This window comes from Anguilla anguilla, chromosome 6 (assembly GCF_013347855.1).
Source record: "Anguilla anguilla isolate fAngAng1 chromosome 6, fAngAng1.pri, whole genome shotgun sequence".
Classification (NCBI taxonomy): domain Eukaryota; kingdom Metazoa; phylum Chordata; class Actinopteri; order Anguilliformes; family Anguillidae; genus Anguilla; species Anguilla anguilla.
Window position 1 is genome coordinate 40,036,482 of NC_049206.1, and position 65,926 is coordinate 40,102,407.

Consider the following 65,926-nt stretch of genomic DNA (forward strand, 5'->3'; position numbering starts at 1 on the left):
CTGTATCTCCAGTGGTGTATTGGAGGTGAAGAGAGGAGCAGATTGAGGAATAGGTGGACAAAATCCTATTTAGCTGCTGTTATTTCATTCAGCGATACACAAACATGCACACAAACTTTCCTATACTTGCTCTAATTCACTTACTCATACTCCCTCTTTTTCCCAAACACATATTTTGCCTTTTTGGAAAATTTTGTTAAAGGAAACTGTTGAGCTCTAGGATGTCTTCCCGTTTGAGCCCTTGTTTGATGGATATTCACATGCTGTACATATAGAGTGTACACTGCGGGCCTCATTTCGCAATATTTTTGTAAAACTGTGTGTAAATATATTTGCAATCGGAAACTGACAAATTCCTCTGGGTTTTTCAAGCACGCACAGACTCAGATTTCTATCCCCCCGCATCCTTGTGTATATGTTGATAAATACCAATCAATCGTAAAGTAAAAGCACGTTGACAGAACTTGTGGTTAGCATAAATTGACACCCCTGAAAGAGCTTGGGGAATAAGCTTGGAATTCTATTGCAGGAAATTTAAAGAGATAGCCAAGAAAAGACAAAAGAAAAAAAAAAACTGTGCCGAGACTGAAGTGCTGTTAATGGACATACAAGGCGAAAAACATATTTTATTCAGCAGTGTAAGCAGTGGAATGATAGGGCTGGAGAAGACTAAAGCCTGACAAGATATAGCTGCTGTTGTCAACTCCGTCACAAGTTCCACTACGATGTGACAGGTAAAATGAAAACTGTTTGACATGAACCCAGAGGCAAAGAAAATATTCATTTCTAATAAAGCTTCTAATAAAGCAAGGTCAGCCATAGCAATTAAGGCCTAATCTATGACTTTTGCATCCTATTTATAGCAAACTTCATTTTTGTGTTTTATGGAATTTGTATTCAATTGCAGTTAAGCATTAAATTGATTCATCAGGATTACATGAAAGAAGCATCACCTGTCTTAATTTTGAATCCAATTGTGATTTCTGTATAATAATTTGAACAATTTGTCAATATATAGTCAGTATACAATTGACTTATAATTTCAAAATTTTAAAAATAAAAGATGAATGAATGGAATAATAAAAGCAAAAACACATAAAACAAGCTTTAAAACAGTGTTTTTCTCATTTACGCACACAATACAAACCATTCAGAGCATTCATGAAATCTGTTTGGATCCCACGAATAACGATAACTTTGATAAATCCCATACTGTTTACGTCAATGCATTTACGAACGATTTATGGTCAAATTTGTTCGGCTCACGTTTGATAAATGAGGCCCAGTATAAGTGCACACTACACGCAGAGCCTCAGCAGTGTACACACATGCTGCAGCTGCAGCACTGGTGAGGCATGAAGCATCAAACGCCTCCCACCTTCTGGCCCTGCTCTTTCACCCCCACTAATCCCCCAGGAGGGCGAGAGCTGAAGATGGAGACTTTATGGATTTCCTCCCACAGCGGTCTTTACAACGACAGCTCACGTAAATCAGCTGAATACAAACCTGGTGTAGTACCACAAAGACAACATAGAGAGCTGGAAGGAAAGAGACAGACAGACACAGACACATCTGTGAGTCAGAAACAGGCACACAGAGGTACCTGGAACTATTATTACTCAATTTCAATGATTCGTATCTCAATTTATGCGTGAATGAACAAGATAATGTATTAAATTTATCTAAGGTTGTCAATTTATTCATTTTAAGTCCTTCAGGGTTTTCCCAACCACCTGTGTATGTAAAATGCTTCTTTGTTTCTCTTGTTCTTTATCTTTGTATGTACAGTATTCATGATTGCACAAATAAATGTAAAAAAATAGTCTAAAACTAAGTGGAACAGCCAGTCTTCCTAGGGGAGGGGCACAGAACCAGTTACCTGGTTTGTGGTAATGCACCATGGCCTTAGGACAATTAGTGAGAAACATTAGCATTAGCTTAGACTTGTTGCGGCTAGAGCTGTTTATTGATATAACAACTTTGCAGTGGAATCTCTGGTAGACTTTGGAAGTAAATACAAACACAACATGGCAATGGTGGGGAAAAGTCCTGGATACACAATGTTCAGACTAAAAGAAGTCCTCCTCCATCCTCTTATACAGACGCACTTTCATATGAATTCACTGCAGTGTGTGAGGCAGATGACTTTTGCCCCCATTGGATCTGCTGGACAGTTACGATGCTACTTTCGCAACATGCCTCTGGATTCAATCAGACACTGATGCAGTGGGGGTGGAACATGGTTTGTTCTCAACCCAAATACTGTGTTCCCCTGAAGTAAATACAGTGCCTTCAGATAGTATGCACTCTCTTGAACTTTTTAATGTTGCGTCCCGTTACACCTAAATATTTTGATGAATTAAAATACTTTCCCCCTTCACCAATACAATAAATTCAACACATTTATGATGCAGAAAATATGAGGTGCACCCCCCCCCCCAGCTCTAAGTCTTGAAGTCTTCTCAATATGTCCAATTTTCCAACTGTATCTACATACACTGAGATTGTTGGAGGACAGCAATTTTCAGGTCATACCACAAATTGTCAATGGGGGAAATTTTCTAAAGTCTGCACTTTGATTGGGCCATTCTCCCTAAATGCAGATTGCTTGATGACTGAAACAGATGTTCTTCAAGGATTTCCTAGTATTTGGCTCCATCTTTCCATTGATTGCAACAAACTTCCCTGTCCCTCCTGCTAAAAAGCAAGTCCATAGCACGACAATCGCATCACACGTGCACTTCCTTATATGCTCATTTTGCCTGTGTATCTGAGTATCCTGCAATTGGCTACTTTCATCAGACTACTTTGAACAGATGTTGTTATTGGCAGCTGTCGCAAAATGTCCAATGGGGAGAATTATTGATTGTGTGACTGGAGCATTTGTGATGATTAAATTGGCAATGCTAAATAATTCAAGTTCTTAAGGGCTGAGTGTCTGTGATAATTGTGTCTACTTCTGTTGGAAACCCTGAAATGTGCCAAACCCTCGGTGCTGTATAGGTGTGGGGCATGACCCGCCTAGTCGTAACTTGGCGGATGGCGTACCTGGCATCCCAGTACCAACACTCATGGAATGTGCCCCGGCCAATCACAATGTGCGGTCAATACACAACTATTGCATAAAATGCATTTGTGCAGTCTGTGAAATATAGTGGTGGGGGATTCAGACATTGGTGGTTTCTTTTCATTACATAAGAGCCTTTACATGTAGGCAATTACAGTTGACGAAATGTTTGGCCAGGTGTGCCATGTAACTTGGTCTGGATTGATGTAGTGTGCAGTGCCGTGGTCAGAAGTTGACAAAAACACTGAGCCAATCAAAGAGCAGGAGGCCACCATGCAAGAATCGTTTGACCTTCAGCACAAAGACTCAATCAGAAACATGAGCAGACAGCAGGCTTCACATTTTAAATAAAGAAAATTGACTTTTTTGTCCCTGGTTAATGAAGATTAATTGAGTGGCTTCTTTGCATTTGGAAGTCTTTATTATTGCACAGCCTTCAAGCAGATTCAGTAAAGGACAGGTCAGACCCGTGTGCACAAGTGCCTCTTGTAGGAGAATTAATTATATTTGGTTTGGAAGTCGTGATACCTTGACTGTAGACAGCTGGATGAGCAGAGGTTTAAGGGACAAGGGGGTTACAAGTCACACCCCCTCTTTGCACTCGGGATAGTTCACTAACACTTCTCTGTGTCATATCAGTTATGGCAACTTCCAGAATTCATTGGCCCAATCCAGAGATTATGTTATTGAGTTTCCCAAGTTTGTGTAAACTGATATCCTAATTTAGTTCTCTGTGTTTGCACACCTGGAGGGTGGGTAAATCAGGGCTCCTTGTTTGTTTGAATGCAATGGGGGTGCAAACTTGGTTCATTGCTAGGTGTCGTGTGTGGAATTTTTAGGATGTGGCTCCTGTCTTCACCAAATGACCATATTTGGTGGTTACCTCTCATTAGTGCTCCTCACTACTGAGAACATGGACTTGATCACCTTGGTTGAGAGAGCAGTCCTGGCTACAACATGTGGCCATTACTCCTCCCTAAAAACAGACACAGTGTTGGACTGTGGGCTGTTTCTTGACATTACTGGGAGACATGACAGTAAATTCCTCCCACCACACTATGCCTCCACTGGGTTTCTTCATTTTCGGAATAAATGAGAGAAAATAAACATACAGGAAGTTGAACATTGTAAGTCCGGTGAAGAGGTGATTGAGGATACATGCAGACAAATTGTTTCACTGGTGTCCTCTTTTGACCCAAATTATAGAAAACCAACCTATGTGAAAGCATGACCACCATAAAGATTGGGACTATGAACTGTGGGACCAGCAAGTCATCCATCCTTACAGGGCCAGCTGTAGGCACAGGTGATAAGGACTGTCACCTAGGGTGCAATCCATTTGTGGGTTGGTGGGATGCCAAACGAAGGGGGAAAAAAGTAATGTGATATGTCCTGTCCATGGTAGTCATTGGGCAGACAACTGGTCCCCAATAACCTCATGACTCAAGTGGTTTTAACTGTCTTCATCAGACACATGAAGGATTCTTGTAAAGGCTAATCATTAGAAGCAACGATGCTAACAGGGCTGACCACTCATGAATATTCATGGTGAGCAGGCACCAGTGGAACTTTTAGCCAGGGTGGGAAGGGAGGTAGTATGTAGAATCTACTAATTTATTGGCTGGCATTTGGCTCCAATCTGGCATTGGTTTCCCTCTCTGAATGGGGATATTTTCCACCGTGTTGCAATACACATTGTCGGCCACACGTCGAACAGTACCTGAATACGGAGGAACGGGCTCCTGCCAGCTCCTCAATTTTCCCTCAGAGTACGCCAGACAGACCAAGCAATCTGCCAAGGAGAGCTCCATTTGTCTCGCCTGTTCCCGTGGCAACTGCCAGACAGCGGCTCTGTGGCTGATATCTTCATTTTGGTTAACGAGGAGGCTCAGTGCTATTTGCACTGCGGCAACAGGGAGATTCACTTGGCTCCCATGACAAAGGGGAAATATGAGGGCGAGGAGGAGAAAGAGGAGAAGGAGATCACACACTAGGGAATGCTCACTCTCAAAGCAGTCCAGGTTGGACATAGGCCAGTATTCTGACCAGAAACTAAGGAGACATTTCACTCCAATGGGTCCAGGTGAGAATGAAACTTAAGTCTCTCAACAACATATGTAAATGCATAGACAAACATACACACAGCCTCACACAGACAGACACACAAAAAACTCAAATAATGTATATATTGGCACATAGACACACATGCATACATGCACAGTAATTAAAGAGGATTGTTTTTCCTTAGTTATGTGTAGGAGGGACCGCTTGTAGTTACACACAACACAGAGCTATGTTGAGACAGCAAACTTTCCCAGAGGAAAGCAAAAACAGCTATTATCTTCCCTGCGAGGAAGAACGCACCTCCTTGTCATCTGCCTCGACGCTCTGAGCACCCTGGCCCTCCATTTGTTCTCAGTGGTAGCCTGCAGCCTTCGAGCCTCCTGTGACGCACACACTGGATCACAGAGCCTCGTGCAGGGGGAGGAAGTGGCCTGAAGTACACCACAACTTCCTGTAAAGCTTTTGATGCCTGAAACAAGCCACCAAGCAACCACTCCCTGGCAACAGTCTCACTATATCTGCTACTAACTGTGACTTGAACAACAGTTACACTTGAATTTCAGACCAGGCTGAAACAACCAGCTGCCACCAAGTTGACAGGTACATACAATCATTGTTTGTGTTTAAACTGTAAACTTCAATTACTTTTGAGATTTTCTTCCCACACATCCTGTGCAACATTACATACTCACAATTCATATTTTTGTGTTATCACTGACACTTATAGTATATACTGCATGAACTACTTTATTCATATGTGCCTATATGTTTCTAATTTCATAGTTTAGTTCATTGTTTATTTAAAAGGGACCATGCCCAATCAAAATAAAATGGCACAAGTTAGCTTCAAGCTAATTGACATCTGCAGTCCCTGAACAGGAAGTACAGCCCAACACAATACATAACAAGATTGTAATGCAACACAATGTAAGCTACTATACAGCCTTTGCGAGGCATTTTACACCATTGCACAATAAAATTAACCTTATGAAATTGTAAAAAAGGGAATGATGTGATAGATTTTTTACATGAAACGTATATTATCTTTTTTGATCTCTTTACACTTAAGTTACTTTCCAAATTCTCTTATGATCAACTGATGGTTACTGAAGAATTGATGTTGGGATCCTTTATGGTATGTTGTTTGCAGATACTCTTGCCGCTGATGCATAGTTAAATTAGAATACTGCACATGCGCCTATACCCTTCGGTATGATTGACATTTGAGGACCTGTATGACCCAAAGGAGTGCAGGAGTCCTGCAGTTGATAGCCTTTCAAAATATTTTCCCCAAAAATGACAGGTAGTAAGTTTTCAAGTTTCTGTGTGCATTATACATATTTATTTATTAAAAAGAACCTAACTACCACCCTTCTAATTTTCTTATACTTGTTTGCTGTTGTGCTGTCTGTACCTGGCCAAAACTGGATGGATGTATCTGAAACAGTAAAAATGTGGCCTACACAGGCAGCATTCGAAGCAGGAAGGCATTGAGGCATACCGCATTCAAAAGTTAGATGCCTTCATACAGACAATTCTCTACAGCACTGGATATGTCATTCTCCAAGTAGGATATCCCATAATTATGTGCAAAATGGAAGATAGCCAGTGGGGCAAGTTTGTGTACAAATGTTAGTGATATTATTCAGTATACCCAGTTATAATTGAGAAGCTAAATGATTCAGAGGTTGTTGTCAGTGGGTTTTTTACTTTTGTTGTCACTTTTTTGTTGCACCAAATTTTTTCAGCTTTATATTCTAATTATATAATAATATATAATAACTGAGAGCTAATCTTGATACATTAACCTAGTCTTTGTTGTTACATTGCTTTATTAACCAATTGTAACAATGTAGAATTGTGTACTAAGCATGTGAATTCAAAATAAAAATGTTGGTGAAAAAAAATACATGGTGTCCATTGCCATTAATCATGCATGATCAGGTAGGCTGAGGAAATCAGTTGAGATGGTAGCATTGATATAAGCCAATTTTCTGGCCGCAAAAAAACTTTCAAGCTCATGACTTACTAGTGGGAAGCCTGTCTCCATTCAGGATTGTGTTCAGGCACCTCTAAAAATGTTGACTTCGAAGGATGATGACTGATCAGGCAGTGAGGCAGCAGACAGCTGCCTTCAGTTTGAGATACAGCTGTAGTGTGCATTCCTTAACAAATGATTTAAATAAGGTTTTTAATCTTCCCCTTTTGTATTATTCATTCATTCATTCATTTGTTTATTCATTCAATTGTTCATTCATAAATGAGGGACTACTGACCACCTATTTTTTTGGCTGAGTGTGGGGGACCACAAATCAGTGTGCGTATGTCTGAGAGGCTTTTGGAGTTGCTGATCACTGTGTGCCTGAGTGGGTGTTGGGGACCACTGGCCACTGTATGTTTCTAAATAGTGTCACAGGAGCCAGGAGAAACCAGCATTGAAAACACCAGAAACACCTGAGGAGCATGTATTGAAAGTACTAAATAAAAAGTGACATTATCTGCCTTGTTTTGATGCTGTGAGGGGTTTTCCTGGTTTTCAGTGTTGGCAGTTGTCGTTGGTACGGGTTTTCCTCCCTTGCTCTCCTAAGGAATCATGCAGGAGAGCAAGGGAGGATGTTCTGGCTGTCGAGTGGTGGATCCTGGCTTATTCCATCCCTTGCCCTCACTCCACGTCCTCTTGTTTCCTTCTGCAGGCAGTGGCTGTTAAATGGGCTGATGTAATCTTCGGAGCATTGAACCAGTGCTGAAGAATTAGAGGCAGCACTGCTGTGGTTATTTGAGACTACTAATCACTTCATGTTCCTGGATGGGCATTGGGTTCTACTAACCACTGCCAATTTCTGAGTGGATATCGGAGGCTACTGATCATTTTTCAGAGAACAGCTCCTTATGGCCTCTGCAGGTAAATCCATGGTGATGTGTTCCACATTTATGGAGACAGGCCTGGTGGGTGTGCACCTTTTTGACAGTGTAGCATGTACTGCTCAGAAAAAAAGTCACATGAAGATGTGACACCCCACAGCTTCATAGAGGCGGATGATCTTTACTCACAAAATGTGGCACTATTGGAAGGTTTTGACTCAATTCCTGACTCAAGACTGACTTGAGTCGGCATACTTCTGACTTTACTGTTTTGCTCGCGAAAGTGAGCTCTGGGGTCAATGACATTTCTACGCCCTTGTTGATTTTAGCTGGTAGCAAACCAACTCCTTCCTGTTGATGTCAGCAGAGGGGAATAGGCTTCACAAAACGAAAATCAATCTCCTCACCCAAAAACGAGTGAGAAGAACCATTTCTCAAGATTACTTCACTATAGTGAGTGTGGAAAAAATGTGCTCATTTGTTTAACATTTGACTTTACTAAGGCTGAGATGCTGGAGATACACTTCTGGGAAATGCACTGATGCTTATGTACAGCTAAAGCTCTTTAATGCTCTTTCTTGCATTTAGCTGTGTGTGTGTATGTGTGTGTGTGTGTGTATGTGCGTGGGTGTATGATTGCCATAGGCTAACTTGTCTTCAGTAACTGTAGCAGCAGAATGCATTCTGAAGTGTACAGGAGCAACTTATCTGGTCAAGTTCAAGCAAATGCCTCCAAACTCATTGGGTGATGCTTCATCATACAGCAAGACAATGATCCCAAATATATTGTTAAAGCAACAAAGGAGTTTTTCATAGTCAAAAACTGGAAAATGTTTGACTGGCCGCATCAGTCACCAGATCTGAATTCAATTACACATGCGTTTTACACGCTGGAGAGAATACTCCAGGCAACCTGCTCCCGCAGGAGTTTAAAATGGCTGCAGGCCTGGCAGAACATCACCAGAGAAGATACTCAGCACCTGGTGAAGTTGTGAAGTCTATGGGTCACAAGCAGTCATTGGATGCAAACTATATGCGACAAAGTGCTATACATGACTACTTTCATTTACGTAACATCAATATGTCCCAAACATTCTGGAGCTCACTGTACAGTATGTATGTATGCATTCTGGACCTAAAGTCCTTTTTTGAATCTCATTCCTGTTTGCTTATGTTCTTTTGCTGGGCCTGAAATAGACGTGGGCAACTCAAGCAGTTCGGTGCCACATTGTGATATACTGCGTAATGCATTCCACACCGTCACAGAAAGGAGCAGAATTTTTCAGATCTGCTCAACCAAATATGGAGGCCAAATATGGACTGCTCCCCTGCACAGTCTCCACTGCAGTAAAGCAAAAAAGGGCCAATACCATATTTGCTGTGCATTTCTTTAAAAAAGGAATGGTCTCTTTCCGAGTCATTAATTAAAACCACATCACACGTACTCGCTTCACTCCGTGAAACTGATGGACGCCTATTTGACACGTATTTACTGACAGCAAGTATTAAATCTGATGATTAATCACTCTAGGATATTGCATGGTGTCTAACACAGCTGTGTGCACTGAATACACATCAAAAGGCTGATTTGTAGACCCTTATAATGGTCAACACTTCATCACTGTATGTAAAGAGGGTTCTTTTAGCAGCTGTAGTAGACAGGAGTCATCAGATGCAAGCCTAAGACTGTTCGACTTTGTCATGGAGAGAACAAGCTGATGTAAGTAATGAAATTGATAGATGGAGTAAGTGTTTTTGACTCTTGTTGTGTGACACCTTGTGTAGCGCTGGCATTGCATATAGTACATTCTCTATTAGCATTACCTGTTTGCATTTTGTTTTATTTTTTATCTGCTTATTTGTTGTCTCCTATCTGTGTCTGTGTGTGTGTGTGTGTGTGAGAGAGAGAGAGAGAGAGAGAGAGAGAGGTGGGGAAACCCACTCATGCTGGGTAAACAGAAGGGGCTCTTGCACTGTCAGCTCTGGTGTCCAAATACAGCGAAGAATTCGCTAGAGGTTAGAGTGACGAGCCGTGGAAGGTGAGAGGTGTATGAGGCCATATCTTCCGTGATGTCACAGGGAGACTGGAACTCAACACTTTGCTAGCTTTGAGTTTCTCCTCAACAACGCCCAGTCACTAAAAACAGTGTCAGATGGGAGATGTAATGTGCCTGCAGCTTATCTCCCCCACCCCCACCTCCATTCCTTCCCATCCCTATCAATCATTGTTTTTCCCCACTGAAACATTTTTTAAATGTCTGTGCAACTGCAGTTGCACAGGGAAGGGGGAACTTGGGGTTCATGTGGCTACCTGTCAGGCATACTTACGCGCACATGACTCAAAAGCATGCAAAATGGTGTTTTATGTCTTTTTAAAAAAAAATGTATAAAAGACTATGACATACGAGAACTAATGTTCTCCTTTGGCTGCACTGCTTATGATCTAAATTGTAAGCACCCTTGATAATACATCAGATAAGATGGGCAAAATCCTGCCCAGTAACCTTTCCTATTGGACATTTTCTCTGATCCTAGCTCTGGTGCTGACAAACCACTCAGAATGTGATTCTTGTACTGAAAGGCTGAAGCTGGAAACAACCATGGTAAAAAAAAAAAAAAAGTAGACGGACCTGGATTAAATACGTATTTGTTTTGGATTCAAATACTTTTCTGTGCTCTGCTGATCTTGTCTGGTGTAATTGAGCCTGCCAATATGACCAGAAGGCAGGGTTTGCACTTTTTGAGAGTATTTCATTGGTTCCGATACACCAGACAAGATCAGTAAAGCGTAGAAAAGTATTTGAAACCAGAACAAATATGTATTTGACGCAGGTTTGTGAGTAGATCACAATCATTCACTGCACATCTAAGTTGAATATAAATTTATGACAGTTGTGAAGGAAATCAAAATAAAAATTGAGCTGTTTGGTGCGCAGGGTTACTTCTGCATTGAGGGTAAGCCTTTAAAGTAAAAGTGAACACACAGAGGAAGTTACACTTATTAAACAGCTTGTAATTACTCTAACAGAAATATTCTGAAAGATGGGATTTCATAAACTGTTCAGTGACCTCTGGGCATCCATATTATCACTTTTAATATGTTTAGATGTTTTTGGCAATATTATATCATCAATTAATCATATATGGATATTGTGATAATATGTGCTGGGTATAATTCCATAATATATGACAACCTGTTTTAATGATTTTTCAGTATACTTAAATGGCTACTGCACTGCAGCCTGTAGTGGATGCTGGATAAAGGTGGCAACATTACGTATAAATTAAAATATTTTTGTGGCCATTTTAGGGAGTCTTAAAGGAGTACCATGGTGATTTTCACACTTTCTCGGTTTTATGTGCTATTTGCACAAGAGACATTGAAGAAACACAATTAATAAAGTATTAAATATGTCTGTATTTTTGGAGAAATATGCGTTTTAAATTTATCGTCCTATTTTCAACCGGTTGAGAAAGTTGTCAACTTGGTGCGTCACAAATACAGTAACCACTCCCCTTTCCACGCCCCGTAAAGAAATCTGACAGGACACACCGCTGGCTTAGAGGCAAGACAATGCAAATATTTGACTAACGTTAGGTTCACTTAAATTAAAGTGCCTTTTAAGGACTATTAGATTATTTCTGGTTATAATCATTTAGCTAGCTAGCTAACGTTAGCTAGCTAGTTTGCTTTTATGAGGACGTTATAGTTGTGCTTTTATCTTAACTTGGCTAGCTAGATAGCAAAAATTATAATTGGATATAAGTCAACGTCCTTACCTTAGCTATCTATCGATACTTGATATACTACTATGCTAGCTAGCTTGCGAAAATTCAGTCTCCCAAAAAGAGCGCGTATCATGGGGGTAGCTATGGTAACGGGGCACAGTCTGTCAATCATAGCTAACTGACAGTTCTCATTACCACGCCCAGACGGTTCGGGTGAACTTCTATAGTGGGAAATTTAGGCTTAGAAAAATATGTTTTAAAGTACATAAATGACTGAATAATAAAAAAAATATGCACATTTGTTTTGTTGCCTAAAGACAACTGGGAAGTGTCACGTTCAACCACCATGTTACTCCTTTAAGGAAAAAATGTTTGGGGAACTCTTGCCATCAACTGAGGGCTTATCTGGACTTATTCAGATCCAACACTGGTCATCGCTCCACGAACTTGGGCTACGATTGATTTATTATTTAATTTGTAGTACTTGGAAAATCACTGTCAGGGTTTTTGACTAGATCTCTTCATCCAGAAACAGCTAGAATGAGGGTGATGTAGCCTACCTGGTCTGTGTTCTCACTGTGTTTATGTATCATTAGACAGTAATGAATATTGTCGCCTCCGCAAATCTGTCCTCGCTACTCCCTTCCCCTGAACTGCTCCCCTGGCACGTTTTGCATTTTTGAATTCCGTCCAGCTGGCCTCCCCAACAAATGAGTGTGATTTTTAAAAACCACCTCAATCACTCATCCCCCATGTTTGTGTTCTTGTTAGGTTAGCCATTGTTTAGTGCAATTTGCATTCAAGGTAATGAATTCCTTTTTTTTGGGGTCTTGTCTGTTCGATGTTCAACAACTGCTCTTTCCTGATTGTTGGATCAAGTTTCAGCAACAACAATGGGAGGCCATCAAACTTAATTTTAAGCCTGGTTCCCAGGACAAGTTTTAGGCCCTCCTCTATAATGCACTGTCAGCAGACTCTAATGAGCTACCCTAGCAAGACCACATTACTGATTAATGAACTCTAGTTAGGATTTGTTTATATTTAGGAAAGGAAGGTGGGGGGTGGGGAGATTTCTCAGGTCGGAGACAAAGTCTAAGTTATGTAGATAAGCCCTGCTGCTAAACAGAAATAGTTATTAAATACCTTGTGGCTGGAATGAGGGAGGATTTCCCCCGTGGCATGTTTAACTGAAAGAGCCTTTTGTGTTCTGTCTATCCATACAATTTAATTCACAAGGTCATCTCAGTATTTTGAGATTGCCACATGAAAAACACTAGGGCCTCAGTACCACATTGAAAAAGGCTGAGTTGAACTGCAAGGCACTGTGCATCCAGGTCACAATGCCAAACGAAATATTGATCTGAATCAACGGTGTGATGTCATTTCCTGTCATCAGTTCCTGTCATAACTCTGCAAAACTTTCATGTAGTTAAACTGGGTCTGAGAATGAGAGGCAACAGGAACTATGACACACAGTGGGCCTCATTTATCTATGTATAAAACAGTGTGCACATTTATGCGTAATCGTTAACAAACTAACAAAATCAGATTTATCAAACATGTGTAGACATAGCTTTTTTTGTATCCATGTGTATGTTGATAAATACTAAATGATCATAAATGAAAAGCCGGTTCACAGTACTTGTGCTTAGCATAAATTGACACCTCCAAAATATCAAGTTACTTGAAACAATTTAGGAAACATTGGGTAGCACTGCTTTGGAATACAACTTGTTTAATTTGTGTGAGCTAAGATAGCCAATATTGTTTCATGTAACTTGGCACAATTTTGATATCAATAATTTTAATGGCAGGCCTAGATTTGAAATAATGACTTATAGACAGTGCTTTGTAGGCTATGTGTGAGTAACTTGGCTCTGTACTCCACAATTTTAGTCTCATCATCAAACAATTCACACGCGGTTAAGAGTGCACATTCTCGGCTTTTATTTAAGGGTATTTTAATACATTTTGGTTTCACCATGTAGAAATGACTTTTTATACATATTTCCCGTATTCTGGGGCACCATAATGTCTAGGACAAATGGCTTCACTGCTGTTTCTGATTCGACAGGCGTGTTCAATTGCTTTAGTGCAGGTATATGAGAACTGTCAGTATCTAGTCAGCAGCATCAGAATGAATTATGAAGTGTACAGAGTCTGCTCAAGTTCGGGCAGATGGCGCGGGGTCCCCCAGAGGGCGGGTCCCAGGGCGACTGCCCCATTCACCTCCCACTTAGAGACCGCCCTGTCCATGGGTCACAGACTTCAAGCAGTTTTTTGCATGAAAAGGATGTGCAACAAAGTACTAAATAGGACTACTTTTATTTACATAACATTAATATGTCCCAGGCATTATGATGGCCTGAAATGAAGGGTTATGTATAAAAAGTGCTGTAATGAAACAATTATAATGATAATATATTTATAATTTATATAATAAATTATATATATCTTTGTCCTAAAATGTTGTGCTTCCAAATTTGTGGCAGCAGTTTGGGGAAGGCCCTTTCCTGTTTCAGTGTGACAATGCCCCCGGCCACACAACAAGGTCCATTTTGAAATGGTTTTGTCGAGGTGTGGAAGAACTTGACTGGCCTACAAAGAGCCCTGACCTCAACCTCATCCAACACCTTTGGGATCAATTGGAAAGCCGACTGTGAGCAATCAGTGTCTGTCCTCACAAATGCTCTTCTGGCTGAATGGAAGCAAATCCCTGCAGCAATGCCCCAACATCTAGTATAAAGCCTTCCCAGAAGAGTGGAGGTTGTTACAGCAGCAAAAGGTGGACCAAATCCATATTATTACCCATAATTTTGGATGAGATGTTGAATGTCAGGTGTACACCACATACTTTTGGCCATGTGGTGTATTTATACATGAGTGTGTCTGCATGTGTGTGTGTGTGTGTGTGTGTGAGAGAGAGAGAGAGAGAGAGAGAGAGAGAGAGAGAGAGAGCATACGAGAAAATGTGAGAGTGAAAGAGTGTGTGCAAAGATGGGGTGTCCATTTTCAAGCACAATGCAAAATTAACATCTGCCCCAGTCTTCCATTGGTCAAACTGCTAAACCTAAACTAAACTGCTAAACTAAAGTGAACTTATGGTTCAGAAAATAACATTTCATGAATACAGCCTTTGTAGACTTGCCTACCTACCTACTCAGCGATTCCTCAGCATAACTAATTGCACACAAAATTAGACTAATGACAAGTGACCTGACTGAAGTCAGAGAAATGCAATACTTTATTCTGAAAGAGAGAGGGAAGAGAAGGTTAGTCTTCTGTTATTAAATTTCTGCTGCAACTGTAGACAACTCCTGTCATGCTAATAAAAGAGTTATTGGGTCTTCGATCAAACCTCTTCTATGTATATTTTATGAGAGTGGTGCAGTCACTAAGTGATACAAATATTTAGGTATGTGTGTGCATGCGTGCGTGTGTGTGTGTGTGTGTGTGCGTGTGTGTGTGACTGCGTGGGTTGAGTTGTTTCTCCTGTGTGTTTGACAGGAGGAGGGGTAGATTAGTCGAGGGTAAGCTGTATTTTGTAAGACTGACTTACACAAAGGTCTCAGTCAGAACTGGGCTATTGGAGAAAATGGTGTATCCCCCAGTAACAAGCAGGCTCACAGAGGATAATTGGAGTGAGTAATGACTAGTGTTGCCCAAACGTGAGCAGATGGGTGCATCGCATTGTAATTCCCTGCCTGTCTGCGCTGCGTGGCGTTTGAAGAGCACACCTGTCGCAATGATTAAGACGGCAGGGCCGGAGAAGAGCTGAGAAAGGAGCAGAATGACTGAGGAGTTGTTCATGTTCCCATTGCCTGAAGGAGGGGCTTTATACTGATAACGACTTTAGCATACATGAAAAATCTGTCCCTAGCATGTGAAATAACAGTAATCATACTAATAACAGAGGACCGCTTGTGTCTTTTTGTTCTAGTTCCTTCTTAATCCAGGTCCGAGTAAAGGACTCATAACTTGCAAGAACAAAGATCCACTCTTACTTGTGACGTGTGTCCTGGAAATGGGGGACGGGAGTTGGGGGCGGGGTGGATGATTATTTACCTTAAATTGGTAAGTATAGGCTACTCAGAACCATTTTCGGTGTAGTTACTTGGAGCAACAATCAAGAAATTACTTAAGCTAATAATCAATACCAATTGGCACACCTAATTTGTCTCTAGATCATTTTGTGTTGGCAAACAAGATTTTCATAACAAAACATGTCAGGTATACGTGCACTTTTACTGCCTGAATTCAAGGAACATTGATGAAAAAAGAACTTATCTCAAAGCTGTAGTGACAGGTAAGCTGGAATCAAAAGAGCCAAAATGGATCTTTTTATTGGTTTCAACTGTTTATTGGTTTCAGCCAATTTAATTCTATCCATTTATTTTGCTTGATTAAAAACTGTGTTACATATCTGAATAACCCACTGTTAAGAGTTCTCCCAATGCTTTATCTTAATTGTGTCGTATATCATAGTTCCATTTTCTTCTTGTCTATTTGCAAAATATAAATAAGATCTGGATCAATTAAGTGAAATCAGTTTCACATGGAAAGAATACACTTGGGGTAAATCCCTCTTTACATTTTCTGTATCTTTTGAATCATCACAATTGTTATGCTATGGTAGAATAATACTGGGAATAGTTAGGTCTATTATTTATCTACTGGTATTTATCTACTGGTATTTTAGTACCCTCTGTTTGTGGCTCACTCATCACCAGTGCCCATGAGCTACTGCGGTAGACAAGTTTTTCATAAGAAATTGAGAACGAATCGATAACTACATGAGCAACATGATGTTTGTCAATTTAGAAGAAGCAAACTCTCATAGGAAGGAACTGCATTTAATGGTCTCTCACATTTTCTTTGTGGCATGAGAATGACAAAACTTTGGGTTGGCAAAACACACACCCAACTTGGGCCGCAGTAGAATTATTTTTAATGTTTCCTCATTTTCTTACATTTCTTTCTTCTGCACACGTCAAAAGGAAACAAGAAGAGAATGAAGGAGGAAACAAGGAGATGAAAACAGAAGAAAATGCTTGTAAAAATCTGGACATCCTGGTTCACTCCAGAATCATTTTGAGGCAAGATTGTTCATACGTATGTTGTTGAAACCTCCAGCACCTGTGCAGTCTATTACATTTGAACCTGACTTTAATTCAAAACAGCCCTCTCCATCTGTGGAGGCATTAACAGTGGATTACTCACTTATCTTGCAGCTCTTTGTGTGTATTATATTTAGAGTATTAAGCCAGCAGCATACCTCTCTATTAGAGGAAGTGAAAGTCTATTTTGTAGCATAGAGCAGATAAGACCAGAGATAAGGATGTGGAACACAGAACGGGGTATTAACACATGCTGAAGTGCAAATGAGTCATGACCTTGTATTAAAATAGTGGTGGATTTGGGGGGGAGCACAGACATGCCCTAACTTAACAGACAGCAAAATTCAGCTGGAAACCCAAAGCTCCCCCTTGTGGCAGTTTGTTCCAAAACAGTTAATGGGTCCTGTCTCATAGATTTCCAGTTTAATTCATGAGCCCGCGTGAATGAAAGTCAAACGAGAGACCTGTGTATCTGTGTGTCTGTTTGCATGAAAAGTAAAACAAGGTGAAAAAGAGGCCTACTCCTCACTTTTAGTGACTATATGCAAAGGCATAACAATATTAATAATAATAATACTATTATTATTAATAATAATAATAATAATAATAATAATTCTAGAAATCCCATATTTTCTTTCTTTTGACCAGTCATTATTAATGTCATACAGACTCCTGTCATTATTAACACATATAAAGCTTATGTCCTGTGTAACACAGTGTGACATGACAGCTGTACCCTTACGCAAGCTGTGCCCTTTTCTTTACAATAGCTAGCTACAATAACAGTTAAATTGTTTCACTTAAATGTATCTACCTGACAGTGTTACCAGTCACCCAAGTCTCAAATAAGTTTAATAAATGAACACTGAATTAATGAAACCCTGTATTTGTCTTTGTTGCGCTTGTGACTGTTTGCATTGAATGTTCTGACAAGGGGAAATGTGAAAAATTCACTTGATTGCCGGGCTTTCTTGACAGTCAACTCTCTCTGATGCAGTCACTTTATTACAAACCTCTGGATCTACACCTGGTAAGATCTTGGCTTTTATCCACCATTGAGCTTGCATAATGGTAAAGCCACATGGAGAGCTTTCACAGTTGATTCACATTGATGATCACAACTCTAATCTCACAACTTTAAATGGGTGTAACCTAGGTTCTACATTCAAAGATAACGAGCACAACTAGCACCAAAATGCTTCCTGTGTGAGTGAATGTGTGTGTTTGGGTGTGTGCATGTCTGAGGTCTCCCCCACCAGGCAGCACGCTGATTAGCACATGACATCACTGTCCATCAATCAGGAATGACCACACTGAACCACAGTATCAAGCATATGGGGAACACCATGCTGGAATAATAAATATTTACCGCATGACCATTTTCAACATGTGATAACCCTTGAGGCCTTTGGGTAGGTGTGGCACATGTCGCTTTGAGGTGTTTTTATTTGGGAGCTAATAGTCATGTGATGAAAAACATTCCATGAAAGGGAAAAAAAACTTTTTCCTGAATGAAGGAATAAATTCATGAATCTCTGGTTATCTGATTGGTTGTGTTTTTAATTCATTTCAATGTATACGCAGAAATATGTAATAGTATTTAGGGTTCCAAGTTACCGTTCCTGTTTTTGGTTTGTACACACAGTGCCACCTGCTGGCCCTTACCAGTAATATTATGTGACAGCTAAATACCCAGTGAAAATTTCTGTTTTACAGTTTGTAAACTGGGAAGGACTGATTGAGCTGTGAGTTGTGGCCACAGAGAGCAACTAGAAGAGCAGCTGATCCAAGCTTACCATAACCTTCACGGTATTTCAGTCAGGGGTGGTTGAGGGGATTTCCCATTGTTGGGGGGGTCTGCGGTTGAGGGCAGACAATGGCTGGACCAATCCCACCACTGCTAACCCGTACCTCCTTTGAGAATTTGCTCCTTTTGCTGCAACTGTGGTGAGTTTTCAGGTTCAATGCTGACATATTCTTTGTGATGACTTCCCAGAGCTTGGAAATGTCTTATACATGCTCCCTGAAAACCAATGTGGTGGTGAATTGTAAGCATTATGCAAAGATTAGGGAGATGTAAGAGGAAAATTGCTCTTCTGGTCGTTGTTGGACACTCTGTCTGTGTTATACGATAGTGTTACTTGAACCTTTAAATAACCATGTGTGTGCAACATCGGTTACTGTTGTATGATTGCTGCAACCAGTTTTTCTTCTTTTTTTTTAAAGAAGAGCAGACAGTCCACAATCCTTGTGTATCTTTCTACTTTGTTCAGACAAGGGCAAAGCAAAGAGTTACAAAGTCACAAAGATGGGATCATATTGCAGAAAGTATCATGGCAGGGAAATTGAACCCCCAGCTGCACGAAGATTCTCACTATATATTGGCTGCTCTGCTCACTGTGCCACACGGTCTCTTCATTCATTTTTATTTGCTGTTGTGCTCTTGTAGCCCTGACCAGAAAGGTCAGCTAAGAAGTAATTTCACCTTTGCAGCAATGAGATGGTGAAACAATGCTTGTGGAAGGGATTGTGAAAGCAAGCATTTGTCCGAGGGTATTATTTAGTGACCTGACTGAATCTGGCTTTTTTTTGGGAATCTGACTAGGACACTCATTACATTACATTACAGGCATTTAGCAGATGCTCTTATCGAGAGCGACTTACACAACTGTTTACATAGCATTTACATTGCATCCAGATATACAGCTGGATATACACTGAAGAAATTCAGGTTAAGTATCTTGCTCAAGTGTACAACGGCAGTGTCCTAGCTGGGAATCGAACCTATGACCTTTCGGATACAAGCCCAGTTCCTTACCCACTGTGCTACACTGCCGCCACTCATTCGTTAATTGCCATTAGATCTTGACCACAATTGCTGAACATTTCTTTATGCTCAGGGCTCAGGGCCTCAGTCCAGTGGATACTGATTGGAATCACTACTGAACACCCATTACAAGCTGTAGTGAAGGGGCTCTTTAACAGACTTGTTAAACATGGAAGCATGTTTAGATATCATATCATTAAATTGTAGATCTATATAAAACACATAGCTATTCAGTACAATATAAATAAACTCATCTGTGGCCACAGCATTAGCATGTATCTTGCCAAAGGACATTGGAGCAAAATATCATCCATCAAATGCTTGCTGATTACAGACGGAACGACCTTCAGACAGTGGAAAACCAATACTGACCATTAATGCTAGACAGGCAAACAGTGGCAGGCAAAAGTCAAAGATATACATGGTTAGTCTAACAAGACAGGTAGATAAGGAACATCGCAATGTTCTGTAAATAAATTACAGAACTTCAGTCATCAAGACATGCAACAGCTGGAAGGGCAACTTGGACTAAGGACAAAATGTGTCCTTGATAATCATATTCTCTATCAGCAGACAGTGTAGTTCATAGCCTGACCTGCACCACTTGTAAGGCTGCCCATGCTGCCTTATCTTAAGATGATTCTAGGACAGTATTCTTCCTGTAGAATATTTTTGGGTTTGTTTCTCAAGGACTGTAGAGTCATGATATAAAACCTGGCAAGACAAGCATAATAAAATGAAGATATACAATGCAAATAAGCACTGTGCCTGTGAAGTGCCAGATCTTGCTGGCATTCATAGAATACCAAATGAGCAGTGCATGACTACGTCTTGACAGATGCTCACCACAATGACAGTCCATTTTATAATTTCAGTGATACGTATATTTTATTAAATAAAATATTCTGGTTCCAATTGTTTCTGACAAAGTGAAAGTCAAAGTTTTTTTTAATTGTGTTCACAAATAAGAAATTATACTATTTTACTAAAATCTGACCCACAAGCAAACAGAACATTAAAGGGGCAAACATATATCTGAATAGGTTTGTAAGATTCAACATTTATTTAATAGGCCTAAATATTTGTTTTTTTTATTATTTTATCTGTATTTATGTTCCTCCCCCTCTTTTCCGTAGCATGAATTATTGTATATTTCCTAGTATAAATGTCTGCTTGTAAATATGAATGCCTAACTCTGACCCACCCCTTCCCGCCCACTAAGCCATTCCTACCCACTGCTGGCCAATCCAGTCCTTCCATCCAATGCACTCTTCAGCTGCTGTTTAGATCTGCGGCCCCAGACTGATCTGAGTTATCTGATTGGTCACATGGGATGGGGGTCATGTGTGGTACTGTGGAGGTCACATGACTGGAATGTCCTCTGCTGCCTTTAGGAGAGCTAGAAGGCCCTGCAGTTCGTGGAGGCGGAATGTTGTGAGCTTCTACAGACTGCTGCCCACCGTACCCAAGCCCAGCAGTCAGGTGCAGGTACACACACCTACACACTCTTACACACACACACACACACAATTAAACACTCTTACGAACACACACATACACGGTTAGGCTCTAACAGATACATATTTACACGCACTTACACACACACTCCCACATAGAACACCTATACAAACATACGCAGTCACTGTTAGGCTGTTACAGACACATTCAAACACACACACACACACACACACATTTATAGTTTGCCAGAACGTGATCGGTTTGTCAGAATTTATGTTTCAGTGAAACACGTATATGGCAGAGATCACCAGACCCTTCACACCTCCCTGTCAGTAAAGTGCCTGTTTGCTGCTCTCACAGAACCACTGGGAACGGCTGCAAAAGTTTGAACGCACAACAAGGGAAGCCAAAGCGGCAGAACCAAACACAGCCACTGGCTCGAGGTCACCAACGTGACGTTGTGAACATGACCTCTTTCTTAAGCTAAGCCTGGTGTGCCAGTAGCAGCCACTTGCTTGAGTTCCTGCTGAGCTTTAAGTGCTTCTGTCAGAAATGGTTATTCCGCCAGTGTCCGGTTGTTGCTATACCGCAGTAGGCTGACAGCTTTGTGAAGCATTTGGAAGCAGAAGCCAGGAGTGTAGTACTCAAAATCAGCTGAGAGAAATGATTTGTTTGTTTATGATGCTCCCCTACTGTGAATGTGTAGCGATGAATGAGATGGGACATAAGGTTTTGTATGTGTATGTATGTGTCTGTGTGTATTGGTGTGAATATGAGGTATGGGAAGCATAGTGAGCGAGCAAGGAGAGAGCATGCGAAGAGTGAGCGAGCGAAGAGCGAGTGAGCAAGGAGTGATTGAGCAAAGAGTGAGCATGCGAGGATCTGAGCGCGTGAGGATCGAGAAGTGAGTGCATGAGGAACGAGGACTGAACGAGCACGGAGGTGAGTGAGGTGTGAGTAAGGGCGAAATGAGCATGCGAAGAGTGAGCAAGCTAAGAGTGAGCAAGCAAGAAGTGAGCGAGTGAGCGTATTGGTTCCTGGGGACTGCATTTTCCTCTCTGTCCACAGGAGGCCATTCTAAAGAGACTGAGCAGTGTCAAGCAGGAGGTCAGCTGGAGGGTGAAGCTGGTGGTGTCACAGGAAGCGCTAAAAGAGATGAGCAGTACCATGCCTGCCAGGAGAGGAGGGGTGAAGCGGGGCTCTTTTTCAGTAGCTTTTCCAGCATTTACCCTGCTCATGCTAAGCAACTGAAGCTAAGCAGGTGTGGGTGTGTTTAGTACTTGAATGTGACACCTCCTGGGAACACTAAGTAAGGAAGTGGTGTTGGTGGGCCAGTAGGGGGCAGCCTTCCCTCTGGACCAAATAAACCCCAGTACCGTAGTGTATCGGATGACATGTCTATCCTAGGTCCTGGCTCATTGGTCTTTAAAGATCCCACGTCACTTATCGCAAAGAGCAAGGGGTTCCCGCTTATGCCAACACAATTTGCAAACTGGGCCTTTCAACATGCCACCCAGTCATCCACCCTTTCATCCTGCCACCCAGTCATCCTAACTGGCTCAATTCCATCCCTCTCACATCAGCTAATGTGTGGTGAGAATCACCCAGGTGGGTGCTACACATAGATGGTGGCTGAAGTAAGAGTTTCTCCTTTCACTATAAAGCACTTTGAGATCACAAGAAGCTCTATATTAAAGTCATTATAATTTACATATGAAGTTACCGCCCCAACTAAATTGTATAGCCTACTAAAACTGCATGACTACTAGCCATCCTAATGTTGCTAATAAATCACTACTCATTGCCCTCTGGTGGTTTGAAACTTGCATTACAGTTAATCTACAGGTAACTGTGAAGGTCCAACTGCACAGTCTTTCTGAGAGGTAGGGCTCTTGTGGTGACTGGCAGCAGGGGAGTGTTCATGTGCTTTACGCATCCATTCCTTTTAAATCGCTTGTAGACTCTGCAAGTTTGTATTTGTTTTTCCTGGCAGTTTTTTGTTCAGTATTTTTCATCTTGAGAGGCCATATCTCTTGTCTCCTGATCTCTCGAAGCAGTCCATTATTCTTCAGGTAGATAAGATGAATTTGCTAAATGATTTTAGACCAGTTCCTCTCTCTTGTGTTTTGAGAAGCTGGTAAAAAGGAGACATTGAGTATGGTGGCGAACCTATTGGATCGCCTGCAGTTTGCCAGAATTACCTAACTTTGCAACTTCGTATAACCACCTTGGAAGGCTCCAAAACTAACGCACAGCTTTTATTTATAGATTTTTCATCATCATTTTATAAAATCTAACCACACATTTTAGCCACAATATTGTTTTCAGTTTTAAGCCAGACTTGAATATTGTGGGATGGGTTGTGTATTTTCTGAAGAATAGATCTTGGCATCTCACAGCGAACTGTCCTTCTTCTGAGCAGCTGCGTTCCTCCACTGGTTGTGTTCTTTCCTCCCTCCTGTGAATTTTACATACTGCAATCAAAATGGTCACCCTCTCTTTTTCTGTAGGTGTGGCTGGACAAGCAGCTCTGTTAATGTATCTCTGTTCCTTTTTCCCCTTCGTAACATTTGACACTTACAGTGCCGAAATTAGAAAGAGGAACTAAAATTCAAGCAAACTGAAGCTAGATGGATTTACCACAGGGCTAAATGTTTAGTGCAACATACTTGCATTCCATGCAGCACTCTAATATCGCAGACTTGCTGAAAAGCAAGAGACCAGCAAAAGCATCGTTATATTAGAGGGTACATCAGCTGGCCATCGGCTCTGTGATACGGGCATGTGCCCTGATAGGAGCGGTGCTGTGTCAGTAAAGCTTAGGGCTGTTCCTCTCTGTGCCCCAGCTGAAGGCCCAGCTCACAGAAACACTCTGCAGGCTGGAGGCAGTGCAAAACCAGAGGAGGAAAACTCTGCACCCCCCTCACCCTCTCTCCATCCCCTGCTCTGTAGCACTGCTTCCCTAAAAGTAAATCCCAAACGGTGAGAAGAGATGCCTTTTAAAACTCTTTGGTGTTCAACACTCACCTTCTGTGCCATTCCTCCAACATTATGTTTGACGGGGAGCCCTTGTTTCTAGAAGGCCCCCTCTGAGATTTTGCATGTTTTTTTCCCTTTTTTTCTAAAAGGGAAACAATGGAAATGACACTGCAAAATGGCACTGGCAAAATACCACTAATAAAAAAACTGGTTAAATAGCATGGAGGATGTAATTTCTTCCAGCACAAATTCCATCCTTGATTGCTTGATCAAAAGCACACTAACCACAAGGGAGGGGGGTTCCAAACCAGGTGACTGACTTACTGTGATAAACTTGAAGAGGTCTAGAGGAGTCCCCCAAACACTCAAGAGATGCAGATCCATACTGCCTAAGTGCCAGCGAAATGGTTTTCCTATCTTCAACCATCACTCCCTGCATTGCTAATTTAATGAATTTAACTTTTTTTGTACATAAAAAAACTAAAGGTTATCATTCAAAAGATTTAAAAGAGATTATGGATATTATTGTGCCATGCTGTGTGGTTTTTCACTCAAGTGCATCCCTCTATTGCAACATCACCTGACACACATGGGAGTCTTACACATCAGCTTTGGTTTCCAACGTGGGTGTGTAATGCTAAAACTGTCCTGAGAAGTCAATCTAGGCTATAATGGATTTTGTACCCACCCTGTGATGTGGGCAACCACATGTACTGTATACTGCCATTCAGACACACTGTGGTGAGGAGGGTATGGAATTAGACCAGGTCAAATGGGACTTTAACAGGTTTATCACTCATTTTATCACTGCTGAGAAATTCTTACTATGACTCAAGGATCAATTATGGTGACGATCTGAGAGCGGTCTCTCAGCGTAAAGATTGCTTTTCAACTTTTCCTCACTAGAGGGCATTGTAGCCCTTTGGGATGTCTACGAGGGGGTTTAATAACTTCATTGCACTTATATCAGTGCCTTGTTTGTGAGGTCGTATTAAACCATCTGAGTAAACATAAAATACTCAACTAGTCTGCAACTCCCCAATTTTCTTGGAGGGTCTTTGAACGTTCAGTCATGTTCACTGAGTTTGAACACCACACGCCCGTCACTACTCGCTGTCCATGCCCCCACACCAAACCTTGACCTGGCGAATCACGCCCATCTTACCTTATGCTTAATAACCACATTTTGCCCTGGGTTGTTCCTTTTACAGTAAATTCTGTATTTTCATCCTGTTGAGCAATAATGTAGGCTACATGAGAAAACGCTGCACACGGATAACAGCCTGAAGGTGGATTTCCCTCCCTTTGATAACACGAGCAAGTGGAGTCGCGGCACACGCACAATCTTCACGCTTGTTTACAGTTTCTCTTATAGAGTCAACTTGGCAGGTATTTAATCGCTCGAAAGGCTCAAGCGTTTTAGGATGGTGGCAAGCGCCTGGGAGAATATTGTTGATTTCCAAATCATTGCTGTTATTGGCTCATTAATCTTTTGCATTCGTTACGGAAGTTTTCTCTCAGCTTCACGCGAGCAAGACTTCAGACCCAGCAATCAGTCCATCCTAGTTGATGTGCACCTCCTTAAACAAAGGATGCGTGGTATGGCTTTCGTTCCTCTACTCCTGTTCATTTCCCTTAGTTCGAGTAGCAGCAGCCTCTGCTCATTTCATAATAACTTTCATGGTATAATCAATCAGTCTTGGCGCAGTAAAAAGTATTTCAACTGCATGAATTTTAAATGCTAAATTTGATTTCACACTCCATTAAACTCAGCTCATATTTTCCACACGCACGCCAGCCTGCTCTCTTCATTTGTGCCGCCACGTTCCGCTCCGCCATCGCGGGGAAATAAATATACATACGCTTATTTTCCTCTGCTTTCCGGCCAAGATGCGTATTGATTTCTTCATTTTTTGTGTTTATCAGACTTCCTCCTCCGAAAAGCCTGCGGGATGGCTGATGCCACTCTTTTCTTATTAATGAGCACTTTAACTCGGTTGAAATTTTACAACATGAAATTCTGAGCAGAAGCCTTTGAAAAGGAAGGCTTTGTGTACCTGCCGGTTATCGCTGCCAGGAGAGGTGGCTGCATGCCAACGCGGGGCACCGTGCCTTTGGCGATAGCATGCCGTTTCTCCGTTTTCAGAATCCCAAGTTTAGCTTCAAGTATTGTTGTTAACTTATAGCTACTTTTAAAACTGGTGAGCCAAAGCTGTTGTGCATTAAACCCAGTGGAGCAGTGATGTACAACGCGCTCGAAAATGACACTCTTGAACAAAAGCCACTATACATAATTCAAGAAAAATTTTAATTCTCTATTGAATGAGACATTCTACTTCAATCGAATAAACCAGAATAACACTTTTATCAAATTAGATATTTATTTCCCTAAAACAAAATTCACTAATATTCATGAGTGTTTTCAGTACATCTCAAGAACACTAGTGAGAAGACTTTTAATGTTTTCTGAGACTGGAGAAATTAAGTCTTGCCACTGAGTGGGCTGTAGCAAAACTGTAATTTTGGCTGTAATTTTTTAAATGGCTAACCATTTCTTGGTTGATTTTGACTTGTGTTCGGGATTGGTTATCTTGCTGAAAGGTTCATTTGCGGCCAAGATACTTGCTGGAGTCCATTATTCCATCAGGCATAACAAGATCCTAGGGGTCCAAAAATGGAATACAATCCCATAACATCATAGATAAACCAACATGTTTCACCATAAATATGACATTCTGTTCAACCTAAGTGTCTTTCTTCCGATGCCTGCCAAACCCACCGCTGCAGTGCATTGACAGGAAGTTCAGTTTTAGACCATCTGACCATAACACCTGATTCCAGTTAAAGTTCTACTGCCTTGAAGTCCAGGTGCTTATTTTTGTTGACTGCCCTCAACAGAGGAATTCTTTTCGGCAAACCTTCAAAAAAGCCTAATGGCATTGAGATGGCGAGTGAAGAATGACAATTTATCTTGTAAGGGACAAATAACTTTATGCTTTTTTGTCAGCCACCACTTATTATTCCTTCTGAGCACATACATTATTTTCCAGTTTGTTGTTCTCCATTACAAGGTTGTGGCCCAAAGCTCACTTAAGAGCATTTTGACTGATGAAAATGCTCAGAGTATTTGATGGGAACTCTGGCTTTCAGGCTGTACCACTTCCACATTCTTAGCAGGGCTAGTTCTGGACTGAGCCTAAAGGGGACAGATTTCATCATTAAAACAGGCCACACCAGAGTAGCCTTTCCCCTTCACTTTACAACTTTCCTTTGTCCCATGATATTACATATGAATGCAATAATGCCACATACAAAAATATGGTAGTTGAAGAGCTACACATGTTCCTAAGCACAACAAAACAAAAACATTGTGGCATAATTTCTTGTAATCATTGTTTGTTCCCCTTTATACATTAGAAACTGTCATTCATGAGCATGTGCATTTCAGAATCGGTGGCTCCTAGTGACTGTTCTACTGATTTAATGAAATTATGTAATTATGGTTGCATGGTCATACAAGCTCAAGATGCAACTCCTGTATTCTGTTAGAATCTTCACTCTTATAGGGCCAGTCTGACAGGCTTGTGCCATCACTAACCTCTTTTATATCAGGAGAAAAGATGTCACTTTTATAGCTTGGTGCAATACCTGATACCGTTGTCACTTAAGTTTGAATTGTGCCCACTGCCACCCAAAGCTGCAGGCACTCAGGAGTTTCTGGAGATGTCTTTAACAGAGATTACATCACAGGTGACTTTTGTCACCACCCACTGTTGTATGAATTAATCCAAGTTTATCACTGACTTCTATGCATAAACTTCTGCTCATTTGACCACTGAAAGTAAAACTATGTCACAGGACCAGAGTTTTTCTGCATTTACGCAGAATGCTCAGAGAAAGTTTTCCTTCTTCCTTTGCAACCAATATTTTCCATGTGTGTGACAAGTTTAAAAAAATGGATTGGCTAACTGGATCATTAGTTTTGGATTGCTGCTTGTTTTGAGTGCATGTTTTGTGTCTCCTATTGTGAAAAAGATTACTGTCATTACCGGATGCTAAAACAGAAAACGTAAGAACATATGCATTTGGTCACAAAAACACTCAGGAGTCAAGAGCAAAAATGCAGCCTAGATACCTGCATTTTGCGAGGAAGTATGTGAGCATGTGCCTATGGCGTTTTATTTTCATAGTGGTCTTAATGATAACACCACAGCCCTTTTCTCAAAATGCAGTCCATTTTGGTATCCAGCATGCCCTGCACCGTTGTCTCATGGATGTCCAGGAACACAATACTCTTAAAGAATGGCCCTGGGACCCCAAAATCCTGGGAGCGCTGTGCTTTCTCTCACAACGTTATCGCTTCCGCTTTATCCCCATAGATAAACTAACACTCAGTGGTATACTATACAATAATAAAAAAAAACACCTTGAGCGTCAGTCTTATCTCTGACCGTAACGTCAGCTAGCCGAGCGCATTCAGTGCTCCTCGTGGTGCGGGGAAGCGCTCCGAGCGCGTGACAGCGTAGTGCTTCTCTGGCACGGTCTCCCAGCTTGGGTTCCTGGGTATTTTATATCCGTGATTAGCATACAGTGAAGCCTTCGGAAGAGACGTTTGAAAATAACCTCCCAACCAAGTGGAGATAAATCCAGCAGCAAAGAGGAGATTATGTTAATAGATATTTTTTTTTCGTTCGTTCCCATAATTATTGTTGTTTTGGTAATTTCATTGAAGTGACAGGTCAGCGTTTGAGGCCCGGTCTGAATTAATGTGCTCATTATCCAGGGGAGCTAACAGAGCGTTTTCACTTCAGGATTACCATCGTGCAGATGATCATGTGCACCAGGGTGCAGGGGAAAGTGATTAAACTCAGCACCCACACATCTAATTCCTAATCCCTGTACCCCCAGTTCAGTTGGCGGGCACAGCATGCCTTCACACTATAGGCTTGCCTACTCCTCATTGGCTGTGATACCCATTGCAATTCTCTCAACCATACCGCTGTGTGGCCTTGCACACCAGAGCTCACTTGCTGTTTATTCCTTCATGCATTAAATTCAGGAAAGTTTTGGAACGATTTAAAATATGCGTGACGTTTTTAAAAGGCTGCAAAAAGACAGGGAGGTAGCGTGTAGGTGTGTGTGTGTGTGTGTGTGTGTGTCAGTCTGTGTGTACTATGTGTATTGTATAGCAGCAACTGTGATACTCTACAGAAATTCATCTAGCAAATTTAATGTGACACTCCTTGTGTGAGTGTATGTGTGGAGGAGAGCCACCTTTTAACTTCAATTACTTCAAGAACTTTCCATTAATGTGGCCCCTATGTCTACCGTCAGAGACCTGATCAGATCTGTCTGTTAGATGGGTGAGAGCATGCTGTATTTTATTTAGCATAAAGCTCTGTGAAAGTTTAATTAAGCATGTGTACAAAGAAATAACTGACAAATTGTGCTAAGTAAGAGGTACAGAGTGCTGAAATTTCCAAGTTATTAAAGGTATATTATGCAGGTTTTTTGTGGCCCTTCTAGACTTGTGGCCCTTCCCCTCCTCTGTCCTCAACCCCACCCCTCCATTGAGGACGCACCCTTGAGCGCTACAAGCAAAATATCAAGCGAAGAGGTGAGAGATATTGAAAATCGCATTTTTATTAACATGAATGATTCCATATAGATGGTAACAGTAATTAGGCAGCATTACAATGATCTTTTACACTGAGTGCACCCCTTAATGTGTGAGAATGTCATATTCTACGGGTACTCCGTAGTGCAGCTATTTTGTGTGTTTCCTTGTTCGGTATTTACCTATTCTGGACATTTTGTTAGAACTGGGATGTAAACACGTAATCGTGTGTGGAATAAATAATATTAGCAGGGCATAGGTACATTATTGCTAGCTTATTCTCAAAGTTATCCGTATTCCTATTAAAATATTAATCTCTTTATTTTCTCAAGTACAAGATAATATGTATATGTTCATGGCTATGGATAACTGGTACTTGTAGCTACCTTATCTGACCTGTGTTCTGTAGTTGTTCCAACCTCCTTTGGTATGCAGTTATGTGTGTCGCTTCGGACAAAGCCGCTTGTGGAAGCATATTATTGCTACCACTAGATTATGGGGGAGTATACTGTGCAGTTTCTCTCTTCCTGGAGAAGGGAGGGGTCTCTTGGTGGTGGGACAGGGTGTTACTGGTCAATTCCTGTTATGGTGTCAGGAAGGGAGTTTGGGTGCTGTCCGCCAGGGGGCAGCACTGGCCCCACACACAGGTATGGCCACAGCTGTGCTGCATTGTAGTCACTACAGCTGTGGCCTATTACCTAATCATTGGGCCTAATAAAAGTACTTGTGCTCAGGTCTAAAAGAGAGAACTTTGGTATGATGATGGTAGAGAAGTGCTGTCTGTGGGTGTAAGTTTTTGTTTCTGATTTTTGTTATTACTTTGTCTGAGAAGCATTTGGTTGCCATATTGGCCTTTTTCCTTATTTGGTGGAGGTTTTTGTTGTGTTGGCTTTTTATTGGCAATAAACGGCAGAAAGCCAAACATTTTTCTTGTTTTTCCTGTCTGTTCACCATGTGATCAGTGGCCACCCCCAGCCCTGCTTCACTGTTTATACCCAACTTGGGAAATAAAGGGAACTATGGAGTGTGGGAGGCTTGCTCATGATTGCATTTATGAGAAGTCCAAAGAAACATTTGGGGAGAATCTGCTTAACAGTTCTCATACCATACTATAGTCATTACTGAACAGAATATTTTGGTTATGTAGTTTGTTGGTAAACATGTCCATGTTTATTTTCCTCAGCCAACATGTTATCTTGTGTTCAGCTATAGATATTGAATGTGTTCATATTTGTTTTCACTGACTTAACTGGTGATTTTATTAATTGTGTTTATTTACATCTTCCTTTCCAGCTCTTTTGAAGCTTCACAAATACCTACAACCCAACCCACAGAAGCTGGGGCTTATGCCCTTAGGTACGATGGTGTTCCAGGCTCTGTGGTATGTATTTTTAAGTTTGGAGTCAGCCACCACACCTCACTCAGCGCTAGGGACAGTCGTAAGAGTTTCCAGCACTAGATTCCAAGTCCTAAAACACCTCTGAGTTTCTTGCAGCTGATTCATAAGTATCAAGACCTCAGAGTTTCTGTGTATTAGCAGATTCAAAGTCCCAAGACGTCTGAGTTTCTAGTAATAGATTTTAAGTCATAATGAGACTTGAGTACTGGGTTCAATAATAAGTCTCCAGACCTCTGTGTTTTAGCAGTAGAATCCAAGTCATTCAACATCTGAGTACGGAGTCAGAGGTGTAAACTTGAACCTCTAAGCTCTAGCACCAGAGACTAAGTCTGATGAGTGCTGAGACTGCTTCTGGTGCGGGTGACCTGATCCCTGTGTTCCACTGCAGATACGCCTCTGAGAGTGCCAACACGGGCTGCAACAAGTCTCGAGACCATCTGGAGTCTATCCTGGGGTCTTATAAGTTTCGGAGTTCGAGGGCGGTGCCAGTGGTCCCTAGGCCTCTGAATACTGAGCTGAATGTAATATCACAGGACCTCTGGGTTCCACAGCAGATGCAATTCTCCTGCCCTCTGAGAGTGCAGCCACAAGTCTGGAGACTGTGTGGAATCTGCCACTTGTGGAATCCATGTCTAGACATCTGAGACTGGCTCAAGGTATCATGTCATAGGACTTCCGAGGATTTCTGAGATGCTGAAACTGGGTCCTCAGACCCATCTGTGCCCGTAACAAGTTTTAGACCTCAGAGATTCTCACAAGTTAAAAACAGGTCCCTCAACCTCTGAGACTAAGCCAGAGGGGGTGCTGGTGGACTCCGAGATGCAGGCATGCTGCCTAGCACCAAATCATACACATCAGGTTACCTCCGGTCATATCATGTTTCTATAGCACCTTTCCCCACTCTTACTAACAAAATGTCCTTCACATTCCAGTTAAAGGTTTTTAAAATAATGAGTCAGATAAACTGCTTCCTGTGACAAATCCAAATCCTTACAGTATTATTATCATTGGTTCTTTGTTTATACAAATTTTATTTTAATTATTTCACACAGGGTATTTAAATAAATTAGAACTTACCATTGGACATTGTTTAACAGTCTGCAGGTAAGAATAGGGTAAACGCTTAGGGTAGTCCGTGGGCTCTATTTAAATGCAACTGTAAAACAATGAAAAGTCCAGACTGTGTGTATGTGTGTGTGTGTGTAGGGGGGCATGTATTACAATCTTTGTGAGAACCAAATGTCCCCACAAGGATAGAAAGGTGAGGAAAATTACACAAGGTGGGGACCTTTTGCTGGTCCCCACAAGTTCAAGAGGCTGTTTTAGGGTTAGGACTTAGGGTTAGGGTTAGGGTTACAATTAGGTTAAGGTTAGGGTTAAGGCTAGGCATGTAGTGGTTGGGGTTAGGGTTAGGGTTAGAGGTTACGGAATGAATGTAAGTCAATGGGAAGTATAGCAATACAAACGTGTGTGTGTGTGTGTGTGTGTTCATTGTGTGGTGGGTTTTCATCATGGCCTTTATTAGCTGCAACAAACTCCCTTTCCCGCACCCGTCAGTACGTTGGGATGCGGTTTGTCTCCTTGTGTCAGCTTACTGTCAGTATGCACTCATGCCGTCTGCACTGAGTTTAAAAGGCTGGCTTTTTTCATCTCAGCCGTTCTGTATAGGCAGAGTGATATACAAGGTCTGTTTCAGGCATATTGAAGTGTGGCTAAGTAGGAAATATATTTCTTTTGATGTTCTCTCACATCTGAGAACTTTTCCTATTAGACTTACTGGGTTTTTCCTGGCTCAAAATAGTGCTTAGACGGTGACTTTCCATGACAGCGGCTGTGGTCGGTCCAGTTTTCCTGCCACTGTTAACTTGATGCCTTGTCTCCCTATATTTAGCTACGTTTAGGATGTAAAGTTCTATAAAGTCTTCAAGTGACCACCACAATGTATTGAGATGTAAGCTATTAAAAATGAAACGCATGGCAAATATTAAATATTTGAATATTTATTGAAGGGTCACACATTATAAGTGCCAGAATTATAGGGGGAAATATAGCCTATACTGAAGGATTTACACACTGTAAGGGGTCATTCTACAGGAATAGTGGAATTTGAAATTGCAATATGTCTTGAAATGCATTTTATTTTTGTCCCTGAAAACTTAAGGAACAATATTGACCCTTAAACATTATGAATCCAGATAAATATTATTAGGCTTTTCATAACTGTATTTCTCACTTTTATCTATACAGGCAAAAACAGTGTAGGTTAATACAGTAGAATTCATAATTGCATTACGGATTATCGCATAATTTGGGTATTTGCATAGAATTGCCAAATTCCAAACCATTTCCCAATCATTCCATTGAAAGAGATTGAATATTTGCATAACTCATTGTTGCATATTTGGGATATTTTCATAGAATGATATCCAATTGCATCACATACAGTAATGATCAAGATCAATAAGTATATGTTAAAAGTTGTCAAATGCCTCATAAGTAAACCAAAAATTGCCAAATAATACACAAAACCACCAAAATTTTAAATTTTTTTTATCCAATTAAGCAAATTCTGTTGAAGTTAATTTAGCATGTCTAAGGTTGCATGTAAAATTGGAAGCAGTCAAAACTTAAAAAATTTGAGGTATCATTCACAATCAGATTGTACCAATAAAAATATTGACCGTTTCTAATAGTTTTACAGTTGTTGTTTTTGTGTGTGTGTGTGTGATGTCTCCTGTAGGCAGCATAGTCAGTTCGAAAGAAACACTTAGGCAGCCCACCTGAGGCATTTCAATGCAGGAAAAACCCTGGAGTTACAATGCATTTCCTGTTCCAAGAAAATGTCCTGTTCTTGTTTCTGACCAGGGTAAAATTGACCAGTATTAATTGGGATAAGGGAGAAAGTGTCTGGTATTTAGTAACTTCTAAGTTACTTTTTGCTTGACAAGTGAAATTGTCTTACCCAGTTGGGAAATATTGAAATGAATTAAACTGTCTAGCCTCAGTTGCAATCTTTTAGATTTTTTTTTTTTTTTAGCAAAAAAATAATAGAAAGATTTTGAATCTAAATATAAGACTAAAATACTTATTAAGATTGTTTTATTTTTTCAGGCAGTGTATTTGGTGTGGATGAAAGCACTATAAGAGCACTTGCTCAAACACAGACCCTCCCACCCTTCACCTTCTGGACCCCATAAATCCTCTCTCCTAGTAGGACTGTGCACCCGGGGTTAATTGCCACACCAGGGGGTAGAATCGAGGATGTGTGGGGTCAGATCACCTCAACTAAAACCCCTTATCCCCTGGCATCACTCGGAGGGAGACCCCCTCCTTGCCCCCCATCCTCACTCAGAAGAAGGGAGAGCAGGAGACGAGCAGGAAGAATGAAAATAATGGAGAACAAGCCGTAGATAGAGGGAGAGAGTTAAAAAAAAATTATTCACATCACTTTTTTTCTTCTCAATTTCCTGTGCTTTTCCTCAGAAAAAAATGCCATTGTTCCTGTTTCCTCGAGACTCTTCGTGTCTTTTGTGGGAGAGCATCGCTGTGGCAGGGTGGGGCGGGGCGGGGCGGGGTGGAGGGGGAGAAGCGGGAGAGACGTGGAAGCGGAATCAATGCCCGCGATTAACGGCGGCGCTCGTGAGCCGCGCCTGATAACGGGGGCCCCCGCGCTCTCGACTCAATTTCAGATACCGCTAATGGAGTCTGTCTGCCGCAATTGTAATGCGAGAGCGCCTAATTTGCCACGGAGCTTGAGGCTGTCACCGGCAAGGGATTGTGGGGTCACGGGGGACCAGGCAGCGGTTTGGCCCTGCAGCGTATATCTGCGGCTCTGAATAGAGCAGCTCTCTGCCTGTCACTTAGCTGATAGGCTGATGAGGACTCTAGCCACTGCGCACAATGGAGGATAGGCCCATACTGCCTGACTTCCCTAATTGTGAAGCCTGCTCAAGATTTCAGAGCCAGCGTGCTGGGGGACCCAGTTTGCCTCCATCTTCTTTTTTTTCTTTCTCGACTTCATTTCCATCTTTCTTCCTCTCGCTGTCCTCTATGGCTCCCCCAACACCCCCCTTCCTTAAAAGTCGCACCAATGCCTTGCAGCCACTCCCATTTCTCTTTTGAAAAATGGTGGGTCTTAGCACATCCCAAATTATCCCAAATTGCAATTATAAAGAAGAGAAGGGTGGAAGAGGAGATGGAAGAGAGGGAGGAAGAGAGAGAGAGGACCAAAAACAGGGCACTTATTGTGTGGCAAGTGTTCAGTGAACATGAAGTTGTTGTGGTGGTTTCATGAAGTGTAGTGGGTAATGGCAGACTGTCGTACAGCTGGAGGGCACACTTTTCCCAATCATCCCTCTTTGCCCTCTCCTGCTGATGGACAGACCACTTAGCTTAAAGCTGTTTAGCCCCTCATCCCCTGCTGGGCGACTGCTGCACCTTAAAGCTGATGGCGTGAGTCAAACATGACATCTAGTGACAGGCATGTCGCCATAGGGATGTAAACCTGCTACTGGGCAAATCCAAACACCGAGAGCCTGACACTCATACAGAGAGTCTTGGCTTGCTGTCAGAGTGGAAGAGTTTCAGAAGGTGAACAGGAAGTAGTTTTGCACTTTGCCTCCTCACCAAATTCGACAGATATATGAGCGGAAATCACAAAGAGCACAAACTGTCCCCCTATTTGTGGGGGGAAAAAAACAACTTTTAAATATTTTTTTCTATGCGTCTCTGTCTTTGAGCTTGGTTGCACCACGTGGGGTGGGACTTCTCTTTCTCAGTCTTCCTGACGTTAGTCCATGTATTTGTGCATCTAATTGTGTGCTTGTATGTGTTTACATGTGTGCTTTAATGTGTATGGGTATGTATGCATGAGATTTATGGTGTGGGAATTGCTGGGTCATGCAGGGCTTCACAGTGGCTGTGATTCATTAGCACTCTGATAAAAGGCAGCAGCGTCAGGGGACAGGAGAGCGCTTCCTTCCAGGGCTTTAGTGTGGGTTCATGGCAGCTGCTTCAAAGAGGGTTTTTTTTTCAAGCAGATTCAGCAGATCTTGTTCTACCATTGCTGCAGGCACTCCAGACTCACCCTGACTCACTCACTGTGATTCACACCTTCTCTGACTCACACTAACAGACTGACTGATTCACACTGACCCACACGCTTTAACTCACTCAGTCATACTGACACACAGATGCACATATGCTGATTCACAAACACAACATCATACACAATCACTGATCAGTGCACATACTTTTATGCACATGCATTGGCTGATAATTCCACCGATTTACAAATACTCTTGCACTTCATCAGGTGCCACAATTAAAGCCCTGGCATAGAATAATGATGCGATCAGAATTTACAGGTACACTAGCAAGATGCTTTGCTAGGCATCGGAGAAATCCTTTGATCAAGTGCACTTCCTGGGCAACAATGTCAGTTCACATCACACCTTCCCAGTTGTGATTATGAAATGAAATTTTACTGAATGGAAGATTCTGAAGGAATGAAAGACTGAGAGGGAAAGAATTTGTGGGGAAGCATCATGGGGTGGTGGGTGGGGATGGGGATGAGGAGTACTGGCTTCAGGATGAGAGCGATGAAAGCAAAACACAGAAAGCTCAATATGGATTTTGACCACCAGGTGACAGTGTTTGTATGGAAATTGATCTCACCTCAAAAGAAGGTGATGACCATTTGGTTTATGATGTGGGCTTCTTACACATAAAAATCTAAATAACACAATTGAATACTTTCTTAATAATTGTCAATCCATCTCAGAGTCGGTTAGCTGCCAGGGGATTGTGGGAAACTGAGGAATATGGGGTACTTCTACATATTACAGCCATGGCACCTGAGTACCTGTATGTGCTTGATGGTTGGATTAGAGGGTACTCTTTAGGGGGATTCACTTAGTGTTCAGCTCTTGATGCTAGTGTGTGTGGTTAAGCAATCATTGACATGGACCCCTCCTTTCTCTCAAAAACATTTCAACCAAACCAATCTGGCATAAATAGGGTTGTAACACAAAGCAACAAAATATATTGCAAATGAGCCAATAAAGCAGGTTTCAAAAACAAAAGTTATAAATCTCACCACAGACCGCAAAAAGAAAAGTGGTTTGATAAGAATTGCAGAAGTGTCAGAAAAAAGACACTTAGGTCCAACCAAAAACATCATGAACCACACAATATTGAAATTCCGAATCAAAACTATGTGAAACATGGAGAGAGTATAAAAAGATTTTAAGACAAAAAACGTAATGTAATCAAAAGTCATTGTAATCAAAACCTCAGAGAAATTGAGGATTCTCTTGACCAAAGTCAGTTCTGGAGAGGGTGAATGGGGGGCCGGTTAGAGATGGGAACTGAGCCTCATACCTTCTGCATTTCAGCTGTATCATCCAAATGGATTGGGAGCACAGCCCACGGCTTAGACGAAGAAAGAGAGAATGCCTCTGATTCCTGATAAAACCCCCATTCTGTTCTTATTTTTCCCCCGTCTTGTCTCTGTTCTGGAGATACTGTTCAGGAACACCAGGAAAAAGTGACACCTTCATCCTTACCTGCTCTCCATCTCTCTCGCTTAGGGGGAGAGGCACCTGGTGGGGTGGAGGGGGTGCAAACAGCTAATTCTGTGACACTCGTGTACTCTGCAGACTCCTTTGCAGGTCGGTTCCTGAGCAAGGAACCCTACTCAGAGCCCCTGTCGCGGCCTCATTGAGTGTACAATGGGGGCGATAGGAGCTCCTCTGTATCCTTCATCACAATTTTCTTTTATCATTTGACTAACACATTTTTAAATTAGTCTTTGTCTAGTAACTTATGCGTGTGCAAATTGTGTAAATGCGAATGTGCGCATGTGTGCAAATGTGAGTTTGGGTAAGTAAGTGTGTGTGCATGTGCGTGTTTGAATGTGTGTGTGTGTGTCTTGCTTCGCGTTACCAAAGCCTGCGTGAGTGCAGAGCCCGTATCCTGCGACTCCACCCTGTCAGTGCCGGCAGCATTACTGCCGCTCCTAAATCGATTGGAGGAGCGTGCAGGCCTTCATTGCCTGCTGGATTTTCCCCGCCCGTTTCCAAGAGATCAGAACCGGAGGGAGCGATGCCCCCGCTCGCTGCTCCCCATTGGGAGGAATTTGAATAACTGTGGGTAAACGGGCACATTAGGCGTCTCGGCAGACAGCCTGGGGACCCTCCTCGCCGGGCCCTCTGTGTCTCCGCGCGGGAGCATGCCGCCAGGCTCATAACGAGGCCTTTGTTGGCTTTCAGCGCGGGTGAAATGACACAAGATGAGGCGAGGAGGGGGGCGGGGACGGGCGGGGGCAAGGGGGCACGAGGGGGTATTGGCTGTTACTGCTAGGGATGTTTTCAGCGATCAAGGTTGCTCCTCTTCCCCCCTCAGGTAGTAATTTTGTGCCACATTACAGAACTCAGCCTCCATTCATAATTCACCGCTTTGCAGAGAAGGGAGGTGCAGGGAGAAGAGCAGGAGAGAGAGAGAGAGCAGCTTGCAAGGGACCATTATGAAAACCAAAAAATGACAGAGACCTGTTCATTAACTTTGTTTATATTTTTTAATCACTGAACGACATTAAAGGATCGCTTGCAAAAAATTCATATTTGTGAGTGTGTGCGTGCGAGACAGAGATAGTATGAGTGTGTGTGTGTGTGTGTGTGTGTGTGTGTGTGTGTGTGTGACAGAGAAAGAGAGAGAAAGCGAGACTGTTTTACAGACTTAGTGAATGGATTCCCTCAGTAAGAATAATTAACAAATTAAATCTGCAGACAGATTAAGGGCATCAGTCCTGCCTTAACGGAGTAAATGCAAATATGTGACATGTCAGCTTAATATGAAGCTAAATCTGTTAGCCCTGTAATATAACTCTAGCTCCCAAACATTTACGAGCAAATAAGGTTGTTGAAGACATGCTCTACAAATTCTACAAAATATTCCTTAAACTTAACACTAACATGTTTGGCTTGTTGTCATTTGCTTTGTCTTTGAATATCTGATTTCCATTAATGGTTTGGTTTCAGTGACCAGGTGTCCACTTTTTTGGCAATTACAACCCAAGTGATTTCACCTACCGGTTTATAATTGAGTCAACTGAAAATATAACCTCTTTCTAGAAGATTAATTTTTCATATAGCCAATTACAGAAAACAAAAGCATTAGCTGATCTAACTAATAAAATGTCCCGTGATATAGAATGTAAATATGGAACATATATTCTTCGTAATGTGCTCAGCTATTTCTGATATGTGGCTTTTCATTAAGCCAAATGGCATTAAAATGGCCTGATTAAGACCAATTAGCTTCTTACAATTCAGCGGTTGCAATACTGGCTGTAATGAAAACCAGCACAGACAGTCAGTCCCTAAGGTAATGTTTGAGAATCCCAGCTATGACAGATTCCCACATTTACACATCTGGTATGAGAAGTACACCAGCTCCATAGTCCCCTGCTAGGGGCTTCCTGACAAAAAATGTGTCTCTTGAATATATGGTTTTGCGTTGTTAGTCAAATAAATATTTTACGGATGCCATTTCTTAGGGTCAGGTTTGCATATTTAACATTAATTAAGCTGTTTGTGATTCCTATTAATTAATAGCTGAATTGGAGTGAATATACAATAATTCCCATCTGGAAATATTTTGTACAGTGCTTTGGTGTGTCGGTGGGGTGACCGTTAAACTTGTTTGGAAAGGGGTTAAATCATGCATTGGGGGGGGGGGGGGAGAATGCAGTGAAACAATCCCTCCTCCCCTCCCTTAAGCATCATGCACCCCCCACATATGAGTGTGTATGCAACTAATTATGGGTCTTAATGAGTCATTACCAGTGCACTGAATTCCATGAGGGAGGGGGCAGGAGGAGCGGGAGAACATGCAAATGGGGGAACATTGTTGTCTGCCTGTACTGGAGCAACAACAGATTCAGATTCAGATTCTTTAATGACCACACAGCCAAGGCTGGTGGAATTTGTGAGCGGTGCAGAATAGTAAAAACAGCAGGGTCCCAACGTGCTAGGAGTCATGGTGCTGTAGCATTGTTCATATTCCGGACAGATACCCGCCTCAATTCCAAGTGTACTGTGCTGAGATTTCTTATATTGCTTTCATGTGTCATTCACTCCGCACAAGGGATTTGAAAATGCAGTCTCCTTGATATAAGGCCACTTCTGCCTTGTCTGACTGCTTCCATTTCATTTCACAATATTCATATTACACTAAATTACAGTAATGTAGTGATATATAAAATAACAAAATAAATGTACAAAGTTCATTAGTTGTTTCATGACAGTTTAAACAGGTCTTTATGCAGAGAATGACTTCTGTACAAGTTACCTCAGTCTATATGAATTCCATTTGGTAATTGGTTTAATGGTAAATGTGCAGGCTGTCCTAAAGTGAAGCTGTTTCTATTTTCATTATTAGTGCCCACCCCACCCTCTCTAATGCCTCATTTGTACCCCTCCCTTTCTGCCTGTTCACTCTTTTTAATGTAAATGAATAAACAGACGCGCATGTTTATGAAAGCAGGGTGAACAGGAGGAGCTTTCAGCGTCACAGAGAAGCAGGCCACTGGTACACACGCACACACGCATGCACACACACACACACACACACACAGAGGCACACACACACACACGATCGTGCTCTTGCTCTGACGTATCTATAATCCTAAGAGCAGGTGGGCAGAAGTGTGGCTCATGCTGGTCTCCCTCAGTGCAGCTGGACCATAGAGGGGGGAGGCCGAGCGTCGCTAAGCTCTGCCGCTCCGCAACTTCCCATGACCCTCGGGGCACGTGGCGCCTCTCACGCGCCTGCGGGGAAACGCGCGTACGCACATACGCACGTTCTCCGTACGGCACTGTACCACTCTCAGTGAAAATAATGTGATTAATTTAACTATTAATTTTACATTTATTCATAAATATATGGGGGGCGGGGGGGGGGGGGGGGGGGGGGGGGGGTATTCCTTTGTTCAGTTACTTTGGCTTTAGATTTCTTTAGTTTAGGCACATTCATTTCTCAGTTTGGTGAATTTCAGTGGCATTTTTTTTCCTGGCAATTTTTCCTGCATTGGTCACAGAAATTATGGCTGTATTATACAGGTATAACGCAGTGTTAACAGAGTGAGAATGGTATGCCAGCATGTGCATGTCTAGCTCCCTGCCTCATGACAACAATGTGGCACACTGACCACACATATCAATGGTTGGCAGCTTCAGCAGCAAACAAGGACAGGTGCAGAAACCCCATTGGTCTCCTTGAAATGTACCTTGACAATAAATCCCTTCAAATGATTACTCTTTCCACATAAGGGAGAGCAGAGGTCCTAACACTGGTGCTTAGGGGAGTCCTATGTCCACAGAACCCATAGGGCCTCATTTACTAAGACCTTAGCATATGTAAAACCTATTAGCACACAGAAAGTTAGCAACACAACCAACGATTGGTGCAAAACAAATATCATTGCCAGTCATTAGTGATTTTATTAGTTTTGCATGAGCTAGGAGATTTTGTGCATGCTAAAGTTCTTAGTGAATCAGGTCCATTGTGTCTATTGTGTCTACCCTTCCTTTTCCACGCTGAGGAAATGCACTCTCAAAGAATTTAAACTCCCTTAATGCCTTCTGGCTTCAATTCTCAGAGGCCCCTCACATGTTTGCTAAATTCAATTTTGAAATGTATACTATCAAAAGGTCAATTTGAGTTAAACATTTTCTTTTTGATTGCGAAGCATAAATCTACCTCCATGAAAGTGGGGTTCACTAGCTTATATATTTTTCCAAATGCTACTGTAGATTCCTAACGCTAGATTCCAAAAGCCTTCATGAGACACTTGCAAAACTAACTTGCCTGTAGTTTCCTATATCAGTGACTCATTGGATGTATATATAAATGACTTATTTTGGTTAAAAGACAGCATTCATTTCAGGCATCAGGAATATTAGGAGAAAAATGCTAGCAATAGCTTAATAAAGTATCGCTTATAGTAAATGCTTAAGTACTGTATATACCATTAGGACTGATTAATACGTGACACACACGTGCACACACACGCACACAAACACACACACACACACACATGCGCACACGCATGCATGCACACACACGCACACACGCACGCACATGCACACGCACACACATACACACTCACGCACACACACACACGAGCGGGCTTGGTAGCTTCTCATCATTGTGTCCCCAGTCGAGCATGCGGGCGTGCCCCGGCTAAACGCCCCCTTTGTTTGGGGGGATTATGATTGTCGGCCTCCAGGCCGATGCAGTGTGAGCTCCCATTCGGGGCTGTACGCTGCCCAAACAGGTTGGCAGAGTGTAGGGGCTGAGTCTGTGTACATGTGGGGGAGGAGGGGCATCTGTCTCCATACTCAGCAATTCTTTCACACTGTTATCATCCCATCTGTTCTCAGGGGAAGGCTGAAACACGGTCAGTAAAAATATATACGTATTTTAAATATTTCATTTTACACATATACAGAAACTCCCCAAATGTATAATCTGCCAAACTAGTGTTTTTCTTTACAACCAAAGAAAAAGAGTCCAATTGAAAAATTGAGTCCAATTGAACCCAAGGCTGTCCCACGTTTCCCACAGCAAAATTCACCTCAGAGCAACCAGCTATGCTGAGAGAAAGAGAGAGAGACAGAGAGAGAGAGAAGACAGAAGGGGAGAGAGAACCAGGGAGTCAGAAGACAGGTGGTGGGGGGAGGGGAAGTTTATTCTATGCTCAGTGATCATGAAGTTGTGGTGGTATCGTGAAGTGTGGAGGGGGTATGGCCAAGGGGGGCAAGAAAAAGGTCCAGGGGAGATACAGAGGTAATGGCAGGGGACTGTCTGGAAAGGGGGATGATTTTAGAGGAGAGGAGGAGGCGGTGGGACAGTGCAGTGTCAGAGAGGCACTGGGCCAAAACCCAGACCTTGCATGAAAATGAGTGGGCTTGGAATGCAGCCAGGGTGAGCTCATCCTGTGTGTGAGTGAAACCCTCACCTTGGTGCGTCGGTGCATTGGTTAACGTTCTCTCCCAGACGGCTCTGCTCCTCTCTGAGGCGGAAAGACATATGAACAAGGGCTGCACTTCTCCAGCTTGTGGAAACGGTTGGGGAGGAGCAGGTGTTATTGTGCAAAGATCCAGAATGCTCACATGCTTCTGGATGCGTGTCACAGGCTGCTGTGCTGGAGACAGCTACGGCAGACCAGTCATTTGGGAGGAGTCCGTTCTTATCATAATAATCTAAGCTAGTGACACTGGGGTCCGTCAGGCCTGGTCAGGATGTTTTGGGGTGGGGTAGGACCATTCGGAGTCCTAACTCTAATCCTGTTTTGGTGCGCTGCCACGTGGAGAGTGGCTGGGCATAACAGCATGGAAACTGGGGTGCCAAGCTATTGCTGGCAGGTTTGGGCCAGCTGTCATAGCTCGAACTGAGTACCGGGGCTTCGTGGTCGAAGCTTAAGGTCCCTGAAAATCAGAGTAGAAGGAATAAATTTGCACTTGAAAAGGTCGTTCCGTGCGCACAAGTGGAGGAACAAGTCGAATACTGTTGGAAAGCATTTATTCCTTACTTAAAACTATGACATAACTCGGTATTGATCCTCTTAAGTTTTTTTTGTTTCAAATATTCATTGGAATTTGTAATTCTACTTGTGGTTATTCACATAAGCATTTCTGAATGTGGCTGTATGCATAATGGTTAAGAAGCTGGGCTTGTAATTCAACGGGGAGGCTTTGATTTCCTGACGGGGTAGTAGTGCCGTTGTATCCTTGGGCAAGGCACTTAACCTGAATTGATTCAGTAGCATGTCTGATGTATAAATGGATTATATCTAAATAAAATAGTATTTGTAAATTGCTCGGAATAAAAGTGTCTGTTTAATTCCAAAATATAATGTAATCAAAATGTCTATGTACTACTTATGGAAGTGCTATGTAGTGCTTATGACGGTGTGGTAAAGTTCTTAAGAATTATTGTTCATAGAAAGTTTTACCAAAATTATTTGTATAGGTTACCGCAGTTGCCACCGATAGCTCGTTGTATAGGCAACAATTGACAGCCTGGTGCTGATACTTTGTGACTGTTGTCATTTTGTGAATAGAGGTCTGAGGTCAGTTGGCAGTGTAAGCATTCCAGAAACAGCGTCTTGCCAGCATTCAAAATGAATGTTGGCTCTCCGTCCAGCCTACTGGTTATATAGATAACTAACGCATTAACCTGCGTTATTTAATAAAGGCAATTGTCTGTATTTAGGCTATATTGGACTGCCACTGCTCGAGGTGGTAACCGTTTTAAGGGAACTCATCTATCATGTCTGTTTTATCGTGCTATAGTTTTATCACTATTTCAGGACTATGAGCCTAAATGGGGTAGATTCTTATGTCCAGTCGTTTGCGGTATGCCACTGTAATCCCTGAGATTAACGTCCTGTTGGTATCAAACCAATATGATGTCTCCACTGAGATTAGTTTTTACCATTATGAATAAATCATATCGTATTATTATTAGTAGTAGTAGTAGTAGTAGTAGTACCAGTAGTAGTAGTTGAAGCTGCTGCTGCTGTTTATTTATTTATTTGTTTTTTTATTTATTTATTACATAGGCCAATGTTAAAATCTGGGGAGCAGATCAAAGAATAGAATATAAATTTTATGTTTTACCATGCTACAACAAGTTTTATATTTCCCCACTTAAATGGAAACAATGGCACCAAGACCCCCATAACCCTCCACAATCTAAAATAAAATAATTTCTATTAAGAAGACCATAGCCATATATATATATATAACATATAAGAGTTGACTTATCGCTACAAATGTGTGCACCCAGCTGTTGATATTTAACCAATATGGCTGAAACATCACCTTTTAACAACAGTTTGTAAATCACATTCCAAAACGAGAAGTAATAAATAAATGATGCCACAAAAAGAGCAATTATTATTATTACTGTTATTATCGTAGTATTTGTTGTTATAGGTTTAGTTGTTCTTTTTTATTATTATTATTATTATTATTATTATTATTATTATTATTATGATTATGATGATGATGATGATTATTATTATTATTAGTAGTAGTAGTAGTAGTAGTAGTAGTAGTAGTAGTAGTAGTAGTAGTAATAGTAGTAGTAGTAGTGGTAGTAGTAGAAGTAGTAGTAGTAGTAGCTCTCAGTAGCATCTTAATAATTGTGTAAGAACGTAGGCTAACATTGTAATTTGGCGCACAGGCCAAAATAATATTCTCTTTTGCAGGTGTAGTACCATGACGCGCATTAAAATAGCTCCGGCACTTCTTACGATCACTACAATTGACATTTAGCAGACCATTTTGTTTTGTCAAAGTGTGTTTAAAACCACAGCTAGAGAGATCTCTTTGTGGGCTAATGCATAATTCATAGGCTTCAGCATTTTTATATCAAATCTTATGAAATTTTATTTGCAACAGTCGATCATAGCCTATTTAAATCCAACATTTTATAGAAGGACACCTTAGATAATAAAGGCACCGAAACACTGTAGGCGTTTCCTTTATTGTGTTTGGTATTTCGTTTATCCATATTTATAGCCCCTTTGAGAACGGCTTTGTGGACTCGGGAGCCAAGTGTTTTCTCACTGCTGCTGAATCCGTTGAAACGCGATTAAGAAGAGCAAATCATAGAGTTTCTGCTGCGAACTATAACGAGTCGGACCGAGAAGTCGAAACTCTTCTGTTTATTTAGGCTATAGCCTATATTTGCGCAGCACTGTGAATTTATGGCCTTAGAAGATTTGTTATCAGGGGCTGAAACGGTAGGATTGGACAAAGGAAAAATAGGAACGGATTACGATTTACAGGACCGATAAATTTGGACAGCCCTCTTGCTTATAGGCTTTTGTACAGTGTGTTTTCTGTTGTTATTTTAAACGGACTCATCTCCAGTGAAGTCCTAAGTAAATTGGGATCGGGGAGCGATGCATAGCCTATTAGGCCGACCCCTTCTGTGGACCGTTTCCTTGATTTTCATATTTGAACTTCATTTCTATGTGCTTAACTTAATTAAGCATATAGAAATGAATATATAGCTGGCCACCACCACGAGCACGTCATCATTATCATGATGATCATCCTCCAAGTAATTAAAAAAAACCTGTCGCGGGTACTTATTGTTTCGACTTCTGCTCTTGGACTGGTGCTACTACTATTATTATTACTCTTACTGCAGTTATTATTATTATTATTATTATTATTATTATTATTATTATTATTATTATTATTATTATTATACAGCAGCACAAGTGGTAGTAGGCTAGTTGTAGTAGTAAGGTATTTAATTAACGCAGGTATGGCTAGTTTTAGTACTTTCAAAAGACCGACATTTTTGTTTTACAAAAGACAGACACAACGTTTTGAAGACCGATGTCTGCACTGTAAATAAACAGTCCATCATTTTGTCATAAATACCACATTTAAAAAGGTGTCCATACAATATACAATAACGATTTCAACAATTTTCACTAAATGATACAGCAGGCAATAGGCCATAGGAATAACCTGTAGAATAGAAGCCTGTCTGTCTGTCAAATATCATGCGTGACAGTTGTCAAGACCCACGGCACTTGAACTGGTTACACTTCTTTCTGGTTCCTCTTCCGTGGAAAACGCTAGTGGGGAGGCGTCACCGCGCAGGACAGAGCGACACTTCAAAACTACTGTCCTTTGTTTAACATCGATTAACGCTATGAAAGGATTATTGCAGCGTCTGTTATTCCCATATGTCATTCGGTTTTGTGTGGTGATTAATTAAAACAAAACAAAATTCTCTGCAGGAATGAATGATGGTACGTGCAGCCTACGTCGCTGCATCCAATCCCACCGATTTGGTGCATTCTTACTACAAGTGTCAAATCCGAAGTGATAGCTCGTGCCAAGAGTTTGTCTTAACGTCGAAAGATGCTCTCATTCTCCTGTAGTCAATGAAGTCACTCATTGCTAAATCATTGCTTCGTGCGTTTCGGTTTCATTCACGGATTATGATTATTATGAAATATTTAGCAGTCTAAACTCAAATTTGATCAATTAATTCACTCGTTTTTCGTAACTGATGAGCCCAGGTACACCGGGGACTGTCCCTTCTATAAGGCCCCAGTCAGTCTATGTGCAATGTGTGCATCTGTTCATGTGCGGTCCATTTTAATCTATTAATAGATTAATTTGTTGACTATTACATATAGCCTATTTGTTGCTACTTCTAAAATCAATTTTTTCGATGTATCCAGTAAACAATAGTTTTACTGCCTCAATACCCGTGTAAGGCTACAGGTGTGATATTCTACGGTGACTATTCTAAGTCCTGCTATCTATTTTTTCAGTTTCACTTGTTTGTATTTGCCACTCTATAAGAGATGTAAGAATGTCGCAGTAGTACTACTGGGTAGTAGTAGTTTTTTTTTTTTTTGAGGATCTGGTATCAGCTTCACTGAGTATGGCGCGTGTTCATCTTTTAATCATCTGGATTTAATAATTGGGATTAGGCCACTTCATTGTTTTAGTCTAGCTTCTTCTGTTTTAGCGATCTAGCGATATATCCAACCGGTTTCGTGTTCAGTAATGCGTTATTTGCACGAATGCATTCATTTTGGTTTATAAAATTCCGGATCTTATTCTCTTATTTTAAAAAAAATGCATTTCACGTGAACTTCCCTGCGTTGCAATTCGAATATAATTCTGTAGATTGATGTTAATCAAAAATAAATCATACAACAGTCATTCCAGAATTTTTGCCAAATTACTTCGCTGTTTATTATTTATTTATTTATTTATTTATTTATTTATTTATTTATTTATTTATTTATTTATTTATTTATTTATTTATTTTACTTTTGTGACCATTGTATGCGTCTATGTGCATTAGACTCAAAAGAAATTAACTAGAAAAATACACTGATTACACACACACACACACTCACGCACACACACAACATGCACATACACACACGCGGGTATATAATCAGGGGTCATCACCGTGTTGGCTTGTGACGGACTTTTTGGTCAAAATGCGATTTTTACCACGGACATACAAAACTTGTTTTAATTAATTAATTTATTAGTCTCAGAAAACATTAGATTGTCAATATTTTGACAAGAAAATGATTGCAATGTATATTATCATGGGAAAAAAACTTTTTCCCAATCAATTTTTTTTTTTTTTTGCCACGAACACAGACAAGTCTTGCCACGGACACGTTTGTCCGTATGCGGACACGTTGATGACCCCTGTATATAATGTCTTGTAGGGATGTAGGGAAATAAGATGTTTTATATGCGGTAAATATTTATTCTGATTTGCAGACACTAAAATCAATAGACTGCATAAACTTTCAATCTAACCGCTATTAAGATTTGTTCATTATGCGTTACATATATTTAAAGTAACCTGTTAACATTTCCCTCTTATCTGAATCGAAACAGCGGTGAATAGTTTGAGAGCTTATATTAATGGCAAAAGTTAACTATAAAAATCTATTGTCCTTAAGTCCCGAGTTCCCGGGCCTCCAAACGGAAAACGTATTCAAGCAAAGTCAAAAGATTCTCATTAGCCGATTTCTTTAAATGTTTCGATTATTTCAAGCTTGCCTCAATTTAGCGTGCTTCCACCCGACTGGAAGATGGATTATTAACCTAAAGGATGCTAATTGAAGGTCCCACTCCTAACAATAACAGTAGAGGAATTGAAAGCAATTAAAGATCCGCTTGCCATTGACTTTGCTCCAGTTATTCAACTCACATTACGCTGCGTACTTGGAGTCAACCCTTTTGAAATAGCCAGACGTGCCGAAAGAAAAAAAAACTTTAATCTCCCCTTCTCCGTTTTCTTTTGATAAGATTTTATATTGTGTTTTGAAAAGTAGGTCTATACAAACACAGACGTTTTTAAAAAAAATCCACGTCATATTTATGCCATCGGATGCTTATTTTGAATCAACCTTCAGCGATACGTCATTTGCTTTGTGTTTTGTTAAACCCATTTACATCCGGAAATCTTGGTGTTAATCTGTCTGTGTTGGTTATTTTAATTATATGCGAGCTCCGAAAATATTTTTAGAAGGAGCATTTCACTATCTTGGAAAATCTTTTAGACAACAAAATCTGTGAAAGCAACTCGAACAAAGTGGGTGCTTCTGAAAAGACCTAATTCAGTCGAATTAATACAACAGTTACTACTACTTCTACTACTACTACTACTACTACTACTAATAATAATAATAATAATACCCAACCCAAACACATTCCAACATTAAAATATCTAAATCTCTAGATCGAGCTAATATAAGATTTCAACCCAGGCTTCCTTCATTCTGACAGAATAAGTGTGTGAATGAACCATTTGGACTAGCCTGTGTGGGGTAAAGAATTTCCCAGGTAAAATATTAGCATTACCTTCCCTTTGAGGGGGATTTGCACTTCCCATGCGACACAGTGGTTAAAGGGCAGATGGCCCTAAAAGCCACTGTGCCTTAAAAATGTATAATATTTGGGCAGTTTGATTGCTAGCTAAATATGCCCCTTACCCAAGTGATGTTCCCAAATAATGTTGTTTACCATAAATAATAATGTTGCAAAATTGTTTGATGGATGTACATAGAGAAACACGTGTATAACATATGTGGATTCTTTTTATGAAAAAAAAAAAAAATCCAATACAAAATCTCGCTTTATCTAGAACTTAATAATTCATTTTGGCTTGTAGGCCTACTATATTGCCACTAAAGTGAGACTTGAAACAACGAAAGGATAACCCAATTCAATTTTATAGATTGACAAGGAAACTTATAAACATGAGCAAGAAAAAGATTAATTGAAGTTCATGATTCGTAATATGAATTGTATCACCAATACTGTCTGTGCGTGCGTGCCTGCGTGTGTGTGTTTTATCCAGTATAGCCAAGAGAATTCTTGTATGTTATTGGAATGCAAACTGTTCCTTGAGTTTGTTACCAGGCAGCCGCCTAGATGGCGTACATCCTATTGTGCTATTAGTGCCATTATATAGCCTAACGTAAAACACAATTAAGACCCTTCTCTTTAAGATAACTATTGTGAAGGTCAAGTGTGTAGTCGATGACAATAGAGAAATTTGGTCTGTTAAAATGGCTAAACGTATGTCATACTAAGTTAAGATTTCACGTAGTCCTTTTTATTTTACTGTTCCAGCGATGACAGTCCCTAAGACTCCATACACCTTTGCCGTCATGTACTGTAGCGTAAATACGTGTGGGCTACTACTGCCTGACTTAATGCCATTTTACCGTCAATGATGCGTATTCATTATTGTGTATTTATTTCCCTCCAACGGGGCTGGAACATACGTAGGACGTCCGGAATTGAGCGGTTTATTCACACATGCAATGTATTTGCCAATATTTGCAAACGGGCAAGTCCCGACATTTAGATTGAATCAATTGTTATGATGACAGAGTGTTCGATGAAACCACTTTTATTGTGTCCAAATACGGCGGCTCACAGTACCAGCATTGGAGCCACAGGTCCATGTAGAGGGGCTGGTATCCACAGGAGGACGACGACCACAGGGAAATGTTTATCAAGATTCTTTTCCCAACCAGAACACTCTTCATAAGTTTGGGAAATCCTGATCTATATTTTAATAATTGCTCATTGTTATTTCATCATATTAATACTTTTTCCCGTTCAAAAAAACTTTTAAATCATAGCAGGCTTCGCTGACGCAAAGCTCACAAATTGCATACAATAAAACAGGTCACAGTTTTGAAGGCTATCACAGAAAGAAAGAAAAAACAAAACATATGGACCATTGATATGACACACTGATTGTCTCTTGAAAACTACATACTGATTCCTTATAAACATTTTTCTTAAATAAAGTAGTGCATCTAGTTCGCCGCAGGGGCGCGCAGTCCACACACCGTCCTGATCAAAGAGTCCTTCCATTTACCAACTAGGAAGTAGGTCGGCAAGTTTTAAGAGGCTTAAGAAAAGCAGGCCCATTCCAAGCACTTAACCAAAGAATTGAGTCTTGGGCGTCGTTTTTTTGGATAACGATTTGTTCCGTGGCTTTGATCAAAGTTATTAAGAGTTCACTGCTCCACATTTCTCTTAAATTAATCAACAGGTGCCATTAAGCGGCTGACAGAGAAGGCGCACGCATGCCAACAATGAAGCCTCGTGTTTCTGCATTGCGAATTTAACAGAATGGGAACTGTGGCCAAAGCTTTAATGATTTAAAAGCTGTCATCGGTTCATTAATTGGGGGGGGGGGGGGGGGGGGTACTTTGTGGAGTTGAGGGGGTGTGCCACCAATATACCAAATGTTGCATCCCGGGCTTGCTCGTAGTATCCAAATCAAGTCCTTCTCAGGCATATGTCTGAATATCGCGGCGAGGTAACACGCCTTACTTCGGTATTATTTTTGAACAGTCAATGTAATTTAACGCCGGTCGTTGGCTTCACAAAACCTGGAATTTCCAAGACGAGGTCTGATCTTTGTAATCCAAGCCGTCGGCATTAAAGTTCAATTTCCAGGAGGCCGGTTGATCTTTGTAATCCAAGCAATCGGCGGCAGAGTTGAACCCCAGCCCAGATGCTCCGTACCCCTGAGCAGATAGCGAAGCTGGGGACTGGTTGAGGTGACTGGTAACAGTATTAGCACTCATTGGACTAAGCGCTGACCCGGGCCCTGCTATCTGGTGAGGCACGGAGGAGAGGTAAGACCCGCAGTCCATCCCGCCAAAGTAAGAAGATGATCCGCCGTAGCTTTGGCCGTATCCAGATGCTTGCGTATAAGTCATCGGGTATGACCGCTGCATACAAGATGAAGAAGTAGAGAGATGATCGGAAAGGGGGGAAATTGAGGCTGGGCTCCAGATGGACACCGGGGCGCTACTGGCGGAGACAGTAGGGACTGGGGTAATGGTAGGGGGTGTGAACTGGCCGCTCGCCCCACTCTCAGAGCTAGCTTCTCTGGCCGGGGAACTTTTCTTTTTGACTGGTCGAATCTTGTTCGCCCCTCCGGTCTGCTGCTGCTGTTGCTGCTGCCGACATTTTGCCCTTCGGTTCTTAAACCAGACCTATAAATGAGTACATATTGATTACTGCGCTAATCTGTGGTAAAATTCAATTTATACACTGTGTATTTATTGTTTGGCCTGTACAACAGACTTCCTTTCGATAGGCTACAGAAAACATTAGGCTAACATGCACGGGTATAGATGTTACACTGATGCATGACTGAAACAAAACGTTTTAAAATCATACCAATGAACTCCGATTAATATCAAAAGAACAACGTTGTCGTACCGGCCTTCCTGAGTTAAACGAAAATGTCAAAATAATTCCTTTTTTGTGTTTCCCCTTAAGTCAATGAACAGCTTTAAAGCAGAGGCTCTTCTTAACAAGGATTGCCCCTATTGACCTTTTTATTTAAAGAACACAGGCACTCGGCCGTTTTCTGTAAAAGAAAATTGAAAAGCCAAGTCCTAATTAAAGGGTATCCAACGTAATCCACCGAGAGGGAAAAGTTTACTTTCAATAGTGCTACATATTGTAGAGGTTTAAATATGCCGGGATTGCTCACCTGTACGCGAGACTCTGGCAGGTTTATCTTTAAGGCCACCTCCTCCCGCATGAATATGTCAGGGTAGCGAGTCTTGGCGAAGAGGGCCTCTAGAATGTCTAGCTGAGCGCGCGTGAAGGTCGTCCGTTCGCGTCTCTGCTTACGAGGTGTAGCTGCAAATAATAAAAAATACAACACGACAATATAAAAAGCCGACTTTTTATATTTAAATTAACACAATCCTATTAAAAATATATTGTTGCCATGTATTCTGGTCTGGTGGTCAATGTGTCTTACACATAACACACGGATATTTGTAGGCCTATGCCGTATATGAAAGCAATATAGGTGTAGTGACCAGCATTTAACACGGAATAAACATTTTTTATTGAGGGATAACATTCAAGAGAACTCGATCAAAATATGCTGCACATGGTTCTCGCATTAAATAGTAGTCTGTTGGCTAATTATGTGTTTAAAGTTTATGCCCTAGGGTAAGCAGAAATTTGTAAATGTTACCATTATATTAAATGCATCACTAGCTTTCTGGGGGTCATGAAATATGATTAAATTTGGATTATTAGCCCTGCATGGTATAAAAGCTGCTTGATATGAACGTGAAACATAAAGCCTTGTCCTAGGTAATTGTCATTTTAAATGCACCAATGTGCCAAAGAAAGGCACTGGAATGAATATTTGCGTTTGTATGTGTCGTTATTTAAATGATCATAATTATGTCACAAACACTAGATAAAATGACCTTACCTGGGTAGCCCACGGACGGATGGAGGAGATCCATCCCGGAGGTAGTTATGCCCAGTCCATTGACTGAGTAAGGTGGTTGCTTAAGATATGACATCATGCTAAAATTAGAATCGAGGGCGACGCTGGAGATAATGATGAAAATTATACAGTGGCCTCTTAAAGTCCTTGGTTAATCAGGTTCAGGCTTTTTCCGGTTCCGGGCAAATTCACGTGAAGACTCGGTCCATAAACTACAAAACAATGGCACAGATTATTGATAAGTACATTAAGCAACGGGTTCTCCTGGTTTAATTTCTTCTCTGCTGAATACAGCGCTCCGATAGCTGTACAGGCCAAGTTAAGAATGAGCATAGTCCTGCTTGTGCTGTGCTCTTGAAGGAGTCCCGTGGCCCCCAGCTGTCCCCGTGAACTGACCGATGCTCTGTCTGTGACAAACGTGTCTCCACTCCTCAGAAAATCTACATCCTATTCTTCCAATACGCCTTTTCTGGAGAACAAAACACCTTCGTTCAAATGCGCACACATGGCCGTCACGAGAAGTTCAATTTGCATAGGACCCACAGGTTCGGATCAGCTAATTGTCTCAAACACAGGAGACTTCATTGGGGATCTTACTGGAGACAAAGACCACTGTTGACCACATAAACAATACAGATAACAAAAACCCCATTGGCCAGAAACAAAAGACACAATACAGAAAACTCACCGCGCTCAATTTGGTCTCCATTAAACTAGCACAGCATCTTTATTCTAATTATATCGGCTGCCTTTGTCTGCGTAATGGCAATCGCTGGATTTAAATAGAATGTAATTAAAATGCGAACAACGCCGCTTTAACAAAAAACTTGTGGAAGGTCTCCTACATTGTGCCTTCTTTCTTTATGACGAACTCTGATTTGTTTCTCCGTTTCTTCACGTAATCCCCCCCCCCCCTTCCCTATTTAATGTGTTTGATTTGAAAACTGAGAACACGTTTATTATGGCATTGGCAAGTGTTAAAGCTCAATAATGATTTAAGGTTGAGCAAACAAATAATTTTATAGTGCACAGCTCCTACATTTTTTTCTGCTGGTGCAACTCGTTGCTAATTTATCACGAACGTTCAAATCCTCCACAGAGTTCATGACGCCAGTCTGAGTCAGTTAACCTAAATATTGGACTTGGGCCATGGAACACCATAGCCTACGACACATTTCTTATGCCTGTGTTCTCCATACATAGCCAATACCATTTTCCCCCCACAACAGCGACCAAGAAGTAACTAAACTGTGTAATTTACAGAACGAAGACATTATTTTAAAATATAGGAGAACCATAACCTTTCACAGGTGTAGTCAGTTTGGTATCCCTTACTTCCGTTATCACATTACCTTTCCAAAAGTCATTTTATCGATGTGAATATTTAATTACCTAGTTTTTATTTTTTTTATGTAATAGAATTTGTATTTTTTTATTGTAACTCCACGGTAATGTATACTATAGGTCCTACTTTAGCTTGTTGCGTTTTTATTATGTTTAAATTAATCACATGCCATAAAATGCCATGTCCATTTTACACACGCGCCACGCACGCACGCACACACACACACACACACACACACACCAACCTGTAGATCTGAAACTGTTGCAGTTGATCTCCCTGTCTTCTGACATGACCCACAATGGCACTTCTTATATATAACCGTTGCCCAATTCAACCTGTCATCTGCTCATATTGGCTCAATAATAATTAGTCTCTCCAAGAATTAATTATAATAATTTTTGTTGTTCCTCTTTTTAAAATACTAATCAAAGAGATAATCCGGACGGCACGCGCTCCCTAATTAGAGGACGCCAGCATGGACTCGGCGCGGCATTTGGTGTGATTAAATTTCTACTTTGTGGAAATTAAACACAAAGACAAAGACTGGCATTTTGATTGTCAGAACCACTGAGTTTCTACATCCCCATTCTAAATTGACCATAAATGAAATGTTTAGAAATGAATAGAATATGGCCTATGATTGTATAGATGTGGAGGGACGAGGAAATAATAGACTATAGGCCTATTATAAAATAAAATCATTTACAAAGATTATCAAATTATCTAATTTTGCCGGATGAAGTAGCTTCATTTAATGTTTTATTATCTCAGTTGGTCTAAAGTATCTCCAAGATGAAGAGGTTCAATTTTGATATTTAAATGAGTAAATCAGCCACATGACCTTGCATAAAAAATAATTTTCCGCCGTACTTTTAAATGGTTTGACAGCTTGACGTGCCTGTTCCAAGTGCGATTACAATATCGATTTTCACTTAGGCCTAATCAATATGGCAATTTTTTCTAACGTTTGTAAATGTGTATTTATAGTGTTTCCGAGGCTAAATTAATGAACGAATTAAATGAATGAATGAATAAATAAATAAACGAAAACCTGTGCAATTGAAATTGGCATGCAAGCGCGTGGCCGAATCTGGATGATATGGGAGGGGGTAAGCAATTTTGTGGCGAAAATCTTGAAAACACGCCTCCCCAATTACTGCCCTTTGTTATGTTTTCATTTACATTGCAAGTGACAAAACACGATGGAATCCAGAAAGAACTAAAACATGGGAATGTCTCAATTCACACCTTTTAAATATTCAATTTAAAGTAATGCTTCGAATAAAATTAATATTAACTCATAACATCGTGATTCCATATCTTGGATGGTGACATCGACTTCAAAACTACTGGATCTATGAGATAGGGACATTTTGTTTTTGATCTGACATAAATATATTCATATGGACATTTGAATATTTGGAATTATTTTTCTTAAAGTAAAATTTGCCTGCTGGTTTACCTCACTTTCTCGAAATAATTCCCATAGTCTGGTTCCAATCCGAAACCAGATGGTTTGATACTTTATTTATAATATCGCTTTTTTAGAAAATTGTCAAATCTATAATAATGATAGCACACTTACCTCAATGAGAAGTTTGGATTCTTTTTAATTCGAAAATATTAGTACTATAAGATGGTCGCACCCTGGAGGACAGCTTGCAGAGTTGCTGAAATCCTGCAAGATATAAATATACCAATCCGAAGAAAATATCAGCCTGCTCTACGCGTCAACAGTCTTTCTTAGAAATCGATGCAGCTGCGAAATTGTATGGGGAATATAGAGGTTTTTTTGGAGGTTTTTGTAATTTTTTAATTATTTAATTATTTCTCTTTGATTAAGTTGCTTAGATTCGAGATATATTTGAAGCACACATCCAATGAGAGTGGACTTCCTAGTGTCGGATCCGCTGCTTGCTTTTCTCCAGAGGAGATTTTCTGAAAGGCAAACCACGCCAGCAACTTTTTTTTTTAACGTAAACTCCCTAGCCAATAGCGGCTCCAGGGGGATTGTCAGCGCAGTCCCCCTGGAAGGAGAGGGTGGCATAATCATAAAATTGTAGCACACCTCACAAAATACTATGATGGGATGTAGCAAGGTCACTGCATCACTATTCGCTGTGGTGAATAGCAGGGGCACGGGCAGCGGATGGTCTGATACGTGAAGGGTTTTATTATTATGTAGCTATTACCCTTTAACGTGGGTGTACGGTGTTGTTAGCAACCCCCCTTTAACAAGAGCGCGCCTCGAGCGCATTCAGCTGAGAATGATCTCCTGAGAGAATCAGGCGATAGATCCTCCTCATAAACATAGCAAAGTGGCGATGACAAGCTGGGTTCCCAAAATCACACGATTAATTAATAAGAACCGTATTTAATATCCTTTCACCACAGGCCCCCGAGGACTCAACAGCGTAACGGCAAAGGTTTATATAAGCAGTAAGCACTGCCTGTTATTCCACTGCGATGGTAAAATTAGGTAATTAGGTTCCTCAAAAAACTGTGTTCATTATTCACAGGGTGCCATAACGCAAGGAGAAAGCCGAATATTATATTAAGGGGGGGGGGGGGGGGGGGGGGGGTATCGGCGAATTAAACATTTTAAGAATAGTCTTGTGTGCGAAGGAAATTTAATAATATTTCTTGGCCAGCCGAGAGGGTAAGGCCTAAAGGCGACGTTAAATTATAGGCTAACTTAGAAAACACCACCTACTTACCGTGTGCACCGCTTCAGAGAGGACAAACACTCAGAGGCTCAGCACGTGCTGGAACTTGGAAGTGCTGCGCCGGCACAGTTTAGACTTTACCCCTTTCCAGAGCATCTTTCACTATTGGGAGCTTATCCGAAGATCTGATAACGGGAGTAGTGGGACGGATTGAAACTGTGGCATTTTATTTATCTCTGTCATAAAATATCTCGAAAAGAGAATGTTGGAAAAACGAAAGGTACGTTGGGATATGTTTTGATCGACTTTTTTTTTACAAGATGGTAATAAACATTCACATGCAGCATCATGCATTTGTGATATTGAAACTGAACTAAAGGATAACCTGAAAAGACATCCGAGGGAACTGATTCAGTTGACAAATTATAATGGTGATGATTGTTTTGAATAAATCTGTTTAACATTTTGAAATGTTACGTTTGCTGTTACTGAGCTGTGTATGATGAGAGAATATTTAAAAAATTATATTTTGTTAATTACTACACTGTCTAAATGAATGAACATAAGACGTTTTTTAGATGCCGTTTTGACAGACGGGGATAAATATGCGCAATGCGTTTATCCGGAGACGTGTTTACTTTTCTGATGTTTGCGCAACTTCTTAGTTTTGAACAATTTTATATATTTTTTTATTTTTAATACTGCTCTGCATCTGGAAATTGTTGTATTAAAATGGAAGGCGGCTCATCAAAGTAAAAGGGAATGTTCTCACGTGTGTTAATTGCCGCCTTTACTTTCCTGTATAACTGTTGTGTCTGTGTTGGGAAAACTAATTTATAGGGTGAAGTGCCGAGGGAATTCGAATTTTAACCCGACACTCCACAGTAAAGTTTCATCATAAGCCATACTCAAGTTCAACTCCAGTTCTCAATTAATGACATGTATTATACTACTAATAACAATAACAATAATAATAACAATTATTATTATTATTATTATTATTATTATTATTATTATTATTATTACTACTACTACTTCTACTACAGCGTTATGTGACAGTGTTTTAAATGCAAGTAAACCTACTAATAATTAATAATATTCTGTGGTAGGCAATAATAAAAGTTTTTAAAAAATGGACAGTACATTTACTGAACATTCATTTTTTATGCTGTATTTAGTGTGAGTGTGTTTGGATGGGGTGTGTCGGGGGAGGATGGGTAGTTTTAAATTGTTAATAATGTTAGTGTTTGGAAAAGTATTGAGTTGGGACTGAATATGTCCTCCTAAAGTTGTATGTTGTTTTTGAATTCTTATCACTGTGTTTCCAGGGTTTTTCCAAAAGTGTTAAGAAATTTAATTTACTATATATATGCATTGTGTGGCTTATATGTCAAAAGTATACTTGTGATATAGCTAAAATAATGCTGGAAAACAATTTGCAGCATGTATTGAGTTATTAACACCAACCCCCCCCCCCCCCCCCCCCCCCCCCCCCCCCCCCCCCCCCCCCCCAAAAAAAAAAAAACTACATAATATCATTTGGTGTAGGACATAAAATATTTTCATTCTACAGTAAATTTAGTGCTATCGTTGACTTGAGAAGAAACAAACTAATTAGTATTAGTTTAGAAAGCATTTTATTACTGCTATTTTTTTCTCCCCCAACCGATCACTGGTAACACTTCGGAATTTCAATTTTGCCACACTGCGATTCTGTGATTTCATATAAGCCTGTTTACACGGCGGAACTGTTCTGTGATATAGGTTTAACTGTGCAATAGGCATTGCATTACATTTTTGGTACCCGTCATCATCACGAGTCACCTGCTAAAATGCACTGTTGTTCACAAGCAGGAACAGCTCACAATGGTAAATGGGCTGCATTTATATAGCGCTTTTATCCAAAGCGCTTTACAATTGATGCCTCTCATTCACCCATTCACACACACACACTCACACACCAACGGTTAAAGGCTGCCATGCAAGGTACCAATCAGCTCGTTGGGAGCAATTAGGGGTTAGGTGTCTTGCTCGGGGACACTTCGACACGCCCAAGGTGGGAGATATTCATTTATATTAATTTGGGCGAATGAGGGGGCGAGCGGAACTGAAACGCTCAGTGAACTGAGTGGGGCAGTGTACTGAAATTTGAATGGGCCAAACAGGTGTAGGGGATAAATGACTGACCACCCCAGGCGTCATTTTTAGGCATATGCATCTGCATACATAAATCTATCTTCGGTCCTTGTCCCGCGCTCTCCCAGGGTTGACCAACACGCTGAGTGGGTGGTACAAACTGGTGCCACTCCATTTTTTTGCGGGTCCTGGTCTTCCACGGCTCTGTTGCAGACAGGATAATAACTATCCTGCAGTCCGCCCCGCCTCTGCCCTGCCCCCTCCCCTCCCCAGCGAGTGTAGGTTCAAAGCCGGAGGAACCCCAAGCCGAAGATTTGGCTGGGCTCTTTCAGGTAAATTCAGTTTGAGAACTGGCCTGCGGGAAGGCATTCATGGCACCCCTGGGAGATGGTGCCACTGTGCAAACTTTGTGCATAATCCCCTGTATTAATTTCGAAACTGGCATCACTCAGAGAGCCAGGATTGTTCAGATCATTGTTATCTCACTCGTCCTACTGTGGACATCTCGCCCCTTTGCACAAGCACAAATATATATATATATATATATATATATATATTTGTGAAAGTTGTAGCATTGAGTTATTTTTTATAGACATAATTGAAATTAACAGCATATTGGGATAATGCCATCCTCCTCCTCAGTCATGGAGGTTTTGGTTCTGTAAGGTGACTATTTAAATATCATCACAGTGTGTGGAAATTAGCTAACAACAGATGCTAACACGTTCAGACTTTTTCATGAACAGGATGAAAATGCTTTGGATGCCATCCCAGTGTGAAGATCATTTTTCTGATGACAGTGACATATTTTAATTATTTCTTTACAAGCGCAGGGTTTGTTGATTCTTGTTGTAGACAGTGTTTGTGCCTCATCCAAACACCATCTCTCCTTGACTGACAGTTTGGCTGTGTCCCCAAGCTCCCTGCCTGAGATTTTCAATTGGAGTCCCTGTCATTGGCAACATTGCCAATTCATCAAAATTCTTTCATTTTTACTTTTTCTCTTTAAGCCTCAGCCCGAAGAGGATAATACCTCAGTAATAGTACAATGTGCAGGCCACTTCCTCAGACCGCACAGTGACAGGTGCAGGTGTGCTTGTGTGTGTTATACACTTCGGCAAGTGTGTGTGTGTGTGTGAGTATGTGTATGTGTCTGTGTGTGTATATGTGTGTGTACGTATATGGGTGTGTGTGTGTGTGTGTGTGTGTGTGTACATGTATGTGTGTGCGTGTGTGTGTGTGTGTATGTGTGTGTGTACGTGTATGTGTGTGTGTGTGAATTTGTGTGAGGCTGGGAATTCCCAGTACTCCATCTGTCAGTCAGCCCCTCCCCACCAATTTAGGAGGGTAATCAGGGCTTTCTCAGAGAGAGGGGGATGCCCAGCCTCCAGAGACCACTGGCGCTACAAGCAGCAGCAACCTGAACTCCCAACAGGGAAAAACAGTAACTGAAACAGACAGAGACATCAGCTCACCATTCTGGCATGTCCATCTCTCCCTCTCTCTCTTTAAGTGAGCCAACAGTGCAAGCATGAGCCATTTACTATATGATTTCCACACAAACCTTGAGTGAGTGCTCCTCATGCCTGGTCCAGGAGTGACAGGAGAGGGTCTGCCAGTTTTTGTATCCACCATGAAATCATTTATGAAATTAGACCTCAGAAGCCCATTGAGGTGAGAAAAGTGCAATAAACTAAAACGAACAGCTGTAAATAATGAAGTGCTGAGTAACAATGAAAATGAGAAGACTCAGGAGTAACAAAAACACTACCATGGGAACACATTGCTAATACTTTTCATATACTGTAAAATTGCACCTTTACTTGTCACTTTACAGAAACAAAGAGCTGCAATCTAAATGATGTGAAGTGGGTAAAAATGGAAGACCAATGATATATTTTTTAACAGAGATGGGATCTTGCAGGGGCTCCTGCCTTCTCCAAGAAAATGAACTCAACAATGGTTAATAGTTTGCTTCAAGCAGGGTGACCTCTATCACCCAATCATGACCAGAATGCTTACCACATAGGTGAAAAGGCAGGTGACTTTATTTTGTTATGAAGGACAATGATTTCAGTAAAATGTCCTCCTGCCAAATGTGTAGCTCTGGGTTCTATATGCTCTCATTTGCCAGGGCATGCTGTGTGGTGGACCAAATAAATATATATAGGTCCTGCCCTACTGTTTTATCCTGCATTATTCACTGTTAGAAACTACAGACTTGGTGTTAGTATTAATTTCCTTCCTCTTACTGGTGTGTATCATTTCTCACATCTCTGGTTTTCTTTCTATTAAATATTAAATTCGCTCTCACAACCTGCTACTTGTGAGGCTACAAAATCTGGTATTTAACCTGGACCTGTAAAATAAATCTCTCTCTCTTTGCCCAAGCTCTCTCTCTCTTTCTCTCCCCCTCCCTCTCTCTCTCTCTCTCTCTCGCTCTCTCTCGCTCTCTCTCTCTCTCTCCTGGTGGTTGCTGGGGGCACTGGGTAGCATGGGGTGGAATTTGTGGGATTTTTGGGCGCTAGACTGGGAGAGAATGATCTCAACTCAGGCAGAGAGGCAGTCTTAGGAATGTGAAGGGGGAGGGGCAGAAACATTTTTAGTACTCTTCCCCCATTATTTTGTCCCCAGATGGAATGACCAATCACGAATATATGCGCATGCACCCTCCAGAATGTATGACAGGCATCCGATCAACCAGAAGAGTGATTGGGTACCTGTGGTCTATGTTATGAATCAAGGGGTACCCTACTGACTGAGACACCCTCATTGGGCAGTGCTATGGCCAATCGTGTCATAATAGGTGACCTTCCTGGCTACAGTTGGCTCTGGCATGGTCAGGATTTGACCCAGAGTATATAGCACACTTCTCAACTTCTACACAACTGCATCTTTAGCGTATAGCTACATCTTTTCGAATTTATAATTGTATCAGTTAAAGAGTATTTAAATATGCACATGCACATGGAATCATACTCATGCACACACAAATACACACTGTGACTGTGGTCAGTCTTATGGGATACAGTCCAAGTGTATGTTGTCTGAAAGACGTTGCCAGTGAGCTGTGTGTTACTACAGGCCTGTTGCTCACAGTTTTTTTTTTTTGTTTGGAGTGATGTAATGTCGGGACTGCCATGTGGCACGTTTGCTGACAACTGTTTATTGGAGCTGTGAAATGCTGGTCGAGGAAGGTTAATAACGTGCAGAGCCAATGAAATCTGAACATATTGTAATCACCAGGCGAAGTTGCCTTACTATTTAGTCAAGCTAATTAGATGTACATGGAGTCCATTTCTTTTCAGTCACAACTTCACCTACGGGTCTAATTGTCAGTGTCAGTCTGCCGTGAGTGGACGTTTACTCATCTCTTGTATTAATAACGTTGTTTTGTAAATGTGTGCTTATTTTGAAATACATAATTATTTTTAACGGGCCTGGTTTGTAACTAGTATCAAAAAAGCTATGGCTCCTGTTTTGTTGTTTATTCTAGTTTTCACACAAATGATTGACCATGCCAGTAAAAGAATGGCCATTAAGCATTGAGCAGGTACCACTGTAACACCTGTATAGCCTTGCCATGAAAAGAAAAACCCAATAAATAGTGGCTAGTTGCTCCCATCCATGTCATTAATTCCTTCAAAAACTACCCTCTGGAGGAACATCTACCACCTGCCAGGAAGAACTCCTATAAAAAAACATTTGTCTAGGAAATTACAGTTTTCAGTAATGGGCTAATCAGAGATTTGGACACAAGAATGTTGCTGATAGTGACCAGGAGATGTTGTGTGAATGCCTTTATAGTTATGTGATGTTTGATATTTTCATATTGTTGTCCTGTTTTTGTTCAGTGTACATTTCTTTCATCAATGCATTGTTCCTTGTGTTGAGCACTGAGCTGAAGGAAAAATGTTTTTTTTTATTTTTTATTATTTATTTATTTAATGGACAATAAATTGTTCTATTCTATTCTACTTTGTCACTGGATTTTGAAATGCTCAGTATTAAACACCCTGATCTCCTTGATAACACAACTAATAAACATATTTCAACTAATGATATACAGTGTAGGTTTTGCTAATGTATGATTTGCTTAATTGTGTAAGAAGTGATGGCAGACCTGTCCTGAAAGTAATTGAAGAGCTTTGTGATGCTCATATGGGGGAGAGGAGGGTTGAGCACAGAGGTGTGCTATTCCTTAGTTCCACAAAGCACAATGTAGAATGGCCCAGAGCGGAGCCGAACCCCTTCACTGGCTCACTGGCTGAGGGACGTAACGGCTGAGCGTGTGGGGGTAGGGGTGGGGGTGGGGCAGTGGGTGGTGGGCGCAGGCAGGGGTTGTCCTTGTCCTTGCTGCTGTGTCGTTAACCTCCCACGGCCCCAGGGAAAAGCAGGGCTACAGTTTAAGCCTCAGCCCCCTGGGGTTGGGTCGGCGGGGGGGTGGGTGGGGGGTGTGGGGGGGGGTGCATTCGCGGAGACAAATCAGCAGGTTGGCGAGCTTTTGGGGGGGGGGGGGGGAGGAGACAAACAAAAACGCAAGCTGGGATCCCCTCGGCAAACAGCCTCCTGCCGTCCCCCAGCATCTGTGCACAGCGGGCCTCGGCACATTCACATGTATGCGCCACCCGCCCGTCATCACCCACACCGCCCCTGTCATCACTCGCTGCCGGGGGACCAGGCACGCCCCTCACATGCTGATAGGAATCCAGCCCCACCCCCCCCCCCCCAACACCCACCAGTCCACAGAGCATTCCCCTTTTCTGTTTCCAGTCCCTACACACACAGCAACACTACTGCTTAAGCATGTTCCTGCCCTGATTACAGATGAGACTGATTTCTTTCTAACTCCTGTAAATTTTATTTCGAGTTTGTTCTCCCAAAGGCCAGATGATATGGCATGGTACATTTATATGTGTAACTGAGGGTCATTTCCATGGGTTCACCCTCCAGATGGGCAGATCCAGATGTCGCATAGATTTTAGGTCCTTGTTCTGCCCTAACTCCATGCTCCAACTTACCATCTCACACCATCCTTAGTTCCAAGAACATTCCCAGATGGCTAAATATTCAAGACATGAATTTGTTTGGTTTCCTGAATATCCCTAGAAGGTTATTTTTCTAGAGGAACATTTATATTATTGAAAGGAACATTTTTTGAATATTCTGTTTATTTGGTCCAGTTAAAATGAATATAAATTGTGGATGGTCATTCCAATTATTAATTTGGAAAGTTAGTCAGATGTTCAGCCAATCTGGTATTTCATTTCTTGTATTGGGAACATTCGTAAAATGTTTTAGGTAATTATGGTTTTTTTTTGTGACTAAATGATAACCATCATATGTTAGCAGTAAGTTTGGCAACATTCCTGGAATGTTTATTCTGAAACTTGTTTAGATCAGTAAATATGCTGTAAGACTTAGGGTTAGGGGAACTTTCTCATCCTATCGTTACCTCACAATAAAATGTGGATCTCATTTTCTCCAAAATTACTGAAATATTTTGTATTAGCTGACCTTCAAACATCAGTTAATGCTCAGTTACCTTCAATTATAACCAGTTGCAGTAGCCTTCCAATATATTGTGGCAGATTTTACTGTTAGTAGAACATCAGAAGAAACATTAAACACTTCAGGCATCCGTGAGGCATTTTCCGTTGCTAACTGAAACAGAAAGTCTCTAAGAACCGTAAACTTGTGGTAGTCATGCCACATTTCTTGAAGTGCTGTATTTCTCTGAAGCTGGCCATGGATGGAAGCGGCCTGGCAGGCACAACTGAGCATTGTGGGATGGGGGAGGAGAATGAGTGGATCAGAGCAGAAAGTTAAGTCCATCAGTGCGGCTGGGTCTTGTGATTCAGCTATAGAAGTGACTCTAAAAATTGTGTTTTTTTCTTTCCACATTTATATTCTTTTTTTCCTCTCCCTGTCTCTTTCTTTCTCTCCCTCCTTTCTGTTCTTCACTCCATTTTTCTACCGCTTTATCCTTTTTAATTAGAAGGCATATTCTGCAGGCCAGAGACTCCTAATCCCCAGCAGCACAACAATGCAAAGGCCAGGCTTTGAACAGCCGACTGCTATCCTTACTCACCCCCCCCCACCCCCCATTCCTCTTCCAAACCAAAAACCAACCCCCAACTATTGCACTCCAGCCCCCAAACCACAACGCAGTCAGACATGTAGCCCTAAAACCAGGGAAGCACCTGCCAAACTCTACAATTGACTGCCGCTCACCTTTTCTCCACACCTTTTTTTTCTGCCTCTGAACATGCAGGTAAAGTCA

General features: G+C 41.2%; 1 protein-coding gene and 1 long non-coding RNA gene across 5 annotated transcripts; one reads left to right on the plus strand and one right to left on the minus strand.

Annotated features, from left to right (window-relative positions):
• The first annotated feature begins 3,250 nt into the window (after positions 1-3,250).
• Positions 3,251-15,765, plus strand: LOC118229487. The gene is made up of 3 exons (XR_004765679.1): positions 3,251-5,731; positions 7,825-8,033; positions 15,663-15,765. It is a non-coding gene; the product is annotated as an uncharacterized LOC118229487 (long non-coding RNA).
• A 34,309-nt stretch (positions 15,766-50,074) lies between these two features.
• Positions 50,075-56,759, minus strand: LOC118229343 (homeobox protein OTX2-like). Of its 4 annotated transcripts, none has more exons than XM_035421237.1 (4): positions 56,427-56,759; positions 53,479-53,708; positions 52,735-52,886; positions 50,075-52,228 (listed from the first exon to the last, which is right to left on the minus strand). In XM_035421237.1, exons 2-4 carry the CDS (start codon positions 53,573-53,575, stop codon positions 51,608-51,610), a joined length of 870 nt encoding a protein of 289 aa, XP_035277128.1. In that variant the 5' UTR covers positions 53,576-53,708; positions 56,427-56,759; the 3' UTR covers positions 50,075-51,607. The 4 variants fall into 4 exon arrangements, with proteins under 4 accessions (XP_035277128.1, XP_035277127.1, XP_035277130.1 ...); XM_035421236.1 differs by having other exon boundaries at positions 53,479-53,965; XM_035421239.1 differs by lacking the exon at positions 56,427-56,759 and adding an exon at positions 55,086-56,397.
• Positions 56,760-65,926: the final 9,167 nt, after the last annotated feature.

What these genes read in the sequence shown, in the direction of transcription:
- LOC118229343 (XM_035421237.1), bottom strand. Translation starts at nt 53,575, where the DNA reads ATGATGTCATATCTTAAGCAACCACCTTACTCAGTCAATGGACTGGGC. An exon ending in TCCGTCCGTGGGCTACCCAG is followed by an intron (nt 52,887 to 53,478) that starts GTAAGGTCATTT and finishes TATTATTTGCAG; the next exon opens with CTACACCTCGTAAGCAGAGA. An exon ending in TGCCAGAGTCTCGCGTACAG is followed by an intron (nt 52,229 to 52,734) that starts GTGAGCAATCCC and finishes ACTCATTTATAG; the next exon opens with GTCTGGTTTAAGAACCGAAG.